This window comes from Semicossyphus pulcher, unplaced genomic scaffold (assembly GCF_022749685.1).
Source record: "Semicossyphus pulcher isolate SPU_LCO1_2020_fin unplaced genomic scaffold, fSemPul1.0.p SCAF_3, whole genome shotgun sequence".
Classification (NCBI taxonomy): Eukaryota; Metazoa; Chordata; class Actinopteri; order Labriformes; family Labridae; genus Semicossyphus; species Semicossyphus pulcher.
The window spans coordinates 32,313,990-32,385,556 of NW_027211704.1; the positions used below are offsets into that span (position 1 = coordinate 32,313,990).

Genomic DNA, 71,567 nt, shown 5'->3' on the forward strand with positions numbered 1-71,567 from the left:
GATATTATCGGGCCGATATATTGCATTACAGATATATTGGTATGGGACAACATGTTATCCTATATGCAGCAACATGAAAACTTTTTTTTACTTGCGCAAAAAACAATTCCTGGGTGAATTTAATAATCATGTCATCAGTAGAGGGCGCTCCAACTCAGTAGTTTACACTCCTCTCAGCACTGTCTGCAGTCACATGTAGCAGAGCAAGCAGCGAGGCAGACGATGGTTTACTCTAGAATTGATTGACAAATGAAAATAATGGTAAATACTCGTTACAGTTTAGTTATTTGATAGGGAAAGCAGCCCTCTGAGTACATTTACAAATTTGTATCGGTGCAAAATCTGTGCACAATCAGCAAAGTAAAGGCCTGTGTCCACTTATGGTGTTTCTTGGGCTGGTAGCACCTATTTTCTCTACAAAACAAGTGTAGCGTGATTTCAGCGCTAACCGTGCTCAGAGCAAAAACGTCCTCAGCGCGAGGTGTGTTTTGTCTCTCAGTTGAAAAAAGTTCAACTTTTGGAACACTGCTGTGCTCATCATTGTCCCTTCTTTCACACTGACCAATCAACATCAAGAAGGGGCGGGACTTCCAATATCATCTTTGTCAACGACAATGGCGGTTTATCTCATGCATCCAGACTTGTTATTTAAAGGGTACAATTTCCAGGTCTAAGCTGCTGCTAGCGCCAGGGCACGATTCCTTTACATTGATGTTATGTTTTCTTTGTAAAATTTCCTTAAAGGGCCAGTTCGCTGATTTTCATCCTCAGTTCTATCATGCTATTATGGGGAGCTAATGCCATTATGGGGGAAAAAAGCAAGCAATTTCCTTCTGTGCACCGGTATATTCTCGCTTCTACTTCTACTGAAAAACGGTAGTATTTCACTCCAGCGTCTCTCGCTGGGCCGTTCTTTTCAGAGGGAGGGGCGCAATGCACGCTGGGTGTTGTAGGAATGTAGAATAGGCGAAACCACGAGCTGTTTGTTCAACTTTCTCCGCAGCTATGGCGCCAATTTCAAATATTATTGCTTGTATCGATTACAGAGAACACCAGCTTTGACTGACAGTGGCCTTTTCCAGGGGCGAATTGCTCCTTTAAATTAAAGCAAATTTAAAAGCATACAGAGCAATTTAAAACAGACTTAATGGTCACTACCGGGGGAAGCGTAAGTGCCGCGAGACAACTTTCGTAACCTAGCAACAGTAAGCTCCAGTAAGAAGCGCTCTGAAATTGAGGTCGTTCGAGCAGCCAGCGCAAAAAATGCTGTAAGTGGACACAGGCCCTAAAGGTCTATTTTTAAACCAGCAGAAACATCCACTGTATTAGTTGCCATATTAGTCAGTGTGATTCTCAAATATACTACGTGTGCTTCTTATTTCAGTCAGAGCATGAAGACATCATAGATGTTTAAGTGTTTTAAGCTGCAGTTCAGAAAACCAATGTATGACATCACTTCTTGTATACTATGGCTTCACGCAGACTGCAGATTTTCTGGCATCAGTAACAAACATATTGTTATCCATGTTTAAACTTCTTCCGTCTTTGTAAATAGCAGCATGTGAAGCTTTTTGCTGTAGTTAGCCTGTCTTCAGAGGCAGATGTAGAGGAGGGCTTCCATCTGATTCTCTGGACTTACGAGTACAAGGGAAATCCAATATGGCCGCAGAGGGCCTCATGCTCCCCTCCTAGCTGGTGATCTTCTTGCGGGGCAGGTAGGCATTAGTGATCTGGTTCATCACTACTAGGGCAGGGAAGAGGGGCAGCAGTAAGAAGGACCACCAGGCTACGCCTCTCACTGTGGCCTGGAACCAGTCTGAGAACATGGCCGACACCACGGTCACAGTGGCCAGCAGGTAGACCACCAGGCCACAGGTGGCGTGGTACAGCTTCAGCCTCGGCACGGAGGAGGAGAGACGCAGCAGTTTAGGGAACTTCACACAGATACCGCAAGCAGCTTGCAGCACGGTGGCAGCCAGGGTGCTGACCCCTAGCAAACTGTGCCAGCTGACCAGGTGGGGGCGCTCCGACACGTTCTTGCTGGCCACCATGAAGCCCAGACCAGTGGCGGCCGCTATCAGGACCAGAGCCTGAAAGAACCAGTGGAGACGGACTTTATTCTTCCGAGATTTGAAACAGAAGGGGGATCCTTCAGCCGAGAAGAGGAGGATGCCTTCAGTCATACACAGGCAGTACTGCAGGAGGAGAGAGAAGACAGGAAGTATTTTAGCAGAGCAGGTACAGAAAGAGTGAAAGAAACACAAAACAACAACTAAGTCGTATTTCAGGACACATTCTGTATAGGGATGTCACAGTTTCAATTCTACATGGCTCCTGCAGACGATCTGTTCTGGATTAGCATAGTGGAGGAGGAACAGTGAGAGGAAACGTAACTAAAACAGTCATTACAGTCATTGAACTTTCAGTACCTGTGAACGTCTGCTTCAGACCAACACAAGAAGCTGTTCTGCTGTGGAATACACAGACAGGACCTTTGCTGGTTTTCTTCAGTAATTTAAGTGTGTGTTTTGGTTAGCGGAAGTAGCTATGGTGATTCCACCTGCCGATCTCTAATGCCAGCTCTGGCTCCAAATGACGTCACCAGCGCATGATGTCAGCGCCCGCCTTTGGAGTATTTTGGCTTCAATTCTGTACAATGAGAGTAGACGGAGATGTGTCGTCCACCTATATATATAGACCAAGTAATCTGATTGGACCTCATGCCTACAACCGAATCACAGCAACATCCCTCCCTCTCATGTGATGTTGCTTCAATCAGCTTTCAATTTCAATCAGCAAAATCAAAAACAGAATCCTCGAGTCTCTCAGTATTCTTTTCCTCCAACCCCGCCTTATTAGACACCTCCAACGTGAAAAAAAGCACACTTTCAGATAAACAACAGCAATAATAAACTCAACACAACTTTTGCCTTCCCTGTGAAACTCAATAGTCTAAAGCTAACATTATAATGATGCACAAAATATTCCGGTTTTGGCCCTTAGTCTAAAAAAAGACAAAATTCCAACCAAGCTTTTTATTCTACTAATATTTCAGCGCATGCAGCTGTACATACTCCTCTAACCTCAGCCCAGCAAACTGTTGGTTAGTTGATTTGTTTACAACTCACAGAGCTGACTGTAAATAGGCAAGAGGCCGTGTGTCGCAAGCTCCAGTAAAAACCCAACTAGGAAGGATATTCTGTTGTATACAGGTCCAAAGGACGCTCCTAAAACCTGAGGAGGAGCAGGATTTTAATGGAAAAATGCTTCATTTTATGAGGTCTAATTCTGGATATGTAACAGGCTCTGCTTTGTCTGTGTTGTGCAAAGTGTAGCTAACAAGCTACATGGTTATTGTTTTGTACTTGTTTACTGGCCGTACATCAGTCGTACCCTGTAAATGAGCCTTGGTGCTAAAGTTGGCATATTAACAGAATTTTAAATGTTCTCTCCCTAAGAAAAAAAATGTGCGTACATGTAAATGTTTTCACTGTCATAGCTGCTAGTGCTTAAAAAATGTTTTAAATCAGCTATTTAAACCGGAGTCAATTTCCGTGTATGTGTACATACCTGGCCAATAACGCTGATTCTGATTCTGATTAATGGTTTTGGAGAATCGTGACAACACATCTCTTTACTAGGGTTGGGGATGAATTCTTGAGTACTCGTTATTGAGGTCATTAATCAATTAACATTACACTACCCGCGCACCTACGCATGCGTTGTTTTTGGCTAAAGTAGTTTAACTCAGTTACATGCACCATGTCAGCCGTGGCCAGGGAAAATGATGTTTGTTTGTTTAAACTTGTAGATAATAGAAATGCTAGTTTACTAGTAGATGCTTCACCACATGCGTTTAAAGCACAAGGAGAAGCCAGATGAGACAGACGGTCAGACAGACAGACAGTCTTAGTCGTGGTGATACCAGAGCGGAGAAGATTAGCCTGCGAATAACGAACATGGTGACTGGAGATATGCTCCCAGTAAATGTTGTGGAAGGAGGAGAAGGCTTCTGTGAGCTGATGGCGTTTGTTGTGTCGGAGAACAAGCCACCATCACGCCGGACAACAGCTACAGAGTGGAAAACATGCGAGTTATGTGTGAAGCAACACAGAACAGAAGTCCATACAGTCCGCTACCGCTGTGACGTTTGACACTGAAATGTAACAACGTTAATTGAAGGGTCTTTTAAGGTTGTTCAGTGCTTTTGAAATTGCACTTGCTTTCTGTTGTTGGCTATTTACATTCATGTAAAAGTGTTAATGTTCTCTTACAGGCATACAGCCTACCATTTCTGGGCAGGGAGGTTCGTGTCCAACGTGTTTTTTAAAGGTAAAAAAATAATAATAATTTGCGAGTACTGGATTACTCGTTCATAAGGTAATTAGATTACTCGAATATCAAAATGACTGGAAATGCCCATCCCTAATCTTTACACAAACATAAAGTCTGTCTGTATGTTTTGTTCCAGTCTCATTTTTTGGTCTTCGGTCAACTGTCTCTGGATGTCAATCAAAAAACTCTTTGTTAAAACAAGAGCAGCTACAAATTGAAATTGTTTTGGAGCAAATGTTTAATAAAGGACCTATGTTTTGCGCGTGTGTTGGTCGTGTGTGGTTAACAAAGCAATGAGTCATAAACAGGCCTTCATTGTGCTCAGAAAATGGAGGCATCAATCAAAAAGTTTGAAGCTCAAAGGCAAGACAGGAAGAGGCGTGATGCATGGACAGTCCTTCAATCATGGCCGACAGACGACAGATGACTGATTGATCACGCCGTACCGCCATGACAGAGAAAAGCCCAACATGAAGCTGTGAGCTGCCTCAGTGCACAGAGCTGCTCTCACTGACTGGACAGGCTGTAACACAATAGCTGATGGTGAGTTAGCATTAGCACTCCCTCCTCCCAACCATTCCCATCTATTATTTACAGTGGAAAGAAGACAGACACACAAAGACTAGAGGGTCTGACGGTACATGGATGCTTACAGGAGTTAATATTCAGCAGGAGACAAATTAGTGAACAGTCTTCTTTTATGAGTTTACAGTTACGTATCCCAGCACACAGGCATCTTTATTGACCGACCCGTCTGAGGTACGAGGTTAATCATTAATGAAGTAACCACACCGAGCCATTATTCCCAATGATAATTCATCTACATCACTCGGGGAGATGAATACAATATGACCTAATGGGTCAAACAGAGGAGAAAGTTTACAAAGAGCAGAGTTATCTGAGGTCTCTTCCTCTACAAAACAAAAGAACGTTATTCAAACCTGTAACAACACTGAATAAAGCAGCTTTATGTTTTATAAGAAGGTCTCTCAGGTGCTATTCAGCGAGGACGTCAAGAGATGCTGTAAGCTGATCTGCCGGATGTTGTTTCTAGATGCTCCGCTTCTTTTAAGGTTAGAATACTTTCACTGTGTGACGCTCACAAGGCTTTACTGTCAGCCAAATTATCCTCCGAGGTCTCAACTCCAAAACTAACAACCCCCCCCAAAAGTCTGGCTGAAAAAACGTCTGAAAAACACTAAATAAGCAGATTAACCTTAATAAGGCAGTGTCTTTGAGGGGATTGAGGGGATGCGAGCTGAGCTGCCGCTAACTTAAACTGTAGCTAAAGTTTAGCAAAGATCCTTCCATCCATCCATCCATCCATTATCTTTAACGTGTATCCTTTTCAGGGTCGCGGTTGTCTTTGGGCGAGAGGCGGGAACACCCTGGACTGATCGCCAGCAAAGACAACCTTTCACACTCACACTTATACCCCTTTCCCACCGAAATTAGCACATTGACGCAGGTTTTTCAGACCCAGGAACAAATGATGATTGTCTCTTTTCCCATTGCCAGTAGAGTATACTGCTTTTGGTCTCTTTTCTGTGATGTCACAAGCGTGGCGGAAATAGGGTCAATAAACAGGGAAGATGTTACAGTGGTTAGGTCGTTATTGTACCTATTACTCATTCAGTCTGTGTATCAACTCAGCGGCGACAAATTTGGAACGATGTTCGAGCGCTGCTCGGACGGAGACTGAATTGAATTTGTAGCTAAGATGACAAGGAGTTGCAGAAGTTACCGACAGAGCATTGCATCGCGCCGGAGAGGGGGCGGAGATTAGAGTGTTGACATTGGTTTTGTGTTCCCATCAAAGCCGATCGGAGCCGAGGCCGAGTACCAGGAGGGAACATGCAGACAGCTGCTGAGCTGGGACTCGAACTAGGAACCTTCTAGCTGTGAGCCAACGGCACACACCACTGCACTTCCTTAACAACACTATCAGGATTAATCACAGTAAAGAATGAGAGCCGAATACATGCAGGCTCCGAAAAACTGACCTCAGATCAGATCTGATTACAGAGAGAGAAGAGGACCTGCAGCCTGTCGTAGCGGCTGTGTGTAGGATCATACTGAGACTTATTATAGAGGAAATTTTACTACGTTGTCATTTAAATATTACTTAAATAAAAGCAATCATTCTGCCACACAGCACCTTTTTTTTCATTACTTGTGTGACATTATGCAACACAGTAATTAAATAGCGACCTTAATTACTGTTCTGATATTGTGATATTAGTCTAGCTTACAATAATGTGCTATAATGCAAAGTTGATAATGCCAGCCAGAAAGCTAATGTGCACAGTAACCACTACAAAGGAATGTTGATTGGCCACTTGTCCTAGTTTTGACTTTAGGTCCAGACTTGTTTTTATGGTGATATCAATGTTTACAGCTGCTTAAATAACAATAACAATTTTACACCCCTACTTGCACGGAGCTGGTGCAACACAGTGCTTTCAGACCTTTCAGTGCGTGTGTGTGTGTGTGTGTGAGTATAAACTTACTGCGACAGACATGCACACTGGATGCCAGGAAAACAGACCTGGAACAAAAAGAAACACAAGTCAGCGTCATTGAAATCCTAAACTATTCAAAGACAATGATACGTTCATTCACAAAACAAAAGTTTCCATATTTGAGCAGGTCGTTTGGGCTTCATCTGGGCTCGCTCTAATCTCTGTCTCAGGCCAGTTTCATGTGTTCATGATTTCAGACAAACTGATGATCACAAAATCCAGTGTTTAGAATCTGATGACAGCTGAACAGGTTCCTACTGATCGCACACACCGCATTAGATTGTTTTTTGAGGTGGTATTATTGTTATGATTTTATTTAACGCACGTCCATCCATCCATCTACGATTAAACTGATAAGTAGTGTGAGAACAAGTCTACAGAGTAATCTTAAAGAAGAATCACTTATGTAACTAATATCCTGTCAAGCTGTAAATGACATACTTGAAATATGACATGGCCTGTCCGAGGAGATTTGACATGCAATTTGGCAATCAGTGCCCCATTTTAAATCATCCGGGAAGCAAAGTTGATGGTTTTAATAATAAAATCCAATGTTTTCATCTTTTCTCTATTCTGACTTTTTACTTATTTACTTTGGTCTGTTTTCTTTCTTTCTAGTATTCTTTTTACATCCATATTCTAAATGTCCCTGCAATAACTGCACTGCTGACACTTTCTTAGTTGTATCCATGTTGTCTATGGCTTTGCTGCCTCTTATGCACCTAAAACACAGTAACACACAGTAGTAACTTTGTTTTTAAAAACTGCAATATAAATAAATGTATTATTAATTATTTTAAGAGAAGTAGAACATATTCATATTGCATTGAGTTTATTAATAAAGCTGTTATATTCCAACTTATTCTAGAGTAAAAATACCATTTAAGTGCCTTCAACTTAAAAGCCTTTGTTTTACTCTTAAAAGGTACATGAGAAGAATAGTATGTAATATATTATATGTTGTACATTTAAATGGTGCATTCACATTTGGAATTAAATCAAACATAAACAGTTAAATAATTGACGTGAGCTATGCACTCACTGGTTCCGGGTCTGGACAGCAGGGAGATGATGAGGGTCAGTCCCAGGCCGGTGACATGAGCCGCTATCACCGCCGCCCTCCGCAGCCACACGTACAGCCAAAAGTCCCGCATCCCCAGCCCCTCTCCCACTGGGCTGTACTCCACATCGGACCGCATGCTGCTCAATGACCGCTACACCTGTCCGGCTACCTGCCGACTCCCCGCGCGGGGGTAAAAGGTGCGCTGGAACGAAGAAATGCGGCACGTGCGCTGCAGGAATATTGCACGAGCTCCATAGTCGTTTAGGAAGAAAGTGGGAACTGGCTAGAGAAGAACCGGACAGATACACACGGCTCGAGTCTAGTAACACACATCTTAATATATAACACTTCCGGTGTGCGGATTTTCAAAATATGTGTCCAGGAAAACCTGTAATTCTCGAATCGCAATTAAAAATAAGAACCGACTGAAATTAAGATGAAATCGGAGAGCTCATATTTAAACAACGGTTTATTTTCATCGCTTTTTATTTTTAACAGTTTATGTCATAAAGTCTTCCATTTTGCGATGCATTCAAGGGCTGTTTGTTTTGTTTGAAAAGGAGAAAAATCGATTAATTTCCGGTCATAGTAGTTTTCTTTTCAAAGACTTGACGACATAAATTAAGCGGGCGATGTAATCCCTCTACAGGCAAATCAAATCCGATGAGGATTAAAAACGAGGTTGTCCAATGTGTTGAATGTAGACACTTCACTGTAGGGTGGTCTCTCCAAGGATTTCTTTCACAAAATATCGCCGTAAGTTCTCCTCTAACAGGCAAATTGCTCGTTATGTGAAAACCAAGCACATTTTCTTGTCAAAGTGAAGACCCCAGATAGACAGCCAGTCTGTTCTGTAACTGGTACAAAATGATACAGACTGTAAATCTCTGACTTCTCTGATGGCTCGTGTTTTGATTTCACTTCCTGGTTTGACGTCAGGTGACAGAAGCGAGCTGCTTCACTTCCATTTCCTGTTTGTTTTTCAATTTAGTCCTCGCTTTGTGTGTGGGTAGATTTTTCAGTGGTCCCTTGTTTGATTTCAAACAGTATATGGTCTCTATGGTAACCGCATGTGGCACGCATTGGTTGCCATGTGTTTAGAAAAAAACTGTACGATGATGCTCATAATCCTGATGATTATAATTTTCATTTCATCGTCAAAGCAGCAGAGCATTGAGTCAGAAGACCATTAAAGGTAATACACCTGTTTAAGAATAAGAAAGTAATTCGGAAACATAGAGGAATAAGTTAATGGTAAATATGAAAAATAGAGGCCAGAAGAATAAATAAGTTAAATTTAAAATGTGGAAATACAAATATGAATAAATTAGAGTAATTTGTTTATGTAAAGACAATGTAAATTACTATTTCTCATTCTTTGCATAGGTTGTTCTACTTTGTGGCACTACTATGACTCCTGCAGAGATGTTTTCTAAGATAAAAGTTTTATTTTGAAATGTTTGACAAAAGTACTGTTGCATCTGTTGTTCACAGTCCCTACTGACAAAACAACCACATTCTAAATAAAATATCCAGGACTGTACAAATTTCAACGGAAAACATTAACTTTAAAACTGAAAGTGTCTGAACTATTTGTTAAAACAGAGTTAAACAATTTAAATGTATTAATAGATTGTATTTTACCAAAGTGAGATTGTAAAAATGTACACCAAATAATGATCCTAAACATGATTGCTGTAGAACAAAACGAGCCACTGTATCACTTTGGCTCTGCCTAAATTTAACACGTTATGGCCATTTATGGGTTATTCAAATACTTTTAAGACATGCTGGAAATATTCCTAGAGCCTTTTGATACAGTACTTACAGGTCAGTGTCTCAACCAACGCTGTAAAAACATGGTAGCCTTTGCTGCACTTCGGGTAAGGAGTTGTGCTGCTGGAATGGAAATAAAGATTTCCTTTATGGATTACAGATTTAATGCATGACCCGATTTCAGAAAAAATGTATTATGATATAATAAACGCTAACAAAAAAAGGTTATATCATTTGGCAACTATTTAGAAATTAGAAGGTAGATGAAAGTGTCTGACACTTAAAGTATTTTGATATAGCCCCGCCCACCCACATTTTTGTTACCTACCCCAATGTTACATTATATATATTGAACTTATGTTTTGATTTGTGATGTTATGAATTCTCAATGGCGGGGGTTAGTTGCGGTTTGTGTTTTTTATGACAAATATATTTTGTGTAACCCCAATAACTTAACCATCAATATCTTGATTTTAATAACAGCAGAGCAGTAATAATTCAATTATTTCGACCTCAGAGATAATAACGCAGTCAGTAGATGCATTATCTTATACTCTTGTTGGGGTACCAGATACTGTACAAACTTGAAGACTATAAAGTGCAGTTTTAAAAATAAATAAAACTGTCCATCAAGCTGAAGTTTGGGGGAATCTGATATAAAATGATGCTGAAGATGTTGTAGACAGTGACTAACACTTAGTAATGTTAAGAAAATGGGAAATTCAAGAGTATAAAGAGCAGAAACATAACACATAGAGCCATAATAAAAAAAAGTGACAGAAACCAAGTGTAAAGGACATTTTTAATCCATTTTTATAAACCAACATATTTAATTTAGCAGCATAACCGGATGGTCTTGAGGTATATCTAAATCCATACTCTGAATTTCATCCCATCCTCCCACTCCTCCCTCAGACATTCATCCAGACGACACATTCACACAGCAACACATCCATACTGCACGAACTCTGCACATACACACAGCCCGATACACTCACACTGGAGCATTTGCTCAGTAGACAAAACACGCACACACATACACACATTTGAGTCCTGTTGCCTCAGTCTTGGACTGAGCAGAGCTGGCTCCCTCATAGTGGCTTGTAAGGCAGGCACACTTAATGGTGCAGTTTTGGCTGTGGGAGAAAAGAAAACACGTAGATCATTATTTACATATTGACAGCTGGTTTGTATGTTTACTAAAGAACTGAACAACAAGAATTAAAACAAAGTGAAAGCACAGCGTCAGAATAGAAAAATGCAGAAGAAGAATCACTTCCTCTTTGATTAGCGTGTGTTTAAATCTCATTTAAATATTAGGCACTGTACAAGAATCTGCTTCTGGAGAACTATCGGAAGATATTCCAAATGTTTTCATGTTTTTTCCCTCCATGTTCTCTAATGTGATGTTGTCTTTTTATTATTTTTTATAATAAAATCATATTTTTTTCCCAATCTTTTTATGATCTTTATTCCTTTTACTACTCTCTTTATTTGTACTGCTTTATTGCTTCATCTGCCTTTCAAGATCTGCCTGTTTTATCTCTTTTATTCTTTTTATTTGCATTTACTCTTGTTGACCTTATTTCTAGACTACTCTCTGTTTGGCCTCACTGTTTTAATCTTCCCGAGTTCCTGTCCTTGCTTTGTCCGTCAAAGCACTTTAGCATCTGTTTTGATAGGTGCTATATAAATAAAGTTGTTGTTATATGTCCTGAGACAGGGTAACAGCAGTCTCTCTCACGTGTCACTGACTGTTGCCATGAAAACAACTTTTAGCGTAGAGGTAGCGGATAAGCTGACAACATCTTAGACATAGAAGACGCATATCTCGAGACAAGTGAAATCAGACTAGGTCAGGGGTCTCCAACCCTGCTCCTGGACAGCTACCTTCCTGCATGTTTTAGTTCTCTCCGTACTCTAACACAGGGGTTCCCAACCCCAGGCTGCGGGCCGATACCGGGCATTGGGTCGTTTAGTAACAGGCCGCAAAACCCAATAGGTGTCTGACATTCCAAACATACAGAGTCAGAACCGTCGCATTGGCTGTGCGAAGTGTGCAACCGCACAGGACCTTGCGCCTGTAGCAACACTTCAAAAGTGGCTCTCATTTGAAAAACAAAACGCGGACCTGGCAACCCTGGCTTCACATCCCATGACGTGATATGAAACTCTGTTTGATCATGAAGCCTGATGCTCCTCTACAGCTCTGCGTTTATCAGTGAAATATATGAACTACACAGCATATGGACATATGACAGCAGGACAGACACGAACAGATCGCGACGTTATTGACAGGTAGGCTACAGAGCATCAAAACACACACATACACATCTGTGTCATTTCTGCTCCTCCCCTAACGTCTGTCTCCTCCACATTCATGATAACTCTGATAAACTACGCATGGATCACCTCAGGTTCATCTCATTCGCAGCCTGTGGTGGAGACGTATTTTATTCTTATTAAAGGTTGTTCCTATTGAGCCAGGGGCAGAGCCTGCGAAACACACACAGATCGGTGTCATCACTGCGCTGCATGATTTTAACTGCTCCCTGCTGGATCACATTATTATAAATTCTGCTAAACTGCTTGTAGATCTCACTCTGGATCCTCTCTCTCTGACTCGCGTCGTCTCTCCCTGTAGTTGGATCGTCCCGTATTAACAATTAATTTTGAAAACTCAGGTAACGGTGTCAGGATGGAAAAAGAAGGGTGAAGTAACATGGCTGTTGGCCTGTTTATTCTGTTTGAGGTTTTTCACTGGAGCAGTGTAAATGTAAATGTGCTTATTGTTGGGCCATAACTTTTTACCATAGAGGAACAAAAAGGACCCCACGCTCAAGTCTAAAGTTGAGAAGCTTCATTCTGTAACAACCAACACATTCTTCCCTTCAGACTGTGCCTTTCCTCTCCTCCAAACTCACCTTCTGTGTGCCCAGTTTCTTCTCCACGCCCCCGGCCAGCCCCCCACTTTTACTGTCCTTCCAGGGGTAGAAGTTGGAGCGCGGGGTGGAGGAGGTGGCGGAGCTGGAAGAGGAGGAGGGCAGGCGGTGCGCTGAGGGTTTGGAGGAGGGCGAGTGCTCCTCCATGCTGCCCCCCTTACGTTTCTTCACCAGCCCCTGGTGCTCAAAGCCCCTCCCGCTGCCCTGCCCGTGCAGTCCTGAGTCCCCCACACCGCCCCGGCTGTGGGAGTTGTTGGTGGCAGAGGAGGGGTCTGGGGGCGACGAATGTCCCAGTGGAGTGTGTGTTCGTCTGTAGGTCCACACAGCCTTGGCGGCTGGTGAGTGCGATTCTGAGGGCGAGGGCTGGGGGCGGGGTTTGCTGCTGGGGGAAAGCGTGCCATTGGTCTGTCCATGTGGGAGAGGCGAGGAAATGGGGGGTTTAGAAGAGGAAGATGATGAGGAGGAGGAGGATGCAGCAGAAGGCGGGCGGCCCCGGTCCTGGAGGACTATGCAGTTCCTGTCGGGGCCTGAGTGCTCCCCTTCCTGGGACGGGGCTTTGCGTTTGCGGAGGGCAGCTGCACTGGCGGCCTCCTCTCGTAGCTTCAGCATCTGCTTGCTGGGACGCCCAACAGGGTTCTTGGCTCTCCCAGAACCCATCTGACGGCTTGCCACAGGCTTACTGGGAGACCCCAGATGGCCACCAGTGATGCTGCACCCTCCACTCCCGGAGTTCTCCGACGGTGTGGCTGGTGTGGGTCTCCCTGGACAACGACCGGAGGAGGAGGACGCAGTTTTGAGAGAGGAGCTGATGTGACTTCCTGTGCGGATCTTTGAATGTAATGAAGAGGAGGGAGACGAGGAGGTGATGGTCTTGACTGATGGAGGTGGAGATTGAAGGTCTGTGGCTTGAGGTATTTTCCTGCATTAGGAGAAAACAAATCCATAAATCAATAAATCAAACAGATCGTAGATCAGAGTGAAACTTTACACCTTGAAGATAATCATGAAGATGCAAGACATGCATGAGGTGCCAATGCTTCTGAATATCCACTGACAATGAATACATTGTGATACTTTTCGATACTCAAACAAGGCTATATGTTTTAGGAAAACTGTTATAGGCCGATATGTCAGCTTCGTCATACTGCCGATAAAACAAGCTTTAATTCTGCCTAAATGCTCGATGATTCCCGAACAAAGCTTGACGTAATGCTACTACATTAACTCGGCGCGAGTGTGCACTAGCGCTGCCTGCACAACCACTCTTCAGTCAAGCGTGAAGAAGGCTGCAAGACGTCTGCAGTATGGCAGTTTTTCAAAGTTTGGGAAGCGGACAGCAAGGTTGATTTCATTTTATGCATTTGTTCTGTGCAAGAGGTAAAATGTTCCCTAGTTGTGGCCGTTGTCAAGATTGTCTCAGGGACAGCATCATCCAAGCCCGTCTAAGTTGCATGAATATGACAAAGAGAAAGTTACACGTGTTACATACATATAAATATGGCATTTTGTTCTTAACCTAAGTTTAAATACTTTTCTTGTTGCGAATTGTGAATGTGAACATTTTAAAAAGCACTGTATTATGTTACGTTTGCATCTGCCAGTGGGCCACGACAATAAGAGAAGGCATATACCATATGTATATATACCATAATATATCGGTAAAAAGGGTTGGAAAATATTGGCTTATCGGATATAGGCAAAAAACTCCAATATCGTGCATCCCTAATCTGAGCCTCCTGAATGTGATCGAGAGGAAGCTCGATGGTCACAAGTCATCGAACAAAGCCCAGCTGCTCCAAGGGCAGCCGAACGTCACCCAACAGCACTGTGACAGACTGGAGGAGAGCATGCAGAGGTGCATGAACGCTGTGATTAAAAACCAGGTTATTCCACCGAACATTGATTTGTGAACTCTTCCTGAGTTAGAATAATGCAAACAAAACAAGTTTATGTTTAAACAACTATGTCTGAAATACATCTGTTTTGCATCTTTTGGTTTACAATAAAACAAAAGTTCATTTTACACAAACACAAAACTATAAATAGAAGAACCAGAGAAAAACATATTTTTGCAGTGAACATTTTCTTACACCCCTAATGATTATGTTAATTGGATTTACCACTAAACTGATATTCATAGGACACATTAAACATAATTCTTCCATCTATCTCTCTTTCTGCTTGGTGACACTCCTTTGTAAGGCAACTGTAACTGGTTAAACATCAGTTAAACATACTAAAATGTTGGCTGGTGATTTAAACATGGCTTCTCTTGTCGCATGAGAATGACGAGACAAAGCAGACCCCCGTTATTTTTCAGCTCCTTGAGGGGCATTATTGCTTGCTGCAGTCATGTACAACTCTATGCATTAACCTTTATTAAAGGCAAAGACTTTTGCTGTCATGCTGTTCTTATGTTCATGTTGTGTTTGTTAAGTATAATTTAAACAAAGACCAGGTTCAAGTGAGGGCTACAGGACTTACACAGTTTACCGTATGTGTGTGATAATCTTAACACAATGAAAACAGAATGAGCTGGTGTTGGTTAAAAAAAATAGTAGTAGGTGGAAGAACAATCTGATCACAGCCACACTGAGGCACAGATTTGATCGTGACTGTGTTTCTGCAGGGCTCTGATGGTCTGAGATGTTTTCTTATGTGCATGTAAAAGCAGTCAGTCAATATCAGCTGATATTCAGCGAATTCAGTCTCCATCTTACTGCCAACTTCTCTGACTCCTCACCACTGCTATTCTGGGCAGCAGGACGCACCATCTGCTTCATCTATTAGTGACTAAGCAGTGAGTTACACTCGTGTTCATCCGCTAGTGTTACCAATACACAGCATCTGATCGAACGAGCCCTCAAATCTCAGAACAGAAGACAATCTACAGAGGAACCTAAATTGGATCCTTGCACACATATTTTCCTTCCCTACAATTAAAAGTGAATAAAAAGAAGCACTTAGAAAAGGAAACTATCTCCAAGAGGTTTTCTACAAATTCCAGTGAGAAGGTGTTACCTTAGTTACTGATTGCTTGCCAAAATAATGTTCGTATTAGCACCATGAAAGCAGAGCGAGATTATCACGAGAAAATGTGAGCTCAGGTTTCTTACTTCCAAAGATGGGCGCTGATGTGCTGCTCCAGCATGCTGCTGAGAGCCGACCTCAGGTGATGGAGCCTCCTGTCAAACGTGTAGATGCCGTGACCCATTGAATGGCTGCCGAATGAACACACCTAGAAGGAGGAAAAAAACACGTTAGAAACCTGTTAGAGCCAAGTGTCTCCTCTTGTGATCTGTACCAGTGGTGGCTAGGAAGTAAGTGTCTGCCACCCTGAATGATTCTGCTGTCTCAAGTAACCCAAATGACTTGAAAATATAACCTTTCTGCAATCTTAGGCCATGTCTACATGTACACGGGCATTAGTGAAAATTGAGTTTTTGCCTCCTTCGTTTCCCCAAAAAATCCCCGTCCACACAAGCACGGTTATAAAAAATCCCCGTCCAAAGGAAAACGCAAAAACACAACAGAAACGCTGTCATGAGAATGCCACACCAACAGGCAGCGATATAACCTGGTCATGCAAAGAAGAAGAAGAATCGTGGCCAATCAAATGTGTAAAAACATCTATCCCGATGCCTCTGTTCCTCAATGTAGTAGACCAGTAACTGTACATATATGTGTAAACATGTAAAAAGTCCTGTTAAGCATCACTGTTTATGTCACGTCTGTCATTTTGCAAGGAATGTTGCCTGATTAGGGAAGCGTCACCATGGAGATGACAGTGCACAGCCTGACGTCACGAGCCAAAAACGCCATTTACCCCGTCTACACTCTCTGCGCTAAACCGAGTTTCTAACAGACTTCACCCTGGCTGGAGTTTGATAAAAGATTCGTTTTCAGTGACCTAAAACGGCGTTTGTGTGTGAACGAAAGGTCAAAACACAGAGAATATCCGTGTACGTGTAGACATGGCCTTAGAAGCCCATAAAACAACAATTCTTTAACAGTTTGTCCTGAAAATCCAGATTCTCAGCAACGGACTGCTGTATATAGAGACATAGTGGACCAACGTGGTACAAACTAAAGAATTCTTTTGTCCACACATTCACTATGATGTTAGAAAGAACTGATATTAAGACAAAGAAATATCTGTGACAGAGCTGTCAGTAGCTGTCAGGTACAGAAAGCTAACCCGCACACCTTACTGCTGAGGACGTGCAGGAAGGTGCATTGGTCCACTGAGCAGCTCTGCTTGCACAAACAGGATTTGTAACAATCAGTCGTCACAAGGAAAAGTTACCTGTGATCTCATCATAGGAGACACTGTCTTCAGTGTGCAACATAACAGTCATGGGGCTGAGGCTTTTCAGCGTAGAAGTGCTGCAGTCTGATGACACACAATAAACTGCAAACACAACGTCTGACAAAAAACTAAGATAGTGGATCTACAATTGTTTAGAGTGTTTTATTTATGGGTGTTAAAGCATACCGTAAATGTGGGTGTACAAGGCACACGTGTAATACATTTTCATCTAAAAAGTGGGCTGCGTCCCATATAGCTGTGCGACCAATATATCAGAAGAAAATGCAGAGAGAGGTATTATATTGGTATTTTACCCAGATGATGGCAATGATGATACAATCGAGCTGTAGCCGCCATCCTTACAACAATTAAAGTTACCGTAGGCTGAGCGCAACCACAAACTTGATATGAGGTTTAAAAATGTAAGAGTGGTATTGTTTCGTTTTTTGTATATCATGTGTATGTCAAGTGTATCAAGGACACACAAGTGTATTTGGATGCTGTTGTTCCTCAGCGTCTCCTGTATCTGATTCCCACAATTGCCTTCAGACTGTGGGAGGAAGCCGGAGTACCCGGAGAGAACCCACGCGTGCATCGTGAGAACATGCAAACTCCACACTGACGGGGGGAATCGAACCAGGAACCTTCTAGCTTTGAGGCAACAGCGCTAACCACTGCACAACTGTGCAGCCCGGAAAATACTTAATGAATCTCTAAATCAAAAAATGTTTTAAAAAAATCTAAATTATTCTCATTGTTAAACCAAAGTGCAATCTGCTCACCGCTAGTGGTCTGGGATGTGCAGCAGAAGACGAGAACTCGACGTGCTCCTCGGCTCCTTCTGCGTCGCTTTCATCGCTGGAGATTCGTCCATGGACAAGAGGTGAGGGGGCTCGGAGACTCCCCTCCTCCTGCCGCTGCTTCTCCTCCTCTGGCGTGCTCTCTGATGCAGTCGTAGACCGACTGTAAAACAAAACAGAAAATAGAAACTTTGTCTCAAATTCACAGTGTGTAGTTCATTAATACACATTAATATATGCCTAACACTCACTTACTCAAAATTATATGATGTGCAATTCTTCTGCCACCAGGAACAAGTTGGACTCTCAAAATTACCTTTACTTTAGTTACTTCTTATTGTCAGTGGAATAATCAATTGATCCTTCATGGAGTTCAGTTGTTGTTAGAAAGGTGATTAACTTTAGGAACGCTGTGCAGGATGTAGTTTGTGCTGAAGTTGAATTTTATTGTATTATACAGACAATATGCACAACAATCACATTGGCAAAATCTGCCTTACGTAAGACAAAACTTTCAATATCTAATCAATGATCAAAGCATTTTGAGGTGAGGTAGAATTATGGCTGAAGAAACGGGTTGAATGTGGCTGAACAAGAAAAGCTGAAAAGGTGGGGGAAAAAAGTGTGTGCTGTATAGAGGGCTGCATCATACTGGAAAATTATAGGAAATGACAGCAGATAAATTCTGTGAATTTTTATATGCATATCAACAATTTTCTTTTAGTTTTTTTCCTATTTTCCTTAACAAAACAAAATCCTACTTTCATCACACTTGGTCCAGAGACTGCATGAAAAAGTAGAGTTCAGGTGGAGCGACACGTTTCTTTATTAAATAAATACAGACTGATGGGCTGCAGAAGTGTTACTTATACAGTATACCATCAACCATTTCTAACGAGGTGTAAATGTTTGTTTTATCAGCGCAACCAGCTTGGTGAATGTAACATGTGGGAATGAAAGCCACCGCATCACGCCGTGAGAGCGCTGCTAAAGTAAACACTCTGCGGCACGTCCGCTCCGTTACCAGCTCGTATATCTAGCCACAGCGTTAACAAGCACTGCTGATAGAGGCAATACACACACTGAAAAGCCGCCACACATGGCTAAAACCCTGCCTCGATCATCCCGCTAACGTGATCTGTGACGGCAGCAGCGTCACGAGCATGTTTACACTTAACAGGCAGACGACACACAGAGCACAGAGTGAACTGAGCGCTGAGCTGCAGAGTCTAATAAAGAGCTACACTAATGTGATATCAGACGGACTTTTGTTGTAGATTAGTGATGGAAAAAGAGAAACTGGCAAGTAGTCCCTTTGGACCAAACAACAATAAAGAAGCAGCTTGACACGTTGCAGTCAATTTGCCTCGTGCAATGTGACTATTGCGATTGTTAAACGATTTAATGTGCAGCCCTATTTAGAATTATTCTGGATCAAGGAGAGATGGCATGTTACAAGCACAGGGAGTGTATACAACACACCGACCAGCAGACTATGGGTTATAGCAATTATTTAGCTACAATATTGGATTATTTATCGCACAGAATCATCACAATATTGTCAAAAACACATTTTCCTTGTATCATACAGGCCCGAGTACCAAGATCTTAATTTAAAGATGGTGATCTTCGTTTAGAGCAGGAGAGCAGAGGAGTGTAGGACAGGATGAGCGAGTGTGTGAGAAGCACAGAGGACTAAAACTGACAGCAGCTATATTTGGTGATTATGTAATGTTATGATTTGTAATTCTGGGGTTAAATAATGAAGCGATTTAGAGTGCTGTGTGGAGTCTGTGAAGGCTGTCCTAGGTTGATCTTAGACGGTCAAAAACTAGTTCAGCAGATATGTACGCCATACAAACATCGTACATATATTATAAAGCTTGGTAAAAGGGTTTCCCTGTCTTATTTGTCAGTGCTGCAAGACAAATAAGTTGTTTGATCACATAAAACGATTTAAAGAAACAACTGTTAAAACTGTGGGCGAGTGAGTGGGCAGTAAAAGTGGACCTGTTTTAATCTTTTACTCAGCTTCAATCTTTACACAGAAAACATTTTGTGGCTTTATTTTAGTTCCCATGAAGATGAAGGTTTATAATGTCTAAAGAATGCCCTCGCTGCCACCATGCATACTCATGTATATCACAAGCTAGCTGCAGTAAAGCTCACTAACCTGAAAGCAGGGAGGCTGGCCAGAGGTCTCCTGCAGTGTGGAGCCCCAGCCTGCTCCCTGGGGGCCTCTGGGCTGGGGGACCGTCCAGTGGAGGAGCTTCCGTCCAGGGATTGGGCCCCTTTTTCTCGGACCTTGGTCTTGAGTTCGGCCACGAGCTGGTCAAAGTTCTTGCTGCGGCCCATCACCTTCCTGCGCTGGTGGATGGAGTGAATCTGGAGAGCAGGAAACAGGATGAAGACCAGTTCATTTTGATTACCTCCATTATAAAGTAAACCACCAAAAAGTGTTAATGGGGGCGCTGGTTTAGCTCAGCAGGCGGCCCATGTGCAGAAGCTACGGTCTTTAATGCAGCAGCTGCAGGTTCTCCCATCCTCGGCCCTTTGCTGCATGTCATCCCCCACTCTCTTCCCCAAATTTTTACTGTCTCTCTTCGGTTATCAATAAAGGCAAAAATGCCCCAAAAATAACCTTAAAAAAAAAACTTTTTCATATTACGTTTAGTTTACAAAAGCAAAAGAGCTGCATATAAGAACATTTAAACACCAACACAGTAAAGACTCATGACTGCGAGCTAGCTTGTAGGTCCTATGTGTCATGTAGGGAGACACAAAAAGAGAGAAAGGGTTTCTTATAACAAAATAAGTATACGCCCCTGAATGCAGGATGAGTCATCAACATTTCTTTCTGAAATCTTTATGTTTTTTGTCATTGTTGGGCAAGGTGTGGACGTGACAAACTGCGGCAACAAAAAAAAGAACATAAGCTCTTTTCTTTCACGTATTTTGATTTCATGGGAACTTCAGTGCTAAGGTAAGAGGGAGGGTCCAAAATAAGACAACATCAGGCATCAAGGCACTGAGCCCAATCACCAGTTTAATTCCAGTCTTTCCGGGCAGCAGAAGAGGGATGGCGTGGATTATTGAATCATTTAATATCTCCAAACAGCATTTGAATGCAGAATCTGTAACCGAGAGGTCCCAACAGCTCAAAACTGTAGGAATCCTCATCAACCCAGTGTGAAATGGTATTTGCAAAGAAAATCATTCTAAAAGTCAGAGACATCCCCCCGCTTTGAAGCCTGGCTTACGGACCTCTATAGTTCTTTATATAAGGACAAAATCTGATATGAGATGTGAGGGAAAACAACTCAAATTTAAGTAAAATTTAAAAGATGCACTTTTATTCCATCTAAAAAGTGGGCTGCGACCGATATACCAGTGCGACCAATATACCAGTAGAAAATGCAGAGAGGTATTTTATTGTGTTACAGTATTTTACCCAGATGATGGCGCTATCTAATCTAGCTGAAGCTGCGTCATGGACGCCACCATGATCACCAGTGCAGCCACCATGATCACCAGTGCAGCCGCCACCCTCACAACAATCAATGTTACCATCGGCTGAGCTCAACTACCGCACCGGTATCTAGCAGGATTGCTAACTCGACATGGCGTAAACAGATGGTAGGCTGTAATTTATGTGTTTTGCATGTGTTTCAAATGAAAATAAATTGAAAAAGTGTTTAACTTGTATACAGGTTTTTATTAATAAATAGCTATAGAAACCTTTTTTCCCCTCTGGGACACACCCCATAACAGACCGCGTCTTAAATTCGGCTGTCACTTATATTCCGGATTTTACGGTACATAGGAAACTGAGGCAAGCGGAGATAAAGCTACGAAACTCTGTGTAACCTGAAAGGTGTCATCAGGTGTCAGCATTCACACATCTGCTCACTCGGACATCAGTCAGACTTCAATATTCAGTCTCTTCAGGTAAAGTCTGGACATCTGCATGTGTAAAAGTTTTCTGTTATTAGTCCCTCCTGTGAATGATTATAATGCAACATGTCCTGTTTAAGGCCTGCTTAGGAATTGTTTTGTTAAAAGGGTAATGCATTCTTTCAGATATATCCCCTGTCCACCTTTCCCGACTACGTCTTATATTCCATATTTTACGGTTCAAGCTGATATGATATGGCAGATATGACAACCCGTCCTACTTCACAGCTCTGAGAGGACCCACGAGACCTCAATGTCTTCAATTTCAGTTAAATATTTGTTTTCTTACATTCTTCATATGCAATATAATTGTATACATGGATGATCATCTTGTCAACAAGAGTACACTAACTGATTTCTTTTGTCCTTTTTTGTTTTGTTTTGCCTTTTGTATTTTGTTCTTTATCCCTTGCATGTGTTGTTAGAGGTGCGGGGAGACAGGCAGTGCTCTTGTTTATTGCCGACTGAATATTTTGTCTCTTCTGAAAAAGCTACAAATACAGAATTAAAAAACAAACAATCTGTGGCTGAGGGACATTTTTTGTTTTGGAAGAGTTCTGGTTTCTATTTGTAGTCCAATAGTATTGTGCATTAGCATATCAGCAGGATTTGGCTGTATACAGGCCTGTCTGTGTGGAAAACTAAAGAGACAACAGGCATAAAGCAAACCAGAAACCGGCTATAGTCCGACAATTCAAGTTTTATTGATCTCTACATTTGTGAGCACATGGAAAAGAGAGCTCAGATATTATCTATTGCCGATTGACTAGTCTCTCACTTCCAGAGGCGATATTGTCATAGGAAGACGTTAGATGGGTTCAGAGATTTAGATTTTCTATCATATCTTTCTCCACATTAGTAGAAGCTCAGGATCCGTTTTGGTTTCATCATCTGTGGTATTTTCATTTTTGGCAGAACAAAGACAGCCTGTATGGTGCCAACTTCTGCAAGTTTCTGCTGCAGTTGGACACTTACTGATGCTGGACTTAACCCATACACTTCAGACGCGTTAAATTTGTGTCTTGATGCTTTTAAAGTTTTGTTCAGTCCGTTTTGAAACACGTGTAAAAGACACCTGTCGGGTTTAAATTTAAATAAATAGGATTATAATAAAAATATACATGATTCTGTTTGTGTTGTTTCATTTAGTGAAGTGTCACAATGAAGGAAGGCTGCGTTAAGTTAATCAAGAATAGCACCTTAAGCAGCGGCAGACCATTTCTATTGCAGAGTTCTTATAAATATAAAAGCGTTTATCTCTATCTATTATTACTTATTGCTTCCTGTCACCTGAGTTGTTTAATGACAGCTAATATGAGAGATTGAAATAACAGACAGCTTAACAGTGAATTTATAAAAGCTAAGTTCACAGTGCTTACAGAACATTGAGACAAAACACTACAGAACCTAGAAATTTTAGTATTTCTAAAATGACAATTAAAAAACTAATCCAGTGATTGTTTTAGTCAGTTAAGGTGTTAAATATTTGGAATCAGTTGGAAGAGAGATACAGCCACCCACTCAGAGCCTGTCACCTTTAGTTCAGGTGTGAGATGCTGCCTGTTTCCGGCTTGTTTTTCCCGTCACTCCTGTCATTTCCTGTTAATCAGGTCATCCTGTCTGTGCTCGGCTGGATGTGGCCTCTCACACTCACTTCCTCCTTCACACAGCAGCCACCATATAAGGACTGTTCCTGTGCTGGGAGCCATTTTCAGCACTCACTATCAGTCAGAGCTGATCAGTATATCTCCTCTGATCTCACATCTTGTTCACTTGTCTTACCTGACCTGTTATAACTTTTGGTGCAACTTTTTAAAACACTTGAGACACAAAGCATCTATGTTTGCTCTACACTGGTAACCAATTCTTCTTTAAGCACAACGATGTTGTAAGCCACTTACCGACAAAGATAGTTTTAGCAGATGTCATAAATATGTTGCCAGGAGTAGATTTTAAGAAAAACACCGTATTGGTCCGAATATAAGACGACTGAAAAAGAAATTTTGAAGACCAAATTTGTTTTTATAAAGCAAACTATTTTATTTTACCTTTTAAGTATGTTTTCAATATCTTTGAGATTAAATTGCCACATTTAAATGAAATAAAATCCCTTTCAATAAATCATTAACCATCAAAGTGAGGTCTATTTTTAGAGCAGTCTTGGAACAGCTGGATGACAGCTCTGTTAACGGGCAGACCGCGTTCTGTTGTTCAGTAACACACTCACACACTCTCCTGTCAGTCTCTTGGAAGCACCGCTTTGAGGACCACGGTACGATTTTCTCTGTTAGCATCTGTTAGCATTTTTTGGAGTCACTATCTTTGGACTTTACACTCTGTGACAGAGTATTTGTTGGCTGGTTGACAGTTGTTTAATGACTCTGCTGCTTTGATAACCATTATCTCAAAATTATCATCTTAACTCCGCCTCAGCTGTTGGTTAAAGGAGCAGTTCGCCCCTGGAAAAAAACGCTGTCAGTCAAAGCTGGTGTTCTCTGTAATCGATAGAAGTAATAATATTTGAAATTGGCGCCATAGCTGTGGAGAAAGTAGTTTCACCCATTCTACATTCCTACAACACCCAGCGTGCATTGCGCCCCTCCCTCTGAAAGGAACGGCCCAGCGCTGGAGTGAAATATTACAGTTTTCACTGCAGGCAATGGCTCAGAACGGGACAGAATCTGAAATACGACGAGAATATACCGGTGGATCGTCTAAAAAATCTTCAGGTCTGCAGCCTACATTTCAAACCTGACGATTTTGAATGAGACATGACACGGAGATTGAGGAAGTGTAGTTTAGCGAGCTCCCTTGCCTCTGCCAGATGATGCGAAATTGCATTTTTTCCTACAATACTGGCATTAGCTCCCCATAATAGCATGATACGACTGAGGTTGAAAATCGACGAGCTGGCTCTTTAACTCTTTAACTGGCCGACTTTTAAGCCAATTGTTCCGGACGATCAGCATGTCTCTCCACCTTTCACCCCCCTGGCATTGTAGTTCATGTAGGTCATGAGCATTACTCGCTTTACAGATAAGTAGTGCCGGCTCTGTAAATGTGTGCAATGTAAAAGTGTGCAAATGGGCAACTTATTTACTGATTTTAATGTAGGGGTTAAAAAAAACTAAAGGTTCTTGTGGGATCACGGTTTTTAACACAGGTTGGATCATTTTTGGACCAGATTTCCTTTTTTTAAATGCTGATTTAGAATGAAAAGAAAGCTTTAAAAAATGGAGGAATATATATTTTTAAAAAGCTTCAAGGGTGTCACTTTTTTGAGCGACTGCATCACACATTACACCTTCTCTGCAGTAGACATATTTCTGTTTGCTGTTGCTGTCCAATGCCTTATATATTACCTAACCTGTTAGCTGTCTGAGCAAAGAAGAAACCACAAACTCAATCTACTTCTTCCGGCTGTGATGTCTACTAAATGGGTCGATAGAAAATGAAGCATCTAAACCTTTTACTGATGCACACAAAGAAAACAAAGAGAAACCAGTAAGAGAGAGAAATAATAAGAAAGAAGGATTGCACAGACACGAGAATCTGAGGCAGAAGAAGCAGAGTGTGTGTGTGTGTGTGTGTGTGTGTGTGTGTGTGTGTGTGTGTGTGTGTGTGTGTGTGTGTGTTTGGAGCTTACATTGCATGTCAGGAGGCGAGTGCAGACCTTCTTCCTGTCCGGGTCAAGGACGCCGCAGTGTTTGTCCAAGTCACACTCCCTCTCTGAGGACACACGTAGAGAGAATCTCAGCCGCGACATCACAGTCAACAAACATTCTAAACATGCCGATATCTCTGAACCATAACATGAAGCTCTATTTAAAAATTTCCACAGAAATAGATGGAAATCCACAAACCTACTAGAGGTTTCTTTGACACCCTGAAATGCAGCCTCGTTTTTTAGGTGTCCATCATCCAAGATGCACCTCTACTGTAATCGATACACATATCTACACACGTTTCATATCCATTACCATATTGAAGCGTCTTGTAAGGCTCAAGTCTGGCAACAATAATGGTGTATTGGTTTCTGAGTGCTGCCATAAGCAGCGCTGTCCCTGAATGCCTCCTGTATAGACACTAACAGAGGACTGTAGCTGCTGCTTCTCTATGCAGCCTGTGTAGACACAGGAATTTTCTCTTTTATCAATTTCGTCTCTCCTAGCCTCCTCTCTCCTCAGTCCTCCTGCCAATGACCTGGAAATCTATCTCAGCGCAGCATTCTGAAGCATGTCTCCGAACCTAAAATGCAAACAAGGATGCAGAGGATGTTTATCCTTTGGAGAAGTCTTTTTGGAACCCGTTAGGTATTAAATATCTTTGACACAAACTACATACACTACTAGGGTGATCTCAATACCAGAATTTTAAACTTCGATAAGATACAAGTAAAAATGATACTTGTTGTAAACAATAAAATAACTTTTTAATTTTTCAATTCACTGAACACAAACCAGCTCATTTGACATATTGTTTATAGTAATTAAAGGCTTAATGAGTAGGATTTTGATGTTTAAAATGTTTATTAGTAACATCATTTGATATGCTATTGTTTAGAAAATAAGCGACGTGGAAATAGAAATATGGGCGGACCGAACAATGCTGCCCCAACTCTGCTGTGTCTGGGACATTTCTGGGTGTTAATTTGTGCAGTGGTATTCTGCACACGGCCATCAGTCCACAGGTCGGGACTGAATAAAAACGTACAGACCAGGTGACAGCGCTGTCTCTCTGCCCTGCTCTCCATCTGTCTGCAACATAAGCTAACATAACTTTTGCATCTTTATTAGACGCCAAAACGTCGTGTATTTGCCGACCTGTGAGTGTGAGCAGTATAAAGAGCTGCAGGTGACGGAGGGCGAAGCAGACAGACACACGCAGTCCGCAGGATGAAGCTCGACTTCAGCTGCAGACAAACTAAACCCTGTCCCTTCCTGCAGGGTTGTGCGGAGGTGTGAGCAAATGAGTTTGTTGTTTAGAGCGTAACCGCCGTGAAACAATCAGAAATTACATCTTACTTTTCCGTTTCACCGCTTTGTTATTATTAACGGCGCTCGCCAAGTCACTCTCTCTTTCGCTCGTGGCAGCTTTGGGTTGAAAATCTGACTGAAGCTCTGGTGTTTTTTTAAAGCTTCGGTACCTTGCGGTGATATGTAACGTAAAAATAACAGAGTGTCATTTTAAAACACGTGGTATCAGAAACTTTGACCTTATATACTACACATAGATACTTTTAAATAAATACAACCATGCCCTGTTATTTTGCATTTCTATTATACTTGTTCCTTTAATATAGAAACAAAAACATGAATGTCATGAACACTGCTACGCTCAACTGACAGGCTTTAACCAAACAATGGACGGATGACGCAGCTTTGCCACATTTCATATTTAATTGAGGTTGTTTTAATGAAATGACAGCTCCGTAGCACGGATGTCTCTTTTCATTAGACGCCTGTTGCCTCGATTCTTCTCTCCTCCTCCACTCTCATCTCAGGTGGGAGGGACTGAGAGGCGAGGAGAGGAGGCGAGGAAAGGAATCGAAGATGTACAAAGCAAGAAATTAGAGGATGCTTCGGTGTTTGATATTTTCAGGCAGATATAAGCACTTAACACACCATCCTCATGAAACCACTCTGTTAGAAGATACAGAGGGCTCCAACAGCTAATAAAAAAGCACAAGCTAAGTCCAACCTGATTCACCTTTTGTGCCAGTTAAATACATCCACCCAGCTATTACACGTAGATTAACTTTAAATGGTGGCAATAAGCTGTTCACATTTAACTTTGCGGATTGAAGAGACAGGAGAAAGAAGGGTTGTTGCCATGAAGAGAAGTTAAATCCTGCCTCATAGTATTATAGACTACTGACAAATGTTTCTGTACACAATAAGCCGACATATTCACAGATTAAATACTGAAACGAGCCTACCTGGATGCATTTTCTACAACATACCTCACTGAGGAGACTCCCACTGCGCTGGTTTTTTGGTCTTTACACCATAGTTGGTGGGGCTCATTTCAATACGTGATCCTCAAGTGTAACGTGATCAAAGCAGGGATGCACCGAATTGGCCGATAACGGCCGTGTTGACAGACATCGGCTCGTCGGCAAACAGTTAACGATGTTTTTATTATTTAACTGGTTTAATTGTGCAGTAAATTTAATTGTAACATGAAAGTATTTATGTTTTCAGAAAGATTTTTGTTAAGCTATGTAAGCTCTGAAAAATGTTTGAGATGACCAGGTGATTCTAAAGCAAGCTAAAGACGGGGGTGGACCAGGGTTGAAGTATTCTTGGTGTCTAGAACATAAAGAGCTACACAGATTCATGTAATCAGAAACTCCTCTTTAACACTTTCAGTTTGGAGCAGGAAAACACATAAGTATTTCCCATTTGTACTTACTGGAGGCCACTTTGTTGTAGGGTCTGGGGACCCGGTGGCTCTGCACCGCAGACATTAGAGGGGAGTCCTTCCTCTGGCTCTGCGTGGGGGGCCTGTCACTGGGTGACGGTCGACCTGGCGGAGTACCTCCATGTGGCCAGGGTGGATCTCTGAGTGACGGAGGCGGAGAGCTCATCGGAGGCTCCAGAGGAGGCGGCTGTTTGAATACTGATGACTCTGTGTGGCTGCTGTGGGAGGACTTCTCCAGCGGGGAATGTCTGAGTGATGGAAGAGGAAATCCAAAATGTTACTTTTTAGCTAAACTTTGAACAAAACCAGCAAAGTAAGGAAAACATTTACTTCACACTTAAGTTATACTAAGTGTTTGCTATGAGTGTTTCCAGACATTTTCTTTCTTTCAATGTTTCTCTGTTTGTCTTTTATCTGACTGGCTTGAACAAACTGTTCATATACATTTAAAGAAATCTCTTCATCTTATCAGCATTTTTCTTTGAGTGGAACTTTTGTTCTCTTTGGTGGCACCTGTGGCGATAAACAGTAATTGCAGGAGCACACTTCCCAGATATCCAGACAGTGTCGCATGTGTGACGTCCACGGTTGGCTACAGTTGTAACTCTTGATTTTCCTGGCTGACGGTCGCTTTCCTTTTTAGACTGTTTGCTTCATCTGAGCGTCCAATTTGTTTCTTTTTCTTTGGATTTTCACTTCTTGTTGAAGTTGTATCTGTAGTCATCCATCTTTTCTTTGTTTGTTCAGCCATAGTAGATTACTGTTTACTCGCAACACTTGCAGAGACTGGAAAAGCAGCCGCTTAGCTCCGCCTACCCTCTCTGGCAGACCAACCACTGCTGGCTGATGGAAAACGCGTCACTAAATGGGCGCCGCTTGTGATTTTTTTCGCAAATGTCGCACCAGACACCCAGTCTTACAATCAGTCCTAATTAACAGTTGTATATTGAAGTTATTTCATTATTTATTTTCACTTTAAAATTATTTTTGATTTGAGATTTAAATCCAGTTGTCTCAACTGTTGCAGACCATTAAATTGTTAGCAACTGAAATATGGATCGGTACATTTTGAAACCTAATTCTGGCTGCTTGACACATCAGTGCTTATATACTTAAATCCTGACATACAATGTTATGGTGATTGATTAGCTTGGAGTCCTTGGGCTATTAAAAACTAAAGTGTAAATTGGCATGTTCTGGTTGTACAGAGGGATGTGTGTTGGACTGTTCCTCAGCCGGTCTGGGAACCTCATGGTGATGAAAAGACATCAGGAATTTGCTCTGCTTGGTCAAGAAACAGTCGAGCACATAATCCCTGCTAATCTGCAAGTGTTGTTTTTACAGGTCAGTGTTTGTGCGGATTAACCAAACAATATGTGTAAGTTAGTCAGCTTTGGAGAGGATTCTAGGCAGTTTGTTCCCTTATTACAGAGGACAGTTTTTTAATTGCAAGATAAACTAACCGGCTAATAAGACCCTTATTTACCGGACAGACATGAGAGTGGTATTGATCTCAATTTAACCCTTCCAAAGACAGGAGTAGATTTCCAAAAACGCAGATCTATCCATTCACTTCTCAGCCTTATGTACGAACATACCCAAAAGGTTTTTAAAAAGTGAGATGGCTGAAGGAAGCACTGACGTGGTGCAACACAGAACTAGATCTGGCTTTAAAGCCCCTCTCCAGTATAACTTTACAGTAAAAGTTATGATATTTTTAGACAATGTTGATTAACCACACTATTTTTGACAAATAATTTGGAGCTCAAAGTTAAAAATTGTAACCTGTTACAAAAAAGGAAAACAAAACTGCATCCAGCAGCCTCCTAGGGAACACAGATGGAACTGATATAGGCCTGTTTGACGGCAGGGGATATAGTTTAGAGGTGAAGAAAACCATGCTGCTATTGGAATTCGTCTGATATAAAAACAATGTAAATTCTCTCAAATGAAGCTAATAATGAAAAAGCTACCAGCATCGGGCAGTTTAAGTTGTGTTACAGTGTGTTCACACCACAGACAGTATAAAAGGATGGGCGACATGGCAGCTCCCTAAAAGTGAAGCCAAACCCTCTCTATCGCCCCCTGCTGACTGGCTGCAGTATAGCTCATAAAGCCTGCTTCCTCCATGTTACCAAATGGGACATGAGTCAAACCCTAAAATCAAAGTACACGTCAAGCACATTTTTCTCAGACGTGTTTTCTGTCATTATAGTTCTTATCATGCTGATTTATGTCCAAGTATTCATTTTTCTGACAAGTTCACTTTTAATTAGTTATTTAAGGCTAAAAAAAAGGGGGTGTGACCTCATGATTGACAGCTCTAAAGTGTTTTGGTTAGAGGAAGTAACTACAGCGGCACACAGCTCTGGCTCCAAATGACGTCACCATCGCAAGATGGCAGCTCCTATCAAGGGGGCTATTTTGGCTTCAATTTTGAGATGAGATCAGATGATGTGTCGTCCACCTCTATACACAGTCATTGGCTCACACACTTTACTAAATGTATATTCATTGATAAGCAGCATTAGTCTCGATACTGGTATCAATAAAACCTTAAGGACACCCATCACTAATAACCACACCTTGACTTACTGCTTGAGAAAAGTGTGATCTGAAACACAGTTAAAAACACTGAACGACATGGTACCCTCATGCTTTTTTCTACTCTCTTAAAAAGTTGTATTCTTTGACCCATGACCTCTGCTTCTCCCCCCTCTTTTCTTACCGTACTCCATCTTTGGAGTTCTTGGAGTGTCTGTACTGGGGTGGTGTTGACGGTGAAGGTGGAGCTGCCCGTAGCTGCCCTACCCCCTGGCCACGGCCCTCCCAGGATGAAGCGGACGCAGCGTTGGTCCCATGAGAAGGAGAGTGGCCGTGGTGGGGCCTCTGCTGGGGCTGCGGTGCAGGGGTGGGAGAGCGCAGTCGGGCATATAGCTTGGCCAGGGGGCCGTGCCTCCGCTCGCAGTGCTTTTCAAACGCCTGCGGTTTCACTACTTGGCCACAGTGGCTGCACACCACCAGGTAGAAGTCGTCGTGGCCGGGGTAGAGCCCAAAGATGGACATGTCTGGGGAGAAAAGAGGGTAAAAGAGGAGTGATGATCAGGCTGCAGCAGAGGTAACATGGCAATGCTTCTTTGTGACAGAGGCACAGATGATGCAACATAACAAAAAGGTACGGTCAGAATTCAGTACGGTCAATACACTCAGAAGCTATCCTACATTATCCATCTGCTGGTAAATGCCTTTGGTGACTTACCATGCCTTTCCTGGACTCTGATGTCATCTAATTTCTAATCAGGTCAATTAGTATTCCTATTTTAGTCTAAAACACAGATGTTTTTTATAAACGGGCAAAATTAACTGGCTGGACACACATCACTACTCTGGATTATTGGTGCGTTTTGGATCTGGCACAGCCGTTAAACTGGTGGTGTAGTGATAAGCCATTAGACAGCATCGCTGTGACTTTCAGTTTTGATGTTCTCAAACAGTCCGAGTGGGGTCCCTCCCATAATCCAGATGAATAGAGGTGAAGTCAAGTTTCCTTACCGTCCTATCACAGCATTATAGGGAGCCAATGCCATTATTGTATGGTAGGTATGGTATTGCTTTGTGTCCTTGGAGAACGCAATAAGCTTCTCCAATGGGGCCTGGAAAACCTCCACCAGATGACGCCTTTTTATATAGTCTGACGGAGGCCAGGGAGCTTGCTAAACTATACTTCCACAATCAAGGATGCCCGCCTCCGATGTCATGTCTCATTCAAAATCATTACGTTTGAAATGTAGACTGCAGACCTGAACATTTTCTAGACGGTCCACCGGTATATTCACATTGTATTTCAGATTCTGTACCGCTCTGAGCCGTTGCCTGCAGCGAAAACGGTAGTATTTCACTCCAGCATCTCTTGCTGGGCTGTTCCTGTCAGAGGGAGGGGCGCAATGCACGCTGGGTGTTGTAGGAATGTAGAATGGGCAAAACCACGAGCTGTTTGTACAACGTTCTCCACAGCTGCTTCCAGCAATTTAAGGTTGACCAGTGTCCAGTTTAAAGAGCTCAGCTCGGCCCGGTACTAGGACTCCCAGGGCAGACACAAACTACTGGCATTCCTCTTCATCTGTAGAGCGTCTCTCCATCTGAATTCAGTGATTGGCAGGTTCACTGTACTGTAGCAAGTCACTCATCAGCATAATTCTGGCATATTACAGAGGTGTGAACCCAAAATAAACACATTTTGCCGTGACTTATCCTCCAATTCCTCTTTTTTTAAGCTGAAAACGGATTGTTGGTCGCACACATAAATCTTGAAAAATCCCACCCATTTCCTGTCTCCCTGGATCCCTCGTTTACACAGGTGTCAAACATCTTTGTGTTTTATACCGAACATCCCGGCAGAATAAAGGCGAGACCATCCTGCCTTAAACTCGCTTTGTAAAAGGTGCTTACATGAGGGAAAACAGAGAGAAAATGTGCGGACCCCAACTCATTTTTCTAAGTCGTAACCTTAGCCTCCAATGTGATCGATGTCGATGCATCATGACTGAGAGGTTGAACATACTTACACACATGACTGGCACACACAGAGACACCAATACCCCTTTCCCACCAAAATTTAGCGTGTTGACGCAGGTTTTTTCAGACCCAGGAAGACCCACTTATAAATGCCAATTGTCTCTGTTCACATTGCCAGTGGAGCATCCTCCCGTCGGGTTTCCTTTCTGCTGCGTCACCGTCTGACGTCACAAACGTGCCCGAAACAGGGTTAGTAAACAGTGAAGATGTGACGGTGGTTAGGTCTTTATTGTATCTATTACTCATTCCTTCTGTGTATCAAACTCGGTGCCGACAAATGTGGAACGATGTTCGAGCGCTGCTCGGACGTAGACGGGTGGTCTAAAAACACAGGTTTTGTGTTCCCATCAATGCTGATCAGAGCAGCAGAGTCATTTGACCCAGGTCTGAACGCCGATTGTAGCCTTTCCCATTAAGCAAAAAGGACGGCTGGTTTTTTGACCAGTGGGAAAGCAGCTAAAGAGGGAGCTTCTGTCACAGCTGCTGCTTCACACAGCCAGGCTTGGTGCCAAAAGGTGCCTGAGAACAACACCTCCCAGCTTTAATTCTCACCTTGCTCTCTGCAAACCAGTACCTCAACTAACTCACTGTCTCTGGACACAGCAAGAAAGAGCAGAGAAACTGATACCTAACAGGTCTACGTGCATGCACACACATGCAAGGTTATAAGTTTATGGTTTTGTTTTTGTAGATGAAAGTGTGCGACTTACCCTCTTTACTGAGTGACATGGCCTCTGCAACCTTTTTGCCATTCTTGCTGCAGTCTTCCCCATCAGGCCCTGAAACATCACAGACATGCTCAATCAGCTCAGGTGGTTCTCAAAGTTGTAATGTTATGTCAGGTTCCTCAGCAAGACAGAGCCTAACGTTACTCTTTGAATGCTGCACATACATAGGCCCTTAAGCTGTGTTATGTAAAGGAGTGATTTGCAGGTTAACTATGTCTGCACTGACTGCTACTAATATTTCTTTCAGTTACATCTGACATAGTTTGCTGACAACAATGAGTAGTTGAAGGTGTTGTGTGGAGGAGGATTTATTTGATAGTTATGGACAAAGTAGCACTTGGAGGGATGCCAGACTAGGTGCTTTTTGACCAAAAGTACCAGGAACTTTTAGTTCCAGGAACTTCTCTTCAAGGAACTAAATTGTTCCTCAGGCCCATTGTTGTCTGCGTTTCCACAGAGGCCTAAAGTCCTGGAAATATTATTCAAATCAGGGCAATGATGTATGGAGAAGCAATAAAAGTAACTGTACTACACCGCCAGTCTACCGCCAGTCCAGTAGGTGGAAGAAGATGAAGGCCATACAACAAAGATGACGCCACAAAACGCGACAAATGGGCTGGTATCATCATTTGTGCAACACTACAGTTGGCCTCTTAGCATGGAGGAGACTCAACCTATGTGGTTTTTGATTGTGCTTTATTGTATTGCAAATGGATTTAAGGCACAGTGATAAACAATCTTGACGCACGATAACAGTGAGCTTGGAGCTGCAGTCTTTTAAACATGGCGGGTGAAATAAAACGGTGCGAGTTCTTGACCATCAGAAACGATCAGTGCTGCACGCCCCGCCCTGAAAGTTCCTGGACAGGGACTTTTCAGGGGTAAATCAATTAACCCGGAACTAAGTTTAGATCCTGGTTCCTGTTATCGAAACGCACAGAGTTGCTCAAAAGGTTCCTAGGTCCTGGGGAAAGTTCCTGCTGTTGAAAAGCACCCAATGAGTGAGTGCACAGACTTAAAGCTGAGAAAGGAAGAGGAGCACTTTTAGGGCTCAGTCTGGAATATGAGACTTCCTGTCACAATCAGAAATGTTAACATGAGATTAATGAAGAAGGCAATGCTGGCTTGAAAGGGGAATAATCAAATGAAGCGAAAAGAACACAGAGTAACGTTTGCCAATATCAAAGGCTGGGCCAGCATTTACATGGTGGCAGCAGCATCAGACTCCTCCTCCGTCACCGGTGTCTCCTCAATCCCCTGCTGCTGCTGCTGCTGCTGCTAGCATTAGCATGCTAACGCTAACTGCCTCGGCGTCAATGGCTAGTCTGGCTTACTTGCTACCTAGCTAGCTAGTTAGCCTAGCTTTCCACGGCAAGAAGTTGCTCACCCAGGCATCCATACTAGCCTCCTTCCGCTCTGATGCCGCCGCTTCCCGGCTGCTTTCACTAAAATGAAACGCAACCCTTGAACGCTGGCAGCTTGTCGCATGACCCCAGCCGCAACAAACACATGATAATGACTATATTATAACAATTATCACATTTTTTTTTTCTTGAAGACAGCATATGCAGTGGGACCAGAGAGGGAGCAACATGTTACCCACCCAGCGCTAGGACCCGGCAGGGTCTTTGTTTGGGTAACATGGTTAGCTCTGTCCTCCGTTTCCACGAAAATAAACCCCGCTGCTTTGATTAAATGACTTCGTAGCTGCCAGTGTTTGCGTCAGTGTGCTCTCTTACCATCCGCCGCTGCCACACCGGCCCACTCGGCCCAGGCAGTCCAGCTTTGACCCACGAAATCATCGAGGCTAGGCACCCGCCGATCAAGAGCAGCCATTACTTTTACTGCGCGTTCACGCACCGCCATCATCACTGCGCGGCAAGCAGCTTACGTCATATTTCGCGCTCTCGACAGGATAGGAACTTCCTGCGTGCGCGTGCTTGGGACACCCACACACCACAGACAGACAGAGGACTCGAACAAAATTATGCCATTTGTCCCTTTCTAACCACTTTAAAACATTAGTAGTATGTGGCTTCCGAGTCTTCAAACTTAAAGATGCAGAGAAGAAATAAAAGGAAGTCAGTAAAAGCTCATTTTATTATTCAAATACTTAAAAAGCTGACACAAGCACTTCAAAATGCAAATAAAGAAGTAGACACAGACCTTTTCCAATCGTTTATGGGCCTGCAACACTTTCAAACACAGGGAGTCTATACTACATTTGAACAACAATTTAAAAAACGGGGGAAATCAATAGCAAAAAAAGAAGAAGCAATACCACATAGTAATGACACTATCTTTCAAATAGTTCTACATCGAAATCTTGCTTTGATAAAAGTACATAAGTAGCTATATGCATCAAAATATATTTAATTAAAAGTAATAGTAGCCCACTTATTATACAAACTAGCCTACCGCATTTAAGAAAGATGCACTGGGTTATAGGCTAAACAGTGACTTATTCCAACGGTAGCATCACGTGTTTCAACTGGTAATGTTGGGCCTAATTTTAACATTTTTGTACAATAGTGCGTAGACTAATCCTTACTAATACATCCTTATTACTGAGAATATTGTTTGATTCTTATTTTGTATAAATGTGCAAAAGTAACTAGTTTCTGGTGCAGTTGAATAAATGTAGAGCAGTTAAATTTGGGCTTTCAAAAGCTGAGTTGAAGTATTACATTGCATTGTACTTAGTTATATTGTGCCATCGTTGACATCCATAAAGAAATGATGAAAGAAAATAACCTGTTAGACAGCCCCAATTTAGCATGAAGCCCCCACACATCCATCCCACTGTGCACTGTGTGTACCCTGAGGATCCAATGAAGTTCAGTACACCACAGACTAGACACCGCAGCTTCATTATGCCCACTAGAAACCCCGAAAGCGACCATCCCACCAACCCCCAGGCTTCTGTGTTAGCTATTGTTAATTAAAGCTTTTTATTCAGTCTTGCATTATGTTATGATCATGCTTGAGTCTCTTTCCTGCAACACGAACTACAGCACAAAAAATGACCATGAGGACCATATAATTGTAAAAAAGTTTTGTGATGTGACTTTAGATTTAATGCTACAATCCCCAACAACACGTTAATTGTGGGCATAGTTGCATCCTCCTCAGGGGCCTTGGCTATAAGTCAATACTTAACAACAATGCAACTAAACTGTTTATTTTCTCAAAATTCCTTTTTCTTTTTTTTTTTACTGTTGTCCTGCACACAGCAGGTGTGAGTCGCTGGGCCGATATTTACCTGTGTGTGACTCAATGAAAGGGTGGGACATTGCGTATGGTTCAGCCTATATGCAGGACAAACACACTGCTGTGCACTTAAAGCACAAGGATGGCATTTTCTTCAGTAGTGATCAGAAGTCACAGGTCCACGCACGTGAACACACCTTCCTCTTTGCTAATCCCTCTAAGTAGTTAATCTGCACACAGTTAGTCAGAGCTGTGCTCAAACACAAACATGAAGGCGTGATGTAACTGTACATCACATGGTCAGTGTGTCTGTGTCGGCAGCCTTGTAATGTTATGTTGCTGTACTTTTTACTTTAGTTGTTACGATAATGATACCAGTGTTAGAAGGTCGTCTGTTGCAGCCTAAAATGTGGTTTCAGGTTGTGGCAAGTAAATGCAACAACCAGATACCAATATTTATTAGCCTCCTAAAATATCGATTTGCCTCTTCGCCTCTAAAACACAGCATTAATATACAGTATATTATGGAGATAAATTATGATTATTTTACAGTTAAAACAACAACAGTACAGTGCAGTTCTAGCGGAGTGTTACGTTTGTCAAAGCCAGCAAAATGTCAGCATTCAGCCTTTTTCCATCACAGATTTTTAAGGCTGTTTTTTCGTATTCAAATTTAAAATGATTAAAACCAGTAAAAACCCCAAATAATAAAGCTGTTTAAATGTAAAAAACAAAAAAAACAAAAAAACTACTTTCCGACACTTTTTGTAGGTTACAGGAAGTCAGGAGGGGTCACAAGCTGCTAACATTTGATTAGCTTGTTTTTTGGTTAGGATTCCTTCAGTGCATGATCATTGTGCATCAAAACAATGATAGCAATCATATCACATATACATGGTTAATAGTTTAAAACTTCAAAAAAATGTCCGTCTATAATTTTTTGATTGGTACAGTATTTAAGGGGTACATAAGACCAACACTTAAGTCTGGGTATTTGTATCGGTATCAGGAAGGAGATGAACGATTTCTTAACATTTGGAACTGTTGTCAATAAATCATATTTATTCAAAAGAAATTAAATGTCACTGTAATTTTTCCGTGGTGCATTTTCTTAAACTTCTGAATCACTATTATTTTACTTGAAGGTAGCACATGCAACTGATCTACTGTAGGACTTTACACACAAACCAGAGAGCTGAATACAAATACGTCAATTAAAAACAAGTCTTGTCAATTCACTCACTCGATTCAACGTGAAAAATACAATTTGAAAAGATATTTCTTTTTAGTAATAATATGTATCTCCAAGTACTGAACCCATCTGGCATAAGTGTTTTGTAACTTACACCATTATTTTGTTTGTCAACTAGTGAAGGTTGAGGACCAACTCGGCTGCTGCAGTCTGGATGAGCTGCAGAAGCCAGATTGCACATGCATACAGTAAACTCATTGTCATGTTCAAGAAAGCAGTTTGAGATGATTTGAGCTTTGTGACGTGGCGTGTTATCCTGCTGGAAGTAGCCATCAGAAGATGGGTACGCTACACTGTGGCCATAAAGGGATGGACATGATCAGTAACAATACTCAGGTAGGCTGTGGCGTTTAAACGATGCTCATTTGGTCCTAAGGGGCCTAAAGTGTGCCAAGAAAATGTTCCCCACACCATTACACCACCACCAGCAACCTGAACCGTTGATACAAGGCAGGATAATAAAAATAATAATAATAATAAACTTTATTTGTATAGCACCTTTCAAAACAGAGTTACAAAGTGCTTTACAGAGACTTAAAATAATACACACAATCAAAAACTAAGACATGGAGCAATGATCTTATCTGCCTTACAAGGCAAGATAAAGCAGAGTCAGGATAAAACCCATAAAACATGAGCAAAAAGAACAATTAATCAATAGGATCACTATAAAGAAGCTTTCCAATAAAAGTAGGTTTTAAGAAGGGATTTAAAGGAAGGCACGGAGTTTGCAGACCTACGTTCTGGTAGGGCGTTCCACTGCTGTGGGGCTTTCACAAAAAAAATGCCTAGTCACCTTTGGTTCGAAAGGTACAAGTAGATCACTACTATAAGATGGAGCAAGGCCATGAAGGGCTTTTAAAGTAATGAATACAAGTTTAAAATCAATCCTATAGCTGACCGATAACCAGTGAAGCGTTTTGAGGATGGGTGTGATGTGGTCTTGTCTCTTAGAATTAGTTAAAAGTCTAGCAGCCGAGTTTTGGACGAGCTGGAGACGGGAGATGGCTTTTTGACTGAGCCCCAAGTACAAAGAGTTACAATAATCCAGCCGAGAGGAGATGAATGCATGGATTAATTTTTTTACTTTTTCTAGGTCTGATTGACATAGAACGTTTTTGACTTTTGAGATGTTCCTAATCTGGAGAAAGCATGATTGGACTACTTTGGTAGTTTGTGAATTCAACCATAGCTCTGAGTCGAAGAGTGACACCTAGATTACGGGCAGAGTGTTTGACACTGGGGGACAGATTAACAAGATTCTTTGCCAAATCACTGGTAGGGTTAAGGGGACCAAATAAAAGGACCTCAGATTTGGATTCATTTAGCCGGAGGAAGTTTTGTGACATTCAGCAATTAATATCAGAGAGACAAGCCAAAACGTGTGAAATTTCATCTGTATAATTACCAGTCATTGGAAGATATATTTGGTCTTGTCCCAGTAACAGTGAAAATTGATATTATAGTTTCAGATGATCTGACCCAAGAGAAGCATGTAAATGGATAATAATAGAGGACCAAGAATCGACCCCCGGGGAACATTACATGAGAGGGGAGCTGGAGGATGGATCCATGCTTGCTCTTAGCTGACAGGAGCAGCAGCAGATGTTGTATTCTGCTGCTGTAGCCCATCTGCTTCAATGTTCAACGTGTTGTGTGTTTAGAGATGCTCTTCTGCATACCTCAGCTGTAACGAGTCCTATCAGCTTGAACCAATCTGGCCAGTCTCCTCTGACCTCTGCCATCAACAAGGCATTTTCGCACAGAGAACTGCCGCTCATGTAAACCCTAAAGATGGTTGTGCGTGAAAATCTCAGTAGATCAGCAGTTTCTGCAACAACAACGCCACGTTCAAAGTCTCTTAAATCAACTTTCTTCCCTATTCTGACGCTCGGTTTGAACTTTAACCGATTGTAGATATTTGACTTATCCCCCTGATATTCTGGAGAATGAATCTGAAGAAACAAAAGCAACATTGGCAGTGAAGGACAGCTGGTCATCCAGTGTCAAACCTTCCCTGGAGGAATTTTAAGGAGGTGTTCAGATATCCACGAAAGATGTTAACGACATGCAGAGATTCATACTTTCAACTGGGTTTCAGACAGAGAAAAAAGTCATAGCACTCATCATACCACTGCAAATCTGGTCTAGGAAAGGGCAAATGAGTGAAAAATAGTGCCAAGTGACTTAGCGTAATCTTGAAAGTGAAGGGGACCCAAAGAAGAACCCTGTTGAACCCCAGTAGAGTGAATACAAATTTCAGACAGTTTCTGCTTTGAGTAAATGGTATTAACAGGTTGAGTACAGAGCCTGAGATTTCTTGGAGGACAGACCCCAGGTAAAGTTTATAAGAAAAGAAATGTAACCACAGGATGATGAAGACACGATCAGCAGGATGAGCAGGAATCTTGAAGTGTGGTTTTCGTCTTTGAAGGCAAGGAGGGCTGGATCATGTCGGTGGCCTGCATTGAACAAGACGAGTGAAGGCAGCTACACGGCTTACTAAGCAAAAGCTACAGTTAGCCACAAAATTTACTGATTTAGTAAAGTTATCTGTCTACCATGAAATGTAAGCTTAATCACCTTGAGTTGAAGCTGAGCAGTCGTAGGGCATCATAGGGACAACCGAGAATATTTTCTCCATAACTCATGATCCAGTTTCATTAGAACCAGAATCAGAAATACTTTATTAATCCAAGGGTGGGAATTCGGGAAGGACTAAAAGAAGTAAAAGAAGTAAATTAAGTTAGTCAGTCAGACCCAGCCTCTATAAACTTTCAAGTGGATGATTGGACTAAAAACACTGAAGCTGTTTACAAGAAAGGTCAGAGCCGCCTGTATTTCCTCAAAAGACTCAGATACTTCGACGTCTGCAGAACCATGCTGTAGATGTTCTATCACTCGGTGGTGACCAGCATCATCTTCTACACTGTAGTGTGCTGGGGCAGTAGACTAAAGACACATTATGCTAACAGGCTCAGTAAGCTCATCAGGAAGGCTGGTTTTGTCCTGGGAGTAGAACTAGAGTCTCTGGTGGAAGTGTCTGATAGGAGGATGCTGTGGAAACTCCTCAGTATCGTGGACAACATCGCTCACCTCCTGCACGCCACACTGGAGTCCTACCAGAGCACCTTCAGCGGTAGACCACCGAGGAGCACCACAGAACACGACAGGAAGTCTTTTCTACCTGCAGCCATATAACTCCTCCCTTTTCAGCAGGAGGAAAAACGGAGGTCTTTCTTCAAACAACTGTTTTATCAGGGCTATAGCAGCTTCAGATATCATGTGTAATAATGCCCTTTATAGCTGTCAATTAAATTCAGATCGATTACTTTCTGCTTACTTCTGTAGATAACTCATAACGTGATTAGGCACCGTCTCTTTTGCATTAACCCATACAGTATAGACTTATATGACTATACTTTCATATATATATATTTTTTGTATTTCTCAAATTTTGAACCATATTTTTGTAGCAATCTGGCACTAGAATTTCCTTTGAGAAAATCATCATTTCCTGAGAAATCATGTTCACATTAATGGAATGGGAATACAGGACAAAAATGTTTTCCACGACATTAAAATGTCACAGTTAGGGACCTTTGACCTTCATTTTAGACATTTATGTGGCTATATAGGCGTGGCACAGAGGCATAAAAACGTTATGCTATCAGGCTAAATTTAAGATGCTATCATCCATAGTACAAATTCTCAGAATGTTGGCTTTAACTGTGTGTAAAATGTGAGTGTGGGTGAACAGGTACAAATGTTTTAACTTTCAAACTTGTTTTCAATGATTGAAAAAAAAGGAGACAGATTCCAGCAGTTGCAGCTCTCATGTTTTACACACATCGATACAGATAAACCGTTCTGCACAGGGCATAAAATACATCAAGTCCAATATCAATAATTACATACATATCCCACATATCAATGTGCTCTAATTAAGTGATTTATCTTTCAGAATTGATAAAGCATCTGACTAAATATGTGTCTAATTTCAATGTGATGTGGAAAATATATTACTTTAGCGATAGTGCCTCACTCAGCCCCTCGTGTAGTCCCTAGAGAGGCTGTAGTGATGAAGTAAGACAGCTGCACAGATAGCCCGATAACTGAAATGAAAACAGCTACTCCATAGATATCATTAGTTCCCTCTTAGTGCAATGCAAATAGTCATCAACAGTTCAATACAAAACCTTCACATGTATGGCATTGCCTGTCAAGTTACGTGTAGAGCAGAGCTTTGGGCAGGAGTCAAAGAAATACAGTAGGATTACATTAATATGGCAACAAAATTTTGCCACTTCTGTGAACTAGTTATGATCATAAGATGAAGCCTGAAGCTTCTCAGTGGTGCAACAAATTTAACAGAAAAACGTCACAAAGAAGAAAGAAAATCAAAGAGAAGCTGCACACAAACACGTCTCCACTGGGAAATACAAACAAAAACCCAACATTGGTTTAAAAAAAATATGCAAAGGACCAATTAATGTTGATAAAAATACAAATGAACTTTGTATAAAAAGTCACTGCAAGTCAGTTTTTGCAAAAATAGTTCTTAGTGTTACTGAGTAGTGTAAATGTAACATACTGATGAAGAGTTGTACAACAGCTACTGGAGTAAACAAAGACAGAGCCTGCCTTGCTCTGGATACAGGCTGAACAGAAAAGACTGCAGCAAACAGTCACTGTCACAACCTCAAATAGCACTCAAAATGCTAGACTTTCAAAATAAAAGTCTATGCTTAATTAGTAGTGTGATTTATCGTTTTACTTACAGTGTGTATTGTTTTTTGCCAGCAGGTTTAGCACAAAGTAAAATCTAAGTATGTTGAAGCTGCAACATCAATAAGGTAAAGCTGTGTGTGTCAGTAGTGTAAAAAAACAAAGTGTGGTAAGGGCCTCACAAGATGGTCAAATGCACCAGAAGTTAAAAAATGGCTGTTTCTCCAACATATTTTGAACTTGAGGCACATGTGTTGTAGTGAACATATTTAGAGTTACAGTACTTATAATCAGTACTTTAGCACATCCTCTTACAGGCTACATAATTTAAAAAGATCGTGCCTTCACATGACCCCAGATGTGCATTTGCTCCCTCTAGTTCTGGATTTGTTTCAGGAGATAAAACTTGGTTTTATTGGATGCGAGGGTGGATTGGTTTGAACTTCTGTTAACTCTTATTCCTGGTGGAGGGAAAGGTAGAAATTCTGGGTTCTTACATCACAATTTCATCACTCGGTGGCTCCCTGAGGGGCAGACATACAGGGGGGACAGTGCGCTACTGTGGAGGCAGATGCACTGATAAACAAATACACACAGTAAGTCTTATTGTACATGGCGTGTCAGTGTTTGAGTGTGTTTTTGCACTTAGTGTTTTCAAGGCACAAAGGAATCAGGAGTTGCTGACAGATTTTTAAAATAATAAAGAACATAGTGTTGCTGAGGGAGGGGGGAGGGGGGGTGTAGGACTTCCTTTTGTTTCCATTTCTGCAGGTTAGCATCAGAGACCAATGTTGGGCACAAAGCATAGCTGTGGGTACGGAGCTATGCTCGAAGACCCTCAGTAGTGTGACTAAGGCCCAGGGGTCCCTCCTTCCTCCATGGTGGCCGGGGGGTTGGGATCCTTGTGGAAGGGAGTCTCCTTGTAAATAAACCAGCAGTTACCGCCCCACAGGATCAAGTTCAAGAAGCCAAAGATCTGTGGAGAACAGATGAGATGTTTACTGACCACTTATGTTTATTGTGTTTTTTTAAAGCTAAAAGTGTTTAAATGTTGCTGATTTAACGGGTCATTTCTTGTGGTGTAATCTTTAAAACATCAGCCCTATTTCATAAATACCTGGTAACACTACAAATCACAATATACTGTTGTTTTAACCAGGGCTGTACTCAAGAATGTTGTCAGTCAAATCAGATTTGGCTGTTCAGAACCAAGCTTCAACTATTCCTTCCTTTATTTCCAGTTCAATGCCACACTAAACACCTGTACCTGCCTCTGTTTGACCTGGAAGACGCACTTTAATCAGTTTACTAAAAGCATCGATTGTTTTAGCCAGACATGGTTTAATTTAATGCTTTCTTAGTGCTTCGATTAAAAATGTTTTTTATCAATAGTGTTTAACTGGATCAGTGTAGCCAGACTGAAAATACAGCAATATCGTACTGCAGCTTTAAAATGGTCGTATTTGACCAAAAATCATACAAACGAGAAAGGGTCAAAATACCACACTGAATTACAGAACTATGCCCTATGCACTACATTAATGTAACAAAACAGAAGTCCTGTCCTTTAAACAAAACGGCAACTGTGTGCTTCACACACGAGTCAGTTGCAGCCCATGACATAATCATTCCTTCCATTGTTACCCTTCAACACAAAAGCATAACATCTACCAAATCCTCCAAATTCGGAGAAGCTGCTTGCAAGCCGCGGTCATGCAGAGATGCCCTGAGTGACAGATGCATCACTGAACCGTTACTGTGGGTTTCTTTGAAAGGGCAAAATTATCGTACATACAACCTTTTTTGGCATTAGCGATCGTATATCGTACAGAGGGCAAAAACAAATAATAAGTTATTGTACATCCGGCAATACTGAACCAGACGCAGTAGGTTGGTCAGCTTTTGAGCAGCAGATTGGCTTGCAAATCAAAGCCCTACCAAGTAGGGTCAGACAAACGATGAACTCCGAAGGGTCTTTTAAGACTCAATTCGTAGAGTTTACAGCCTGCCATGAAGTTGCTCCGTATTGCTCTGTGTACCAAAAAAAGAAAAATCTGGGTCTTTTATTAACATATGAGTCGAACCTTGGACTTTTAGGGGGCACACACCCTAGCAAACACACTGACACTTGAACATTGTTGACCTTAAAGTCATGGCTTAAAAATAAACTGAGCCAGAGCTTCAACACTTACATTATTTTTAATAAATGTAAATACCAAGACATGAAAATCTGAACTATTATGAACTGAACTATTAAGTCAAATCTAATTAGAATTATGGCCTTCCAAAAATAGAAAATGCCTCTATAAGACTACACTTTGATTTTACACAGTGTATTAAAACCTTACTCTACATTCTTAACTCCACACCAGGGCTGCACGATATATCGCAATTGTGATGTGCACATGTGCAATAGTCACATTGCAGATAGTGAAACAAATTGAGAGAAAAACATCAAGCTGCTAATTTTTTGTTGCCCAGTGCAAAACGAGAGCTCTCCTGAGACCTGACCGCTGAGCTGCAGAGTCTGTGTCACCTGCCTGTGAACTGTAAACAAGCACGAACATTTCCTACTTCCTGTTGGCACATACACAGCGTGAGGCTGCGGGTGTAGCCGCTAAAAGTAAACACTCCGCGGCACGTCCGTTCCGTGAAGGGTCCTTTTATGTAGCCACAGCGCTGACGAGCACCGGAACGAGGTGCCGCTGATATCGGAAATACTCTCACTAATAAGCCACCTCGCGAACCAGAGCAGCTGCCATCACAGATAATGTCGGCGGGATGATTGATGCTGTGTTGCGTGAGGTGGCTTATACAGGGCTGATCATGCTGATTAAACATACATTTGAAAACCATTAGAAATGGTTGATGACACACTGTATAAATAACACAGCTGCAGCCCAAGTCTATTTGTATTTATCTTATGAAGAACGTGTCGCTCCACCTGAACTCTCTACTTTTTCATGTGGGTGTCTGAGTCTCTGATCCACGAGTAAGTAGGAGAGGAGTTCTGTTAATAGACTTAAAAGTCCCAAATAATAAACAGTATGATTGTTAGTTGTTTATATGAACACGAAAACACACTGCATTGATTTGGTATAATTTCCTGTATTTTTTAAAATGACAATAAATATTGCAGAACAAAAAGATATCGCAAAGTATGTTATTTCTAATATCATGCAGCCCTGCTCCACACCGCTGCAACCAATAGTAAAGCAATCTGATCAATTAAAGTGAACGTCTGTTCATATTTTGAACACCAGATGGCACTGATTGTGCTAATATAATCAGCCACTCTCCAGCACTCTATGGCATTATGTGTTCAAAGTAGATGAAGCGGTGGGATGGAAGCTGGTAGTCAGTCCTAATCTGTAAGATAATTGTTTTTAGGTTCACAGCTGTAATCTTTCTGAAAGCAGAGTGTACAGCTGGTGAGGGCAGTCAGTTATGAGCATGTTTACTTGGTTGATTATCAGCTTGACATGCATTCTGCTCTTGGACAAAAATAGTCCAAGCAGATCAAGATTCGAAGTGGGAGTAATAATTTAAAATAAAGAAGTAGCATAACTTTTAGGTTTAAGAAAAGCTCCATTTGCAGAGCTAAAGGCTTAAAATAAATTTCACCCTAAAAATAAAAAAAATACTTAAAAAACAAACGTTTCTTCAGTTTTCAAAACTGTTTACAACGATAAATTAGCCCCGATGCAAAACAGCGAGTGTAAACTGGTTAAAAATAAATGAGGTGATGTTTCCGTTATGCTATCATGTTCTGGGTGTGTCAGATGTGTGCTCATGATGTTGTGGCCACATATTGCCTCCTCAATCAGCATTAACAATCAGAGCTGTTGTAATGGGCTTAAATCAACTATATTATGTATTATACAAAGATTTGCAGTTAGCTCTTATATCTAGGGCAAAAGTGGCCAACAATATTTGAAACTAATCCATAAATTTTAGGATCCTGATGTTATTTATAATCAAATGTTTTAGCAGAACAAGCAAACATGTAGATCTTGTTTTAACATCAGCAAGAAACTTTAAGAGATCTCTGCAGCTATAATACATTCTGTAGCAGATAGGAAGAGTTCCTGAAAGTCAAAATAGTTGTTTCCTCCGTGTAATCAATATAACCAATTTGACGAATTTGTGGTCTCTTGAGGCGAAAGTTATTTAGTGCACAGTCCTACTTCATAAAAACCTACCACAGAGGCATTTAGGCGGCCCATGGAAGGAGACGCTCCTGCGGTGCAGACGGTCTTGCATGACTCCACTAGGTGCTCGGGGTTGGTGGCCCATTTTACGTCAGTCAGGCCTTTACCCCAGGCTGAGGAGGACACAAACCACAGGAAGGCAAAGGCAGCAGTCACCACCAGGTCCTGGCAGGGAGCACACAGTTAACACTGGGGATGTTTACATACTCTTTTACATGACATTAGTATTCAGTATCCTTAGTTCCTACTGCATGTCCACAAAAAAAATCCTGTCATTCCCGAAACGTAAAACGTAGTCTTCAAACCATGAAGCGTTTTTATAGTGTTTTTACATTTTATTTCAAAAGACTAACATGCACTTATCAGCGTGCACAGACGTCAACAATAAATAATATTCTAATATACAATTAGTAATTCCTAAAACACTACAGCTGTGAAGGTGGACACTACAGCTGTGTCCCGATATGGGGGCTGCTGTCCCATTTCGAAGGCTCCTTCAGATGCGGCCGACAAATGCGTCCTCGGGATCCATCAGGTGCATCCTTCGCGGCCCAGCAGATCCCAAGATTCATTGTGCCCCAATTCAAAAGAGATGGTGGACTCTTACGTGGCCGAGGAATACACTTTTAAATGTAAAAGTTTTTGGTCTGGACACAGCTTAGAAATCCAAAACGAGAAGGTCTGTAATTTTGATGGCGCTTTTGCAGCTGCTGTCCTCTGGATGACCGGACATCAAAACATTTTCATCTGACTACTCTCACTGTTTAATGTCACCTCACCATCTCTTTTAGGATCTTGATAGTTTTAAACTTGATCATTTCACCAGAAGACTCTGAACACCAGCAGCACTCAGCCCTCTCCTGTTCTCCCTGTTCTCACATGACTGTGTGGCCACCCACAGCTCCAACACCCTCATTACACAATGAAGGACATTGTTGAGTTTTAAAATCATGTCTCATAATATCATAACCACTGAGTGTGCAGCGTTTTGACTTTTGAGAAGCCTTAAAAATAATGGATTGTTTCTTGCATTCCTGAATTGCATTTCATGTCTTACAATGAACTTTAATAAGGCACCCCCGCTAACACAGCCCACTGCAGCGTTTAAAAAAAGGCTGAGTTCATTCTTAAAACCCTACACTTGAAAAACAATCCCACATCTCCTTGTCACCAATTACTTGGGTATAAGGGGGATTAATAGGTTTAAAAAAGGCTCTTTGCTGACCAGAGGATGTGTACTCACTATGATGGGCCCGCGGGTGGTCTGGCGGTAGACGTTCTGGTAGCCCAGGTAGAGGACAAGCGTGGCCGTGCAATAAAGGAAAGCAAACACACCGACACACACGTAAAACTCTGCTGAGGAGGAGAAGTCGCCCTGCAGGTAGGTGGGACTGGGTTCACTGCCGTTACATAAAGGTATCTTGTAGGGGTGAGCTGCCAACCTAAAGGGAGGTAGAGAGAGAGAGAAAGTACAATCATCTGTTGCTTTAATAACTCCAGTTTTTATTTTCTTTGTTGTGTCATTTCAGAGAAAACATGCCCTCACCTGGATCACTCTTCTATCCAAGGAAGGCAAGAAATGGAAATATGAAAGGATTAAGCGAGACTTGACAGATTTTACAAAGAGTGTGTGCACAAACTCAACAGAAGAATGCAAGAAGAACAAATCTGCACATACATAGAACAGCTCCACCATCAGAAATAATACGTTTTACTTCCAATAATCTTTAAAAATTATTAACCGTCAGAATAAAAAGAGGTCCTTTTTCCTGTTATCAGAACAACACGTCTCCCATGGTAAACAAACCAAAAAAAAAAACTACTTATATTTATCACACTGAACTATTTAATAAAGGGAAATAAAAGCCTTGTGGTGTAAAGCGATGCTAAAAAGACAACTACTGAATAGAGACTTCATAATGCATCACTCAAGTATTGTTATTGTCTGAAATACTTTGTGCTTTCACACTTGAGCTGTTTGGTCCGTTTGAACCGTTTGAACCGAACCCCGGTGCGTTTAGCCGGATAGTCCGGTGGGTTCGGGGTGGTGTGAAGGTAATCTCGAACTTTGGTGCGGACCAAACAAACGAACTCCGGTCTGCTTGAAAACAGGGTTTCGCTTCCAAGTGGTTCAGAATTTGGTTCACTGTAGGTGAGAAAGCAATCCGAACCAAATATAGGAAGTGAACCAAAATAATGTGCATGGTGGGTTGTTAACAGGTGCGGACACTTGCAGAGACAGCCACGCAAATGTTTGTTGAAACACACAAGAACACGGAGGTATTCAAACTGTTCAGTGAAAAACTAAAGGAGAATGGAACTGATCGACCTGTGGCATGTCGGTTAAAAGTAAAAGAAAAATGACATTAAAGTTCATGATTGTGTTGAGTGTGATTGAGGAGCTTGCTCTCTCTTTTTGTCTACTTCAGGGACTTTTTCCACGTAGAAATTTTGACCAATCAGAGAGCAGTTTCCTCACGCATCAAAACTTCTTGTCTGCTGGTAAACGCTGCCGTGCGAACACAAACCAAACGCGAGACAAAATGCAACTTTGTATCAATTTGGTCTTTGATTCGTACCAAGGTGTGAAAGCAGCCTAAACTTCTCTCTCTCTGTTTCAGCTTTGCTCATCTGTGAATATTTTTTTAATTAGTTGTAAGATTTGTCTCTTGCATATTATTTGAAACTCAAACATGACTTCCTGCTCCTGCATCATTTGCCAAATCATGATATAATAGATCACCATTTTGAAGGTATCATTAATGTGATATATATTTCAACAATAAGGCCCAGATCAAATTAATAATACAATTAAATGCAGTTGACAAGCCATTACTAGTTGCACTGAAATAAATCATTATTGTTTCACACATCCCAGTCATCTGACAAAATAAACAAAAAGACATTTTATTGCCGCGTCAGTATTGTGTGGTGAGATATACTGAGAGACAAGGTGACAGTGGGCAGGATCCAGGATTATTCTCCTAAGACAGTTGAGAAACCAATTCTTCCACCAGAGGGTGGCAGTAATTCACATGTGTAGTATTTGACGACTCAAATAGAAGGCTCTAACAAGATTTTGTCCTGGTGTTCTACAGTACCTGAACGGGTAGCCAAACACAGGAGAGATATCCGTTGGTTCGTCGGTTGGCTTGCATTTAACCTCGAAGTGGGTTTTCCCAGAGTAACCTCCGGTGGTGGCAAAGGCAAAGATGGCAAAGACCTGCAGAGGCAGAGAAATATGTTAGATATGAAATACTACTACTGAGAGAAGCCTCAAGCAGGGCTGAACAATTAATCGAGATTTTATAAAAATCGTGATAAGGCCTACTGCAATTTTTGATTTTCAAATCGGATGTGGCGCAATAATTGTTACATTTTAATTGTAATATTGTGCTGCAGAGATGTAGTGGGCTACACATCATACGCAGACTTTATCATCAAATATCTTTGTCTGGTACAGATCTCTGCAGAAATCACACCATTGTCATTTTAATGTTTTTCAGTTTTCAATGTTTTAATCGTTCAGCCCTAGTCTCAAGCAAAAATATGAAACCTGTTTCTGCTTCAGTTATTTTGCATTAAAGCAATTAAATCAAAACCAATGTAACAAATTCATCTTTACAAACATGAAGATTAAAGAGTAAAGATTTTTTTTTACCCTCTGAAAGAACTTCCCTACTTCACTATCACTCTCTTCCCTGATGTTGCTTTTTCCACACAGGAAACACTCCCCCTCCTCCCCTCCTCCCCTCCTCCCTCCACCTCAAAGAGCTGAAAGTAAAAATGTCAAACCCATTAAAATGAAGCTGACAAACAAAATGTTCAGCTTCAGCCAGTACAGGTCTTACACATGTACTCTTTTAACAGTTGTAAACACTCTGCAACTAAGGTAAACTATATGTTTGATGACAAAACTATTTGCATCTACTGCACTACAACTAGCTACATGTTCCAAAGTATGATCAAACTAACATATACAATGTTGTTAACATCTGATTTGGTGGATAACCAATCATTTCATTCAATTTTCAAAGTATCAATACAACACTGTCGGTCTTATTTAGCCTCTTAAAAGAACAGAACTGGTGATTTTCTATCTCGTCCTTCACTGGCTAAGTAAGGCTGGTGCTGTGGCAAGCCCTTTTACCATTCAATCAGTCGGGCTGACTAGTAGCAATTTAGTTTTCACTAAACTAGTTAAAAAATCTGTAAGATTTATTGAGATATCTGTAAAACAACTTTGACATGTTACAAATATATTCTCATATGTAGAAATTACATTTCGACTAGTGAAAACTGATTTACAGATATTTTAATAAAAGATATCAGTAATTCCTTTTTGACTAGTAAGAAAAAGGATTGCAGATATCTACAATTATCATATTAGCTTCAGTTATGTAACCCTAATTACCATATTAGTATGTCATTGAAGATATCTACAGTGATGTTTTTAACTAGTGGAATTTCCTTTTTTGATATCTAAAACTCAACTCTGACTAGTTATAAAGGGTATTGTAGATATCTAGAGTAAGAATGTAATTTCAGATATCTACAATTGCATTACAGATATCTAAAATGCAATTGTAGATATCTAAAACTACAATCTTACTAGTTAAAATTCCACACCAACATTTCAGTTATTTCATTTTGACTGGTCAGGATTGAATTTGAGATATCTAGTACTCCATTTATGACACCTGTAATGTAAGAACAACTGTAGATATTTACATGAACATTGCTACTAGTAAGAATTGAATTGTTGATATCAATAACTTTATACTAGAAAGAATGGAGTTATAGATATCATTAATTAGAATTGCAACAAGTCAAAATAACATTATGGATATACTGGAATTATAACTTGTCAAAATGGAGTTTAAATAGAAGTCAATGGTAAAAGTTGACTAGTTGTAATTAAGTTACAGATATCTACACTGAACATTTCCACTAGTAAGATAGTGCTGCTGATTAAATGTTAAAAGGGCTTGTCATACTGGTGCCTATTTAGCACAATGTTATCGCATTTCTGTCTTAAGCATTTAAATGAACTGCAAGTGCTGCCTATTAGCAAAGTTGGAAGAAGTTATGTACATACAATATTTGGAGAACCTCATTCATGCCTTTAACATCATGTAGGGTGGGGGACTACTGCAGGGTTTTTATCTGGTCTTCCCAATAAGAGTTTAGACAATTGTGTCACATTCAAACACCAATATGTCACTTCGGAATATCTTAAGGAAACAGTCATTTGTGGTAGCCAGAGATGGAAGAGAATCTGTGCCTTTGCTGCACAAAGCTTCAACTATGTGTTCCTCTTTTGCCTACATGAGTCTTCTGGGATGTAACACCTTTGATTTCCATAGTCAGAGAAAGAAAAAGTGTGTGTCCTGCTCACATTCAGTTGATCCCACTGCAACGTCTCTCCATGCTGAGCTGCTGATAGCACTGTTCTACTTTTAAAGTTGTTTAGCCTTCACTGTCAGGCATCATCAGAGCAGACAGTGTTTGAGCAGCAGACAGACTGGGGTCACGCTGCCTTTCCTCACGATGTCTGTCGTCACACTGCTCTCTGTTTCAATCAGCCTTCTCCGCTTCCATCACAGTTAGTTTTGTGTTCATTTTGAGACTCTAAAGTTCACAGACTGTCATGCTGTTGCTCCTGCATTGCTCGATGTGCAATGGTACGGCAAAAAATAAATCAATAATGCATTGATTTGAAGGGCAAAATGACTTGACTCGTTGACTTGCAGGGGGCAACCTAAGCCATTGTTAAATCTTCTGTCCTGATCCTGTATTCAATTTTGTTATGTGTTACTACGCATAACTGCACATGACCATTTTCACTAGTTACTTAACTGCTATTGCTTGTGAGTTTCCTTTGTCCTGCGTGTGTAAACTAAATGAGAATACTGACGCAGATGTAACATATGCCCCTTTCAGCCGAAATTAGCACGTTGACGCGGGTTTTTTAGACCTGGAAAGACCCGCTTTCAGTCTATTTTCTGCTGCGCCACTGTCTGACGTCACAAATGTACCGAAACAGGGTTAGTAAACAGTGAAGATGTAACAGTGGTTAGGTCTTTATTGTATCTATTACTCAATTAATCTGTTTATCAAACTCAGTGGCGACAAATTTGGAACGATGTTCGAGCGCTGCTCGGACGGAGACGGGCGGAGATGTAGCTGAGATGACGAGGAGTAGCAGAAGTTACTGACGGAGCATAGCATCGTGCCGGAAAGGGGGCGGAGATTAGCGTGATGACACAGGTTTTGTGTTCTAATCAATGCTGATCAGAGCCGAGGTGATAATTACCCGGATCTACTGCAGTGATTTGACCCGGGTCTGAACCTTTCCTACTAAGCAAAAAGCCGGGTGTTAGTGGGTTTTTTGACCAGTGGGAAAGAGGCTAAACTGTAAACATAAGCAAAACAAAGCATAAACAAGATGTAAAATTCTATATGTAAAACTGCGAAGGAATATTTAATTGTGTAGAATTTGTCTTGCTTATTACAAAAGAATTTATGTCAGCAAAGAGTTTCTTCTCAAGGGAAAAAAAACAAGCTGATATCTTCAACTCTGCTGACAGAGAGCAGACACCAGCAGGAAAATGGAAAGCAAAGAGGAACCCTGACCATTTCCTTTAAGCTACAACAGAAACTGACTGTGCAGAAAACTGTGTGAAAGTAACGGTGCACTCACACAAGAGAAAAATCCTTGTGATACTTTACAACCAAGGCCTCTGGAAAACCTTTGACAAGGTACTAAACAGAAGGCAGAGTACAGCTTAACTACAATGTTGTTAGGAACCTGACTGCTGCTGTTTCATCCTATTTTTAAAGATGACACTACATGCTTAAATAGAAACACAAGCTAGGAACAGAGCAGAGTGGGATTTCATACAGCAGCATTCTGTTATACTGCCAACAGTGGCACACATTAAAGACATGCCGTCACTGTAACTCATAAGTGGACAGTAGGAAGAAGAGTTTCATTAAGGCTTGGATACCCATCACTTCTTTTAGGGGAAATGTAATGGTATTACTAACAGAGATTTCATAGGCTGCAACATGACCAAATTTGTCAAACGTGAAGGGGTCTGAATGCACAGTTTACTATGGAAGTTGGCATGAGCCATTTTTTTGTTTCTTTAAATGCCTTATTCTGATTGGTTTGTTTGTAGATGTAAGTGGGAGCAGCAGTCCCACTGTAAGAATGTGGGTCCTACATTTCTTACGCTGACACCGTCTTTTGTCTCAAAAGCTCCAAATCACTATATAAACTTTGCAGACATATGCGCCACCATAAACTGTTACTATGAATCCATAAATATAATTTATTTCCTTAAATAAATTAAGTGGCACCCAGTTAGTGACGTGTTTTCCATCAGCCAGCAGTGGTTGGTCTGCCAGAGAGGGTAGGTGGAGCTCTGCAAGTGTTGAGAGTAAACAGTAATCTACTGTGGCTGAACAAACAAAGAAAAGATGGATGACTACAGATACAACTTCAACAAGAAGTGAAAATCCAAAGAAAAAGAAACAAACTCGACGCTCAGATGAAGCAAACAGTCTAAAAAGGAAAGCGACCGTCAGCCAGGAAAATCAAGAGTTACAACTGTTATAATCTCTGTTTCAGGGACGTGGATTTCCAGAACGGCAAGTGTTCTGGTTTCCGTTTGTACTACGCTTGTAGTCCTAGTAAAATTGACCAATCACGTATCAGCAGGCTGCAGCGTATGCAGGAAAAACAGTCCGTGTGGAAAGCAAAAGCAGGTGGAACATAATCCGCCTTAATGACATCCCAGCTCCCATCAGCGTCACCTGACAACGATCCAGCTTCTTATTAATTTCTTTAAACAGACATCTGCATACATCTGCTAACAGCTAACAATCCGCTCTAGATCTAAAATTCAACTTGAGATAAATTCCCTGACGTTGTGTCACCAAAGCCGTTCAGTGTTCAGATTTCCTGACTTCCTCGAATGCATCGGTTTGATCCGACCTCCGTTCAACAAAGGAGCATTTTAAAGTAGTTTTCTTCTCCTCTTGAGGACAGACCTGACAAAGCTTCATTGTTACTTTTTTTTACAAATCTGCATCATGATGTTGAAATTTCGGCAAAGGTACGACCTGTTAATTACAAGTAACGGGTTTTTTTTCTGTATACAATGCAGCATGCGGAAAAGGAAGTCGGTTATCGCTAACTGCCGGCTACATGCCCCAGCATGTTCACAGGTGTCCCCAGAGGCTATATCGTCGTCAGACTACGGCCGATGGATCCGAGATTGCAACCATTGCAACCGTTACAACCAGAGCCAACCGGGGACGTCACACATGTAACACTGTCTGGATATCTGGGAAGTGTGCTCCCGCAATTACCGTTTATCGCCACAGATGCTGCCAAAGAGAATGGAATTGACATCTTCAAGATTAGCACTTTAAAGAAAATAGATTTAAAAGTCCCAAATGATTATATGATGTATATGTACATTAAAACACTGCATTTATCTGGTGTAATTTTTTACATTGCAAAAAAGTAGTGTTTTCCAAGATGGTGCAGCCCTATTTGGGATTGATAAAGACGCATTTTTATGTTCTTTAATCTGTTGCAATATATTCTGGAACAATTCATCTGTGATGTATGTCTTGTAGCTGAATGATAGTTCCTTTATGGTATTATACTAAGTCTGTTAAAAGTTTTTAAACAGCCAAAAGGATTTTAAAAATCACCTCAACTCAAGTGCACCCAATTCTTGAGCAGTCTTGTACGTTCAAGTATGTTCACCATAGTATCTTTACACTGAGTGCCAAAGGGCAGCCCTCCCAACCTCTCCCTGAACATCCTTCCTCCAATGAAAAGCTTCTGATTAAGGCATGTGATTCCTGCTTCCGCACTTTCTTTCAAGAATAATGTCCTTTGTTCACTCACACCCACATCTACCAAGCAAGCACATTTCCAAATCATCAGGGTCCTTTTCAACTCCATAACAGATGTATACATTGAGCTGAAGCACAGGGCCAGGCACTGAGGTGAACAGCCAGGAGAGAGGCTGCAGTGGTGGAGTTAAGACAGTTTAACAGCAGAAATAAACACACGGAGAAATGTAGCGCAGTATTTAGCAAGCTTCACGCCCTGTTAGGATTTGCAGGAATGGGTTTCATCTTACAGGTGTCTGTGGATCCCCACAACATTTCTCAGCTTTCATCCGAGCCTTGTTTGACCCACCCAGGCCAATCCTACAGCCCCCCAAATAAACCCTCGTGATAGGGCGGGGGATCCCTGTCTAGGGTCCAAGGTCCCATTCACACCCAGTCTCCCTCAGCCAAACTGAATCATTCCTCACTGCCTCCCGGATCAGGGAGTGGCAGGAGAGATAAGGGATAGCAGCAGCCAGTCACATGATTCTGTCACTTGCAATAAAGCAATTTATACAACAAGCTTTATTTGTATAAAGCACTTATCACATGGGACATAAAGCAATAGTGACCCAAGAAGACCCAGCAGGTCATGATTACAAAAATAACCACAGGACCCTCCACCTGACACTGTGACAAACAACTGTTACTGCCTAATGTTCATGTTTACAGGCTGAGGCATACAGACCAGTTTGGCACCCAGTCCTATCATACTAAACATCTTCCAAATAGCATTACAATGAAAGAGGGAGGCAAATAGTTTTCCCAGTGCTGGGATACTAAGAAAATCTCAGCCTTGAGGAGTTCTGGCTAAAAGAATTTAACATTTTGAACTCCCTGTTGAATCTGAAAATAGCAGCAAAGTTTCAATTCTCAAGGCATCAGTGTCTGCTGTTCATTTAAAGAGAATATTATATTGGAGCAGGATCCTCACACTCTAAAAGCAGAGCCACATCTTCACTAGATAGTCAGTGGTTTTCTACTAGATGGTCAGAGTCAAATTCATATGCAAAAAGAAAAATGAAGCCAAGTGCAAAAAACTGCAGTTCCTCGAGTGTCCACTTGAGGCTCCAGAGAACAAGAAATAACATTACCCCAGATAAACATGTTGACAGCCTGATTTAAAAAATGGTTTCATTATTAATAGTACATTTTATTATTCAAGAGAACTGTACGGGGGGTGAATTTTTTGATAAAACACCCGTTAATAATATTAAGCCTTAAATCATAGGGGCTGGGTCACTTGATTGACAGGTGGATACTGCTGGTTGTCTGCTAGACGTCAACACAGAAACACAGACACTGAGCTTAACTTTACCCGTTTGTGTTGTTGGAGCCTTTTGGGGATTTTTTCATTCAAAGTTTGGACAAATCATCTCTCTGTGGGATTTATGGAACGTCATGGCTGTGCAAGAAGTCTGAGCTCCAGCTTTTCGGTGAGTTGCTAGTATCATTATATTGATATATTTTTAGCACTAAGTAGCAGGTATACTGTGCTCGCTATAGCTGGCTTGTTAGCCTGTTCAGTGTTTATCAAACATTTATTTAATCGTCGGCCAGTAAATAGAAGTCAGGAGCTGTTGGCTTTTCCCCGGAGAGATTACAGCGGACCGTAGTGATGAGAAGATCACTTATTTTAAGTTTCCCGCTACGTGTCCACTCGCCGCTCTCTCACCGGGCGAGCGAGCAGCAAGTCTGCTACTTCTCTAGTCTGATAACTAAACACCTGCAGTCAGTCACCGTCACAAACAGAATCTCCTCTGTGGGAAACACAAAGTCAAACTACCTCATTCATTATTTATACAGTCTAACGCTAATAACCGTTAGCTACACTGAGAAGCATATAGCCAAGCTTCTTAGTTGTAGCTGGCTGATTCATGTGGCCCGCCCATGGTCCTCTGAAATAGGCTTCAGCTTGTTCGCGCTCCGCCTCTTTGCCCGCCCCTGGATTAGCCAGCTCTGGCATTTCAAATATGGCGGCTTGCGGCAGCTGCGTAACTTGGGCTTCAAAACGCCTCTTCAGAAACCTATGGGTGACGTCACTGAGACTACGTCCATTATTAATACAGTCTATGGTCCCAATCAATAAACAAGAGAAACTCAAGAAGAAAATGTACTGATAAAATTATACAGTTATTTTGAACAAATCACTGAAGGTTAACAGAAGTAATGCTCACATAAATGAAAGTAGCATTTGACATTAGTTTCTGTTTTCCTGAAAGGAAAAGAGTCCTTGAGTTTGGTTTCACTTTGGCTTATGGGTGTATGAAAAATGGTGACACTTGAATAATTTGTGGCACTCTTTATATTGCATAAACCACTGCACATAAACAAAAACCACTGCAATTTTTTGTCATTAATTTATATGAAAATGTATGGCAGTGCTTAATTTTGTGCTGATCTGAAACCCCTGAACCCTGGATGGCAGGGTTGTGCTATATCCTAGCTATTTGACTCTTAAATTGCAACACAATATCGGAACCTATCGGCCATTGCCTGAGGAATATATATGCCTCTGGGAACGATGGATGACTTTCAATATGTCTGGTGTAGCCAGACATATTGAATGACTTTCATCCAAGACTTCCTTTTCTGTGCGCTGCATTATTTACAGTCCAATTAGCAACTTGAGAAGCAAATGTGTATTCAGATCAAAAGCGAAGCGAAATTTGCCCCTTCAGATACGTCTGCAAAATAAACGCAGTCATTTCTTGGTCCATTCCATCCCTACCAGGATACATAGAGGGTCAAAAATTAAGCTTTTTCGGGTCTGTCCTCAAGAGGAGAAGAAAACAACTTTTAAATTAAAATGAGAAGTTTGTTGAATGGAGGTCGGATCGTTCATTTCTGATGCATTCCAGGAAGACTGGAAATCTAAACTCTTGGCTTTCACGACAGCAGATTTGTTGCTCAAGTTGAACTTTTTGGATCTAGAACAGCTGTTTAGAGTTAGCTGAACTTTCATGCAGATATCTGTTTCTAGAGATTAATAAATCGTTCAAATCAGATTCCTGCCAATGGGAGCCGAGACGCCTTTACGTCAGATTGCATTCCACTAGGGGTGGGAGATATGACCTAAAATTTACCTCACACTACTTTTTTTTTTTTGCTTTTTGCAACAACGGTATTACAAGATGAAAGGGGGTCAATGTAAGGGAACATATCTTAGCAGAGAAAAATCATTTTTAAAGAAATAAATGTATTCAGTGGTGCAAAAAAGGAATAAACATGAGGTAAATGTCTTCATGTGTTCAAAGAGGAAGTAATCTACTTTCTTCTCAATATCCTCACTTAGCCCTGTTTTGTCCTCTTCTGGCTTCAAGATATCGGAATGTAGTAGATCACACAAGCTTTTACCAAACTTGGTTCAGCTACACCCGCATGAATGAAGTAGTAATAGCTGCAGTTGCATTACTTATACCGTATGATATCTGACGCTTCCGACGCTGTTCAAATGTATGTTTAAGTTAAGAGTATGATAATCATAATTTAATGAATTGTAAACATCGTGACAAGTATGGTTTTACCAGATTCTTGCCAATGCACAGCCTACTACAGCCAGTATGAAACACAATACTTCCATTTAACAGTACATTGATATCCCTCATTAAAAGGTCCTACAGTTGCATTCTATATTTACAGTATGTTCTACAGATCTGCCCGCAGCACAGAAGGTATATCCAAGCTGCACTAAAGCTACTTCACAGGAGCAACAACACATAGCATCAACGACACTACTGGTCTGTGTGGCACTGTCGATACATTATGCAACAACTATCATCATAGCTTGACTCTGTCAGAAGGTCCAATATATAGGAATTTCCTCTGAACTGTTTTAGCTTTCAATTTGGTCCACTACTGCACAAATTTACTATGAAAAGAGTTTGAGAGCTCACAGTGAATGGTTGACATCATCATTTGGGTTAAAATTTTACTAAGGAAATCAGTAGTTAGCCTACATCATGCATCGTAAACCAACCAACTGTGGCATAATTTAGCTTAGTGAACCGGGTCAAAAGCCAAATGAACAACGCAGAGAAAGAGGAACCCGCTTGGTGAACTTGTTTCTGCCGTCTCACTAAGTGATTGACTAGACTATCATGCTCCCAGCACCGATGGTAATTTGCGTGGTGTTTGGTACATGGAACTAGTGGAACAGACTACTAGGAGACATTCTCTTTTTCAGGGGGATCAACAAATGAGATGCATGCGGAGTATATACTAATGTTAATATGGTTTAGCATCTACTGGAGTAACTTCAAGTACTTTTTTTACTGTACTTACCCATTCTAGGACACGAATAAACCCAAGAGGTTCCTTCAATGGTCCCAGGTCCAGAGAAAATCCTCCTCTCAAGTTCTAAGAAAAACAAACACGGATTTTAAAAAGACCAACAAATAAAGTTATACATGTAGCGTTAGTTAGGTGTAGAAGAATTAGCTTTTACTTATGCACCCAAACAACTTTCTCTACCTGTTAGTCACCTTGCGGCTAACTGGCCCTGCCCTTGTTAGCCAACCCCTACTAGCAACATGCTAACGCTAACTCATGCCAACCTGGTTATCAAGCTAACTCACCTACCTGAACAGTGTCCATGGAGACGTGCAACAACAAGAAAGGAGGTTGTGTTTCGCTCCTAAAGTTGTCGGTTTGGTAGTTAAGTTCACTTTAAGTTAACCACTCCGTCTGCATTCAACAAGTGGCAGGCGAAACGACGGCTACTGACTGTCAGCAGGCGGCAGACTAACACAGGCAGGCAGCTGATAAGAGACTACTGTCAAACCCTGCACAACTGGACCGCTGTCAAGCGGCCTACACCACTTCCGGTTCGACTTTTCAAAATAGAGCTTTTCAGTTGGCCTTTTTCAGCAACAAAATACCGGCAGTTCTGGTCAATACTTAAATGTAACATTATATACAGTATGAACTGTAAGTATTGAGTGATATTATCCGTATAATGTCCTGTTCTTATTATTATGACTTAACATTTAACATTTATATACCATTATAGTGCATTATCTTTCTTAATTTCTTAATTGGAAACTTAATTAATGAATTAGCAATTAGCAAAAACATAAAGTAGGGTAATCTTTTAAGCCAAATGATTTAATAGATATAATTTTTTATATACAATGGTAGTTAAATTATTTAAATGTCACCTGAAGAAAAACTGGGATTATTAAAAATATAAAACATCAGATATATAAATATCTGTGTTTGTGACTGTGATATCTGTTATATAAAACACATGCTCAACAGTTTTCCCTTCACAATTAGGCATAAATAATGTGTATAAATATAAGTGAATCTGTTGTTTACAGTTTGGCAGAATACAGATATTTCTTTTGTAGGGGACAATTATGAAACTTTGATGCCCAAGCAGGAAAGGTATTCTTCCTCCTCTTCTTCTTCTTCTTCTCCATCTTCTTTTCCGCTTAAAGCTTTTGTGCATCAAAAACTATAGGATGTAACATCAAAATTAGCAGGTGGGTTGCATATTCCAGGCACATTAAATAACGCTGAATGATATCAAGGTGGCACAATAATTATCAAATTGTTATTGATATTTCAAAACATCTTTACTTCATATATGTGCAGTTTTTCCCCCCAGTTTTGTTAGAATACTGTTTTCTTCATCTAGTCGGAAAACAATTTTAAGTACTCATGATATGTTATAAACCTGAAATTTAAGACCCATGTTCAGAATCTATTACCAGAAAAACAAAAAGCTCCGGCACTCACAGGATCAAGTAAAACTGACTTTAATGTGGGTCACGTGACCCAGTTTTACTTGATCCTGTGAGTGCCGGAGCTTTTTGTTTTTCTGGATTTCATTTTCTACCGTGCACCTGAAACGATATTTTGTAACTTATTTTTGGAGTTGTGCGCGCTGCCACTGCTGTATTCAGAATATATCACCAAACATACCAACATAAAAGCACATTGCTCTTCATTGTCGACACAAATGCAACAAGTCTATATCTCGTAAACAGCATAAATTTGTACAAAATTCAGTTTGCGCTATCTCAGTTCATGACTCAGTCGATTCATAAAATCTAGGAACTATTCATTAAAGTGGGAATGGCTTAATACAACAAATCTTAAGGTCTAAACATTTCATACTTCAAAAGGTTTCCGTCCCACATCAAAATTGTAACAATGTTATACTTATGATTTAAAGGCTGCAATAGAAAATAAAATTTACAAGAACTAAAATTGTCAGTGAAATTGTTACATCAATAATTATTGGAATTATCATTAATCACAGACCTGTATAAAGGAAACTTTATTAACCAAGGGGTAAACGTGGAGTAGCTAATGTGTTAATAATAGAAAACAATCTATTGCCTCATGTTGGAAAATATTAAAAGTTTGAGAGAAATAACAAGACAACATCTTGCTTTTACTTTGAATGGTACTCAACTTCATACAACACTTAACTGAAGTGAAATAGGTGGTTCAGGTAATGTTTTGACATACTTGTGGTTCATTAAAATGTTGCAGGATGCCCAGTACATAATGTACAACAATATGATAATACAAACTAATTTTCCAACATACAGTATCATTTACAAACAACAATCGGGTAAAACTGAAACCTTGCTCACTAAAAAGACAGTCCTCTTGTTTGGACTGTTTTTGAAACACTTTTTTGCTCTGTTACGTCGACAAAACATCTATAGAGTGACACAGCACACGGTTTTGACGTTGCAGTTAAGGATGATCCTAATTTTTGTCAGCTGTAAAGAAGAAAATACAAATATTTCAGGAGCACTCTTTCTGAAGTTTTCACAAATATGCTGAGATGAATCTTCAGCTTGTGACTATTACTAAATTCATATATCTTCACTTCACTTCACATCACTTTATTTGGTAGGTATAATTATATGAGATGATATATTAGATGACAGGTATAACATAGAATCCTTCCCACCTCCTCTCATCTCCTCCTCTTCCTTCCCATTTCCTTTCTCTTAAAAGGAGACGAAAGAGCCAAAAAGTTGAAAACGTGAATTTGTGAGCTTGTGAACAGATGAACGGGCTAATTAAATCTTGCAGTGGTATTAGATACATTTTGATTTATGGTTTTAATGATATAGTATCACCCCATCACCCGCACTTCGGCACTTTCCTCTCATCTCTTCTCCTCTCCTCCTACAAGCAGAAGACAAGATGGGCTATAGTTAAAAACTATTAATTATTTATCCATCACTGCATGAATTGGGGTTATAACGTTGGAAATAATGATATATGCCCTCTACATGAGAGAATTTCAGTTGAAGTACGAAAGTGCTTACCTGAAGACTTAATGTCACGTTCAGCCGCGCTCTTGTTTCACCAGCTGACAAACCTCGGTTCTCTCCTTGTAGCCCTGGCACTTCCTATAATTGCAGAGTCTTACTTGGAGCTCCAGGTTTGTTAGGGGAATAAGCTTTTACATGCTCCTGGTGTGCTACAGGTGGTTTAGGGTGACATGGTTGATCTAGCTGCCTGGGCCATGTAAGTGGTTTAGGGGGACAAGCTTTTACAGGCTTCCTGTGACCTACAGGTGGTTAAGGGTGGCAAGCATTGACTTCCTGTGTGCTTCAAGTGGTTTTGGGAGACAGGTTTTAAGAGGTTCCCTGGGTGCTATTCAGGGTTTTGGAGGAAATGCTTTAACAAGCCTACTAGGCGTTAAATATATATATTTCACAGGCTCACTGAGTGGAACACAATAGTTGAGGGCCCCCTTAAACATCCTCACTCAGTGGATTATGTCCACTAGAGCAGCTGCAGAAGCTAAAAGGAAAAGGAAGGGGAGGAACTTAGGGATGGTCAAGAGGAAGATGAGCTTACGGTAAATCTCGGGGAGGAATAAGTGAAAAGCTGAGGGTGGAGAATGAGGGGGATCTTCTTGCTAGCCTGAAGCCAGGGAGGGAGGCTGGTGCCAGGATCTTGCAGAGAATAAGTTGTGGGATAGAGTTGGGGTTTAGGATGAGGATGATTTTTATCTTTTACAAACTCCCTGGGCCCTGCCGGTGGTATAGGGGGACAAGCGTTTATTGAATCTCTGCCCCTCCCAAAGTATTTGGGAGGGGCAGAGATTAAACAGGCTCCCTGGATGCTACACAATGTTTGGGGGACCCACTTTAACATGCTCACTGAGTGGCTGAAGCCATCTGAAAGGAGCTACAGGAGTCAAGAAAAAGGAAGGGGAGGAGCTTCGATATTTGGCAACATAATGATGTAAAACGGGAGCTATTATTGACAGAATCTTTTGTGTAAAAAAAAACATATAGGCCTATTCAAAACAGAAAAAGCAATCAATATAATTAGCATAGACTGTAAATCGCAAGGTGTACACTTCTAAAGATAAAATACTATCGCTTGGTCTCTTTTGGCTTATGTCACCAACTAGTAAGCAAATAGATGAACTAGCCTGGAAACATTAGCCTATGTTTATAACGGTTAAAGCAGATTTTGGGAAGACAGTCGGAATATAAACAAAACCAAGAAACCGTCAGGAGGTTTGTTTACGTTATAATGACTGTCATTTCGAAATGATGCACTTGGAGACCAAACATAGCAACCATGTAATGTTTTGTTTTTAAATAAGAAACAAGTGCGCTATTGGTAAATCTGATGAAAAAAATATAAACAGATTCACAGATCACAGGATTGATTTCAAATTACAGATTTTCAATTGGACTGTGGAAATCCTACAAAAACTTAACATTTTTTCTTGTAAAGAGGATGAGAAGTCCTGTGTGATTACAGAAGTGGGCAAACATTCACGAAAATCTGCACTGAGGCCTCGCTGTTGGGCAGCAGCGCCCCCTGCTGCTTCGGCTTCTGCACTGCACCGCAACACGACAGCGGACTGTTAGCCGCTCCACCTAATGATCTTTATAAAGTATAATTCTTACTGAGAGACCTTAAAAGAGACAACAGCTGAACAAAAAATAACAAATATTTGGCAATATAATGACGTAAAACGGGCGCTATATTTGACACAATCTTTTGTGGGGAAAAAAACAAATAAATAGCCTATACCTATTTCAAACATTAAAAAGCAATCAATATTAGATGAACTAGTCTCTGGAAACATTAGCCTAAGTTTATAACAGTTAAAGCAGATTTTGGGAAAACAATCGGAATATTAACCAAACCAAGAAACCATCCTTTTGTTATATGAGTCGAACTTACAACTGAACTTCAGTACATAGCTTATTTTGGCAAATGTAAAGGACATGGGTTGAAAAAGTGTTCAAATCTTACATTTTCCTTGAAACAGTCCTCTCGTCAGTGGCAGTAGGTCGTAAGAAAAAGTCCAGAATGAAAGAAATCGTCGTTTTTTGTAGGAAATCTATACAAGGGAAGGCAGCTACAAATCCGTGACTGGTTTTCTGACCGTTAGGAGGTTCATTTACGTTTAAATGACTGTCAGTTCGAAATGATGCACTTGGAGACCAAACATAGCAACCATGGACTGTTCAGGACCGTTATAAAACAATGTCTGTTGTATAAAAAAAAGAAGAAAGAAAGGGATAACGGTTGGACGGTGGTTTTTTGGATGATTTTTCTAGCCTATTGATAGAAATAACAAAAGGAAAGTTCTGGATAATATCAAACAAATTATAATGACAATATAAGAAAGCCTAATTAAAACTTAGGCTACATAATGCATCCACATTTTTATCACTATTTCCTCATTAAACAAGGATTAAGTACTTATATTGAGTATATGTTCTCTTTGTTGGTTTTCTGTGACTGCAGGGTTAACTTGTGGTGTACCTCACACAACTAGACAAAAATTTAGGGTCACCCCCCAAAAATAATGAAAAATCACAATTTTATTCAGTAAATGAGTTGCAGATGGAAAGCAAATATAGCGACATAAAAAAGCTGTCTGAAGTTCCTACAGAAATTACAAATAAAATACCTTTAATCTGATATAAATGTAGTCTACTTAATTTTGCAATAATCAAACCTGAAATACATGAAAACAGCAAGGGGGCATTTTAGAAGAAAACAGTTAAGAAAGGGATCATAGAAGACAAAAAAGTGAGGAGACAGAAGCTTACTTGGCATTTGCAACAGCAAATGACATTAAAGAAAAAAAGGAAGCTAAGACCTACTAAGCTATAAAGCCAGAAAATAAATTGGTCAATTCAGAAGTCTGTCACTCTATATTTTATTAAATTTTGCTAAATCAATTATTTGTATCGCCTCAAGTCTTCATTTAAATACAACCAAAACTGACATGAACATTCTTTAGATACTAGATGGCATGTCAAATGGTTAGTCTGCACGAATATGTGCATCATATCAGTGTTGTGCATTGAATCAGTGTTTTATTGTATTTAGGACCATATCCTTCTTGACAACAAAGTCACAATTCATGCATGTGGTGTGTTTCAGTGTTAATGAAATCTTCTTTAAAATAAATTAAGACAAAAAATAATAACAAAACAAATCTTCAAAACTCAGAATGTGCTTGGACCCTGTTTTACAGCTTGTGTCTCTATTTATAGTTGTACAAATTGGATCAGTATGTTTCTTTACATTCAAATTATTGCTATTTGTATTACACTGGCTTCTTTATATAATTTGTCAAGACAATAGACTAAATTTTTTCTGTGCACAACAATCATAATGCTGAGGAATTTAAATTAGCCTGACCTGATTTTAAGCCAAATGGTAAACATCAAAACACGTATAAATGACGTCATAGTATTCAGAAACATGGCGGACCAAAGTAAATGTTGACTTCATGGTCAAAAACAATAATTGTAATTACTATCATTATTTTTTAAACATTAGTTGCTGCCACGTAAGAAAATACCTAAATTATTTCTGAGTAAAAATATACAACAGACTTTAGTTGTAGCTTCCATATTGTTTCCACATTACGACTTAAAGCCATTTAACACTGAAGTCAGAAGAACGATTTCCAAACACGGGAAATGGGTCCAGGCGAGATGCATATCAATGTAGCATGCTGTAGAGGTCTCAAATTTACCATCGTTCTACCGAACATGAACGCGACACATTGAGTGGCCCACCCTCGTATTTTTATCTTGCCGCCGCCATTTTGCTTTAGTCAAGTGAGGCTACGGCAGTGAACGATACGGGACGTGTTTTTCCTACAGTTTTTTATGTCTTTTTAAACCTGAAACTGGTAATTAACACTGCATACATTGTTTACATTACATATAAGGCTGTTACATAATATAGTTGAAATACAAAAAAGTGAAAACATCGGTAATTATAAAGTAAAGAACCGTCCTTTTAGCTTGACGATAAGGTCGCGAGGATACGGTGGTTTAGGTAGGCCTCTATTATGTAGCATAAGCTAAAATAAGCTTTTAACATTATCGCGAGTTAAGAAATTGACATGAGTTTTTTTACAGCTATAATATTGTAATAAGACATTTAAAGTCATTGTTTATGTAGCTAATGTGTTTCGATCTCTAACTATAACGTAACAGTGGTTTCTTTCTATAACTACCCGGGATCGCTCGTAGTTCCCTCCAGCTATCTTTATGCTACTTTTTAGTTATTCAGAAGTAAGTATGTAATTATTGTCTTGACTGTCGTGGTTTACAGCTTGTTCCATATCTTGAACAAACAGAAAGAGACATTATGAGTAACGTAACGTTATGCAATTTGGCAAGTAACGTTCATTCTGGTCAACTGAGAGGGGTCCAAATGCCGACTCTCTCCTCAGGCAAACATTGCCTGGCCAAAAAAAAGTCACCACCTGGATTTAACTAAGCAAATGGGTAAGAGCCTTCCATTGGATAATTACTGCAGTGATTATTATATTTCAGTTGGCAACAAGTTATTTGACCCTAATTGATGCAGTGAGTAGCTTCACATTTCTTAAACAACCATGTCGGAAGATATATCCTGTGGTCGTGGAAAAGATGTGACTGTGTTTCAGAAGTGTCAAATTATTGGCCTGCATCAAGCAAAAAAAAAAAACAGCTAAGGAGATTGCTGAAACTACTAAAATTGGGTTAAGAACTGTCCAACGCATTATCTAAACCTGGAAGGATAGTGGTGAACCATCATCTTCAAGGAAGAAATGTGGTCGGGAAAAAAATCTTGAAAGATCGTGATCGGAGATCACTTTTGGTGAAAACAAATCGTAAAAAAATCAACAGTAGAACTCACGGCTATGTTTAATAGTGAAAGTAAGAGTATTTCCACACGCACAATGCGAAGAGAACTCAAGGGATTGGGACTAAACAGCTGTGAAGCCTTGAGAAAATCACTCATCAGTGAGGCTAATCGGAGGAAAAGGCTTCAATTTGCTAGGGAGCATTAAGATTTGACTCTGGAGCAATGAAAAAAGGTCATGTGGTCTGATGAGTCCAGATTTACTCTGTTCCAGAGAGATAGGCGCATGAGGGTAAGAAGAGAGGTGGATGAAGTGATGCACCCATCGTGCCTAGTGCCTACCGTTCACACCTGTGGGGGCAGTGTTATGATCTGGGGTGCTTCAGTTGGTCGGTTCGAGGTTCAGCAACGTTATCTGCTCAAAAAATGATGTGCTGGAGAAGACTTTATGAAGCGGCCCGACTCTCCCATCATCAATACAAGATCTCGGCGAGAAAATAATGCAACTCAGGACGGAAATAAATCTGACATTGCATACGCTTATCAAAACTATGCCACAGCAAATGCGTGCTGTAATCAAAGCTACAGGCAGTCCAACGTGATATTAGAGTGTGTGACTTTTTTTTAAAATTTAGGCCAGGCAGTGTAGTTCTGTAAGCCAATGGGGTTTGAGCATAGGCACATGTGACCTCCATGCTCAAGCACTAGCTCATAGCCGCTAGCATCCTCCCGCATGAGGTACCTGAGGAGAGAGGTCTGAGCTACTGCATTTGGACCCTCTTGGGTCAACTATATTAGATGTGTTACTCACCATTTAACACATTGTGGTTATGGGCCCAGTCAACCTATTTGTTTATGCGAGTTGGTATCTTTAAGAATCCTTATTTTTATCCCTTTGTATTGTGTTAGTGTTTTCTTGTAAGATTTATTGTAAGATGGAAGCCAGAGTTTTTCTTCAACCTGATGATCAGTGTCGAACTGAAGCCTCTATGTTAAGAGTGGATAAACAACCCAGGTTTGAATCTCTGAAAATCCCGGCTAAAGAGATACGTGCAGTATAATAACATGGCTTGATAATCCAATGTAGTGACAGTGAGTGGGTCCACTGATCTGGGTCTGTTACGACCACATCCTAGTTCACTGTTGGCTCATTATGGAAAGCATGTATATCTCATGATGCTGTACCTGTGTGAAAATGTCTCCTATGTATTTGTGCACAACTCTCTGTCTCCTAATAACCCTTTTCAGCTCTCTGGGGAGTGTTTTTGATTGATTTGTAGGTGTAAACCCATCCTCTTGGGCCTTTTGGGGGACCCCTGGATATGGATAGCTTTCCCCCCTCTTGAGAATACATTGGCAGAAGATTTTTCTCCTCAGCATTGGTAACCAACAGCTGAAAATCCCTAGAAGCTTGAATATCCTGCCCTTTTTTTTTTCCACTGCCACCAAGTGTGCAAAATGCCTGCAAACCCAAGAAGAAGCTGAGGATTTTTTTCACCACTCACCATCCCTTGTTCCTCCCCTTTTTTGCTACACCAATCTAAGCATTTTTGGATATATTTTTCTTTTTCTTTTATGTTCCCCCATTTCTTTCTTTCATTGGCTACACCAATGAATTAAATAGAATAAAAAAAAAATCCCCAAAGGACTCTATTGCACCCACCATCAGTAAAACTTAGCAGTCTTGGCGGAGATAAAGATGTCTCAGAGAGTCTAAGAAAAGGGATGTCGTAGGAAGACAAGTGTCTCTGGGCGACCCACCCCCCTTTTCCTCTTATCTCACGGATCAAGTGTTCCTTCAGGACTCCATACCACCACGGAGACACCCTACCAGCAGTGCACTCAGGAGGGAGACAACTTCTCAGCCACCTCAGGTAAAGGTGGCACAAAACCTTGATTGGCCTACAGATACAGTGCCCATCTATGTTTCAACACAGGGACAGTCTTTAAAGAAAGCTCAAAGTCATCTGATCATGGAAGCTAAAATATATTCTTTCAAAGGCATGTTTTTGTGCTACGTGTCATTAACAAACTTAAGGACACATTAAGGACATGACATTTAACCACAGTGCCAGTTTTGACTGGAGTTCATATTTGACAAAGGTCTGTTTGGTTAGAAGTGCTCTGCTGACTTGAAATGACACAGCTTCACTTCATGATGCAGGAAAGCACAGAAATGACTCACATTTGTTTATCAGACATCAAGAAAAATGGTGAGCCAGAAAGGTTGTGTAAAGCCTGACAGGAAATTGTATGCAATCCAAATTGTTGGAGCAAGTCATTCCATTTTGTAAGAAGAAAAACAACAAGAAAACCTAGCTTCACTTAGCTTCACAGGTTTAGATGTGTTAGAAGACTCTAAGTATTCATGTATTATTTTCTGACATGTTGCTGATGTCAGGGAGAGTCCTGTTGAACCTGAAGAGAACCAGCTGCTGGATTTGAAGATCAAAACCACATCACCTCCGCCACTGAAGACACACACCAGCACTACTATGACCAACAATGGAGATGACTGCTACTTCTTTTACTATTCCACCTGCACCAAAGTAAGAAGAGTTTGAGTACAAAGCTTGATGTTGAACCCCCTTGACTGTTGAAGAGCAGGATCTTAATGTGTTTAATTTATTGTGCAGGGAGACAGCTGCCCCTTCAGACACTGTGAGGCAGCCATGGGCAATGAGACCGTCTGCAACCTCTGGAAAGAGGGACGCTGCTTCCGTACGGTCTGCAAGTTTCGCCACATGGAGATCACAGTAAGCAAAATATTAATACTAGTTGACCTGAAGAAAGCTCAAAGATATCCCTTTCAAGCTTTGCCCATTTGAGGCTGTTTGTGTCTTTAATGGCCATTTACGAAGGGTAGAAAAAAGTCTCCCTGTAAACCTGGGTCAGGAGCTCCACTCCTAACTCTGGACCTGTCGGGAGGAACACTTAAAGGGCCAGTGCGCCGAATTTCAACCTCAGTCCTATCATGCTATTATGGGGAGTTAATGCCATTATGGTTGGAAAAATATGCAATTTTGCTCTGTGCCTTCAGAGGACGCTATCCGCTTCTCCAATGGGGACCGCCTCATGTCTTGTTCAAAATCCTCAGGTTTGAACTGTAGACTGCAGACCTGAAGATTTTTTTAGACGATCCACCGGTATATTCTCATCGTATTTCAGATTCTGTAGCGCTCTGAGCCGTTGCCTGCAGCGTAACGGTAGCATTTCACTCCAGCGTCTCTTGCTGGGTCGTTCCTTTCAGAGGGAGGGGCCGATGCACGCTGGGTGTTGTAGGAATGTAGAATGGGCGAAACCATAAGCTGTTTGTTCAACTTTCTCTGCAACAATGTCGCTTCTATCGATTACAAAGAACACCAGCTTTGACTGACAGGAGCTTTTCCAGGATGGAACTGCCCTTTTAAGGCACTAAAAAAGCCATCACACAACAAGCCAACAAGTCTTAAACTTTTAAAGTCTTAAAACCACATAATCAGCCCTTCTTCTCCATACATGCTTTTACATGTTGTTTATCTCTCTCATCCAAACAGAAAAACAGAAAGGAGATTCCTTGTTACTGGGAGAACCAACTTGCCGGCTGCCAGAAGTCACACTGTGCCTTCTTCCATGAAAAGCCCCGCTACATCGATGGCATGTTTGTCCCTCCTGATAAAAGTGAGTGGGCTCTGTGAAAGTATGATACCATTTTACACAAATGTGTGAAAGTCAGCAT

General features: G+C 41.0%; 4 protein-coding genes and 1 non-coding gene across 9 annotated transcripts in view; 2 read left to right on the plus strand and 3 right to left on the minus strand.

The window, feature by feature from the left end:
- Window positions 1–1,357: 1,357 nt before the first annotated feature.
- cyb561d1 (cytochrome b561 family, member D1) lies at window positions 1,358–8,113 on the minus strand. The gene is made up of 3 exons (XM_069678934.1): window positions 7,900–8,113; window positions 6,846–6,883; window positions 1,358–2,195 (listed from the first exon to the last, which is right to left on the minus strand). The coding sequence occupies exons 1-3, from the start codon at window positions 8,054–8,056 to the stop codon at window positions 1,689–1,691; spliced, it is 702 nt and encodes a 233-aa protein (XP_069535035.1). The 5' UTR covers window positions 8,057–8,113; the 3' UTR covers window positions 1,358–1,688.
- A 2,392-nt stretch (window positions 8,114–10,505) lies between these two features.
- Window positions 10,506–35,296, minus strand: atxn7l2a (ataxin 7-like 2a). Its single transcript, XM_069678971.1, has 10 exons — window positions 35,167–35,296; window positions 33,410–33,478; window positions 30,853–31,192; window positions 28,116–28,372; window positions 25,348–25,430; window positions 19,921–20,132; window positions 17,730–17,910; window positions 15,755–15,876; window positions 12,621–13,557; window positions 10,506–10,832 (listed from the first exon to the last, which is right to left on the minus strand). Exons 1-10 carry the CDS (start codon window positions 35,294–35,296, stop codon window positions 10,815–10,817), a joined length of 2,349 nt encoding a protein of 782 aa, XP_069535072.1. The 3' UTR covers window positions 10,506–10,814.
- Window positions 35,297–41,706: 6,410 nt separating this feature from the next.
- On the minus strand, window positions 41,707–60,482 carry sypl2a (synaptophysin-like 2a). The gene is made up of 6 exons (XM_069678056.1): window positions 60,326–60,482; window positions 60,029–60,103; window positions 49,930–50,051; window positions 48,072–48,270; window positions 46,820–46,993; window positions 41,707–43,593 (listed from the first exon to the last, which is right to left on the minus strand). Exons 1-6 carry the CDS (start codon window positions 60,338–60,340, stop codon window positions 43,468–43,470), a joined length of 711 nt encoding a protein of 236 aa, XP_069534157.1. The 5' UTR covers window positions 60,341–60,482; the 3' UTR covers window positions 41,707–43,467.
- Window positions 60,483–66,830: 6,348 nt separating this feature from the next.
- zc3h11a (zinc finger CCCH-type containing 11A) overlaps window positions 66,831–71,567 on the plus strand; it is an 11,365-nt gene continuing 6,628 nt past the window's right edge. For 4 of the 5 annotated variants that reach the window (XM_069677775.1, XM_069677777.1, XM_069677778.1 and 1 more), the window contains exons 1-4: window positions 66,837–69,723; window positions 70,251–70,398; window positions 70,486–70,605; window positions 71,386–71,509. In XM_069677775.1, the coding sequence (XP_069533876.1) occupies window positions 70,345–70,398; window positions 70,486–70,605; window positions 71,386–71,509 (298 nt within the window). In that variant the 5' untranslated portion in view covers window positions 66,837–69,723; window positions 70,251–70,344. Of the gene's footprint in view, window positions 69,724–70,250; window positions 70,399–70,485; window positions 70,606–71,385; window positions 71,510–71,567 lie in introns of all 5 variants that reach the window. The other variant, XM_069677776.1, reaches the window with a different exon arrangement.
- On the plus strand, window positions 70,666–70,785 carry LOC138606639 (small nucleolar RNA SNORA26). Its single transcript, XR_011309364.1, has one exon. It is a non-coding gene; the product is annotated as a small nucleolar RNA SNORA26 (small nucleolar RNA).

What these genes read in the sequence shown, in the direction of transcription:
- atxn7l2a (XM_069678971.1), bottom strand. Translation starts at nt 35,296, where the DNA reads ATGATGGCGGTGCGTGAACGCGCAGTAAAAGTAATGGCTGCTCTTGAT. An exon ending in CTCGCCTCCTGACATGCAAT is followed by an intron (nt 20,133 to 25,347) that starts GTAAGCTCCAAA and finishes CCTGCTCTCCAG; the next exon opens with ATTCACTCCATCCACCAGCG. An exon ending in ATCAGCGCCCATCTTTGGAA is followed by an intron (nt 13,558 to 15,754) that starts GTAAGAAACCTG and finishes CTCCTAATGCAG; the next exon opens with GAAAATACCTCAAGCCACAG.
- sypl2a (XM_069678056.1), bottom strand. An exon ending in CCACCCGCGGGCCCATCATA is followed by an intron (nt 46,994 to 48,071) that starts GTGAGTACACAT and finishes GCTCCCTGCCAG; the next exon opens with GACCTGGTGGTGACTGCTGC. An exon ending in GCCGCCTAAATGCCTCTGTG is followed by an intron (nt 43,594 to 46,819) that starts GTAGGTTTTTAT and finishes TGTTCTCCACAG; the next exon opens with ATCTTTGGCTTCTTGAACTT.
- cyb561d1 (XM_069678934.1), bottom strand. Translation starts at nt 8,056, where the DNA reads ATGCGGTCCGATGTGGAGTACAGCCCAGTGGGAGAGGGGCTGGGGATG. An exon ending in GCTGTCCAGACCCGGAACCA is followed by an intron (nt 6,884 to 7,899) that starts GTGAGTGCATAG and finishes TTTTTGTTCCAG; the next exon opens with GTCTGTTTTCCTGGCATCCA. An exon ending in CAGTGTGCATGTCTGTCGCA is followed by an intron (nt 2,196 to 6,845) that starts GTAAGTTTATAC and finishes CTCCTCCTGCAG; the next exon opens with TACTGCCTGTGTATGACTGA.